Source organism: Chanodichthys erythropterus, chromosome 4 (assembly GCF_024489055.1).
Source record: "Chanodichthys erythropterus isolate Z2021 chromosome 4, ASM2448905v1, whole genome shotgun sequence".
NCBI classification, from domain to species: domain Eukaryota; kingdom Metazoa; phylum Chordata; class Actinopteri; order Cypriniformes; family Xenocyprididae; genus Chanodichthys; species Chanodichthys erythropterus.
In genome coordinates this window covers 23,936,087-23,993,962 of record NC_090224.1, presented here as the reverse complement: position 1 = coordinate 23,993,962, position 57,876 = coordinate 23,936,087, and the positions used below count along the sequence as shown (strand labels likewise).

At 35.3% G+C, this 57,876-nt stretch overlaps 3 protein-coding genes across 5 annotated transcripts; 2 read left to right on the top strand and 1 right to left on the bottom strand.

The window, feature by feature from the left end:
• Positions 1-2,221: 2,221 nt before the first annotated feature.
• ints7 (integrator complex subunit 7) lies at positions 2,222-17,576 on the bottom strand. 2 transcript variants are annotated; one of them, XR_010894925.1, is made up of 21 exons: positions 17,083-17,576; positions 16,745-16,874; positions 16,406-16,552; positions 16,157-16,294; positions 15,028-15,074; positions 14,734-14,933; positions 14,067-14,189; positions 13,866-13,983; positions 13,594-13,728; positions 13,378-13,475; positions 10,885-11,124; positions 10,658-10,795; positions 9,496-9,702; positions 9,189-9,383; positions 8,953-9,056; positions 7,876-7,944; positions 7,628-7,760; positions 7,398-7,496; positions 3,342-3,527; positions 2,749-2,953; positions 2,553-2,691 (listed from the first exon to the last, which is right to left on the bottom strand). XR_010894925.1 is itself a non-coding variant. In XM_067383377.1 (20 exons), exons 1-20 carry the CDS (start codon positions 17,174-17,176, stop codon positions 2,389-2,391), a joined length of 2,904 nt encoding a protein of 967 aa, XP_067239478.1. In that variant the 5' UTR covers positions 17,177-17,576; the 3' UTR covers positions 2,222-2,388. The 2 variants fall into 2 exon arrangements, 1 of the variants encoding a protein (XP_067239478.1); XM_067383377.1 differs by lacking the exon at positions 2,749-2,953 and having other exon boundaries at positions 2,222-2,691.
• Positions 17,577-18,431: 855 nt separating this feature from the next.
• Positions 18,432-25,671, top strand: dtl (denticleless E3 ubiquitin protein ligase homolog (Drosophila)). Its single transcript, XM_067384612.1, has 15 exons — positions 18,432-18,520; positions 18,596-18,721; positions 18,830-18,922; positions 19,024-19,085; positions 19,202-19,322; positions 20,412-20,477; positions 20,566-20,666; positions 20,821-20,894; positions 21,082-21,185; positions 21,275-21,379; positions 21,875-21,987; positions 22,078-22,167; positions 22,290-22,428; positions 23,168-23,772; positions 24,451-25,671. The coding sequence occupies exons 1-15, from the start codon at positions 18,466-18,468 to the stop codon at positions 24,565-24,567; spliced, it is 1,971 nt and encodes a 656-aa protein (XP_067240713.1). The 5' UTR covers positions 18,432-18,465; the 3' UTR covers positions 24,568-25,671.
• Positions 25,672-25,677: 6 nt separating this feature from the next.
• On the top strand, positions 25,678-56,867 carry ppp2r5a (protein phosphatase 2, regulatory subunit B', alpha isoform). 2 transcript variants are annotated; one of them, XM_067384613.1, is made up of 13 exons: positions 25,678-26,308; positions 38,150-38,346; positions 38,461-38,562; positions 39,743-39,835; positions 45,372-45,502; positions 46,772-46,831; positions 47,077-47,185; positions 48,425-48,478; positions 52,669-52,719; positions 52,883-53,002; positions 53,618-53,745; positions 54,249-54,350; positions 54,426-56,867. In XM_067384613.1, the coding sequence occupies exons 1-13, from the start codon at positions 26,152-26,154 to the stop codon at positions 54,637-54,639; spliced, it is 1,518 nt and encodes a 505-aa protein (XP_067240714.1). In that variant the 5' UTR covers positions 25,678-26,151; the 3' UTR covers positions 54,640-56,867. The 2 variants fall into 2 exon arrangements, with proteins under 2 accessions (XP_067240714.1, XP_067240715.1); XM_067384614.1 differs by lacking the exon at positions 25,678-26,308 and adding an exon at positions 35,988-36,232.
• The last annotated feature ends 1,009 nt before the right edge of the window (positions 56,868-57,876 follow it).

Genomic DNA, 57,876 nt, shown 5'->3' with positions numbered 1-57,876 from the left:
ATTAGGACAAGGTCTTCCTCTGATGGTTTTGCAGCTGGTGCAGACAGATGTCGAGAGGGCCTTTGAATCATCAATGGTTCCTCTTCTTGTGATTCAGAGTATGTAGAACTGGACAAGGATATTACTAGTTTTGGAGCTGGCTTGTTTGGAAGTGCCATTGATTCTGTGGCTAAATGAGCCAGTTGCTGAGATGCCTTTGGAACTTTCTTGGGTTCCACCACAAAATAGGTATCATCTCAGTTGCTTTTCGAGCAAAATGTTGAGAGGCCCTTTGAACCAGCAAAGGTTTTGCCCCTGATGAAGGAGGTCTGGTCTTGGTGGCTAGTAGAGCTGCGTGTCTCTTGGCCCTTTTAACCTCCGATGGCACTGATGACTTTATGGAGGAAGAACCAGGCAGGGGTTTCATCTCAATGGCTGATAGAGTCAGATGTTGAGATAACCTTTGATGCCCCTGATGAAGGTCTCATCTCTGTGGCCAGTGTAGCCAGGTGTCAAAAGGATCTTTTAAACAATAGTTGTTTCAATGATGAATTTATGGAGGAAGAACAAATTTCATAATGTCTTATTTGATCTTGGTTATTTTGGTCTATATCCTCGTTTTGTTCTAAAAACCTAACTCCCGTTTTTGTAAAACCTGATGATCGTGTTATCAAGCATGATTGGAAAATGATCCAAAGAATATCTTCTGCTTCAATGGAAGTAAGTGAACTTACAATGGATTGATTAACAAGGCTGCCATTTATTATCCTAATATTACGGTCACTGTGAAAAGCGGTGAAAAGCAGTGTGAAAAGCAATTCACATTTATAAAAATAAATGTGAATTGAATTGAAAGTAAGAACATTTGGCCATCTGTATAAAGGAACTGATGTCTCTAACACTTGTTCTAATTCTTTGGTAAATGTAGCTCGAATACAGAGTTTGCTGTATTGCTAATTTATTATTGCTAGCTTTCATGTGTGAATGACTTTGTGCGTGTATGTGTTTCTGCATGGATGTTTGTAATTGAGAGCTGTAAACTGAATAAGCAGTTTAAAATGGTATGTGTGTTGGAGTGTAAATCTCATTTTCTCCTCATTCCTTTCGCCTATTGCTTCATTAGGCCCAGCACTAGCTCTAGCTAGTGGCTATGATCATGGTATATGCTAGCTAAACTAAAAATCACAAGAGTTACATTGTGGAAATCGTGTAGTCCCACAATTTCCCCTTTCCACAACTATATCATACAGTTCATAAAGGAACAGTTCACACAAAATATTCATCATTTACTCACCCTCATGTCATTCTAAACCTGTATGTTCTATTTATGTGTCCATACAAAAAAAAAAAAAAAAAAATCCAGTGTTTTATATTACACTGTTTACAACTCAGTCTTCAACAAATTGATTTTAAATGGACTTCAGCTCCTGTGAATATGCAGCAGAGGCTTGTGATAAGATGATTTAAAGCCATTCATCGCTGTTCTGTAATAAGCTATTTATATTAATAACCCAGACTCAACTGCAGCATTGTAGAAATGCACAATTTCATTAACTTTAGCTGTATAAGAGCAAGATTATAAACTTACAAAAAGGTTTGTAACAAAACTAAGTGTGAGTTTATACCATACTCCATTACATTACACATTTCAGGTAACATAATGACTACTTTTTGATTTATTTTACAACTCACTTATCACATTCATTCAAATAGGATAGTCTTGTAAGATATTGAAATAAAAATACAAAGAGAAAGTTATCAACAACATGAAGTTCATTAAGCGTTACATACATCAGGGTTTCCCAGCCTGGGGTTTGTGAGATTAATGAAAATAAAAATTAAGGATTTTCAAATAAAAACATTCAAAATGAAACACTTACTAAAAAAGATCAAATATTTTATTTGTGAATACATTTTATTGACATGAGCATTTCTGCCCTTACTTTTACTTACCCTTGTAGCTCCAAAATGAACCGGTCATTAAAGCCCAAGATAAAAACAGCCATCCCTGTATAAGTGTAATATATCCACCACAGAAATTAATGGACTAATTTGTTTCTAACAAAACTAAAATCTAAATTATAGTATCACACTTGCAGTGAAAGCAATATTCCACTTCTGAAAGAAATACTTCTTTAGGATTGTCCCGATCCACTGTGACAGTGAAAGTGAGGAGACCAATAATGCAATAAAGGCAAATTGTATTTTAGTTTAGTTATTTTATTAAACATTTACACAGAAACTTATGGAGGTATTCAAAAGAAGAAAAATGTGAGCCTATTTATTATTACACAAGGAAAACTAGCCAGAAAGCAGTTCGCCCACTCACTTGTACAAAACACTAAAGAACACAAACAAGAAAGTCTGTAAATAAGTAAAATACAGGCAGAAAGCAGTTGATGGTGGAGGTCACTGGAAGCGGGCACAGATGTTCCTCTGGGGTCCCGGCTGAGGCCCGGTCTGCTGCTGCTGCTGCTGCTGCTGTAACTGATGTCGCAGCTGCTGGGAATAAGGGTCTTCCAGAGACTTTACTGATACAGTGGTTTTTGGTCCCGTCTTCCATTCGATCCCACTGGTGTCTACAACTGAGGCTTCAACAGTGACAACGTGTGTGCCCAGGATGGAGAAGTTGAGCAGGAACTGTGTGCTGAAGTAATCATTATGAGGCTCCACTTTCTGCTCAATCTCGTTGGTCTTGGAATCAATAGGAATCTAAAACCAAAGTCCTTCATTACTGCTGGAAAAATATTACTGGGGGATGTTACCCACCAACTGAGAACAACTGCCTTAGATGATCAAAAAATGTGATCCAAAAGAACAAAATGGGCCCTCTTTACACCTGGTATCAAGATGTGTTTTGGTTGATTGGATCACAAGTAGACGAAGGAGACACTGTCGTTTAAACCTGGTATTTTAATCAGTCTCTTTTGTCCACTTTCAACCACTTCTGTCCTGATTCCTTCAAGGGGAGTGTCTATGGGCAGGTAAATGTATAGATATTTATAACTAATGGACAACATAAGCTCACACAATTTACATACTGTATGAACACGACATGAGAAGTCAGAAAAATAAACGGAGAGCAGCAGCTTTCGCTTCTGCTCTGACAGTCACAAGACCATGCTGAATACTGTGAATGTGTGTTAGAAATCAGGAATAGTGAGAACATATTGTGCTTGGTACTTTTTTCATCTTCAAAGCAAACTTAGATCTTCAGCCAACAAAGTTTAAATCCTGTCTGGCTAGCACACTTCCCATAATGTTTAAACATTAGGTCAGTAGGCTGAGAGTAGGTGAACTCAGCCCAAAACTCATCTTAATACCATCTGTAAACAGGGCCTTAGACTCTTGGTGGTACTCACCTTGAAGTCTGATCCTGGTTTTGACTGTAAAGTAGAGCTGACTTTAAGGCAGACAGCCTGAATCTTCCGGAACAGTCCCGGAGTGGAGCCGTGCTGCACCACCCCCTCCACCTTTAAAGTCAATTGCTGGTTGTTCTGCACTGGGATTGGCTCATTGGGTGTACGAGGAGATGGAGAGAGAGCAAGCTAAAACAAAAAACAAATTCAAAATGATATAAAGAGCTAATCCTTCAGATAGTTTAATATTTACAAAAGAAAAGACATTCATTTAACACAAAGGGCTATTTAACATGATATATAGTAACAGACATGGATGTAAAGCACTTCAGTAAATATAGGCCTGGTTTCAGACAGGGCTTAGCCTAAACCAGGATTAGGCCTTAGTTCAATTAGGATATGCAAGTAGCTTTTATAAATGTACACTAGAAAAAAACTTTACTGGTGTGCCTCTTGAGACAAATCAATGGCACTGACATTTTAAAATATGGCAGTTCAAGATGTTTTCAGTTAAAACAGCACAAAGATGCATTTTAGTCTAGGACTATCTTAAGCTGGGTTTGTGAAACCAGGGGATACTATACTACTAATATTCTGAGCAACTGACAAAATTTTAATAATCTTATTAAATTTTCAAGGCTGAATATGTGAATGTGTGAGAGAGTGTGTATAAAATGTAAAACTATATTTTATATGTATTATAATATATGTTAGATGCTGCATGAATAATCGTTAAAAGATTCAGCTCTTGATTCAAACACCCATGCAATCCTATTCCTAAGTGACAACGATTCACCTGTGTCTATTAAACCTTTGCCAAGTATGATCATAGTGAATATTCAAATCTGCGTTTGTGCTGCCGCCGAGCCAGAGAGAGCAGTTATCATATAGGTATAAAACCGCTTCACAAACAGTCTTTTCATCCACACAGTATCATTATTTCGGCCTTAAAATGATTCACTTTATCACAGAAGTACTGGGATAAAAGTTTATAGTTTTGATATAAACACTGATGTCAACAGTATTTTTGAAAGTCACTTCAAATAGAGAACCCCAGGAATGACGCATTTTTGTAGGCAAAACCTGGAAGCAAGTTAGCATTTTAGGGCTTCTGGTTCCAACGCTGTAAAGTCTATGGGTTTTTTGAATGGGTTTTTGCTAAATCGCCTGAAATAAGGTCTGTGGTTAACAAAGCCTCTAAATATTTTGATCTATGACATAAAACACACAAGTTATAACCCGCTTGTGATTTTTTATACCTTTACTGGGTCTTAAAAACGTCAGTTGCTAACAAATTGCTAAAAGGGACTACTTCCTTTGGCGGGGACTTTAGACGTCATCATTAAAAACGGGACATTTGGACAGCATTTCTCATAAAAAAGTGGATAAGTATTCATACACAGCGCAGATCATAATCAGCGAACATGTTTTTAAATAAAATTGTTTTTTAAATGCAGTTTGAGGAAGCTTGGTGGTGACGACGTTGATCCGCGACCATGGTGTGCTGTAGTCCGTTTATAGCCTACTGTTAGCTTTTTATATCTGACGACTTTATTTAGGCTTCAAAATGTATTTATGTTTGTTTTAACTTGTAAAGATTATCTTGATAGACAAAACGTGTAAGTGTCATAACCCTTTGTTAAACACAGAGCTTATTTTCTGCGATTTTCCAAAAGTCTATGGGAAAAATGCATAGGCTTTCAACCGAGGGAACCCTTGCGCCGCTAACTTCCGGGTTGGCCTACAAAAACGCGTCATCCCTGAAATACTCTATAAAGATTGTATCAACTGTGGCGACAAGTGACTGGTAAACAAATGTATTTGTCATTGAATCATTCATTCAAGAGATTTGTTCAAAACACTGATTCATGCAGTAATGAAACAAGTGAAGTCTTTATGAGCGAGTCATTGAATAATTCAAACCATTTTTATAAATAATTAATTAAAATTAATTAATTTTTTTTTAATTAACTGTTCTGCTTAGTTTATTCAGTTAGTCTATACAGAATTGTGATTTAAAAAAAAAAAATGCAATTCTCAATTTATCGATATATTTATGCAGCTCTCTCTCTATATATATTATGTGTGTGTGTGTATATATTTATATATATATATATATATATATATATATATATATATATATATATATATATATATATATATATATATATATATTTATATATATATATATATATATAGCTCTGGAAAAAATTAAGAGACCACTGCAAAATTATCAGTTTCTCTGGTTTTACTATTTATATATATGTGTTTGGGTAAAATTGTTTTATTCTATAAACTACTGACAACATTTTTCCCAAATTCCAAATAAAAATATTGTAATTTAGAGCATTTATTTGCCGAAAGCAACAACTGGTCAAAATAACAAAAAAGATGCAGTGTTGTCAGACCTCGAATAATGGAAAGAAAATAAGTTCATATTCATTTTTAAACAACACAATACTAATGTTTTAACTTAGGAAGAGTTCAGAAATCAATATTATAACCCTGATTTTGAATCACAGCTTTCATGCGTCTTGGCATGCTCTCCACCAGTCTTTCACACTGATGTTGGGTGACTTTATGCCACTCCTGGTGCAAAAATTCATGCAGCTCGGATTTGTTTGATGGCTTGTGACCATCCATCTTCCTCTTGATCACATTCCAGAGGTTTTCAATGGGGTTCAGGTCTGGAGATTGGGCTGGCCATGACAGGGTCTTGATCTGGTGGTCCACCATTCACACCTTGATTGACCTGGCTGTGTGGCATGGAGCATTGTCCTGCTGGAAAAAACAGTCCTCGGAGTTGGGGAACATTGTCAGAGCAGAAGGAAGCAAGTTTTCTTCCAGGACAACCTTGTACGTGGTTTGATTCATGCATCCTTCACAAAGACGAATCTGCCCGATTCCAGCCTTGCTGAAGCACCCCCAGATCATCACCGATCCTCCACCAAATTTCACAGTGGGTGTGAGACACTGTGGCTTGTAGGCCTCTCCAGGTCTCCGTCTAACCATTAGATGACCAGGTGTTGGACAAAGCTGAAAAATAGACTCATCAGAGAAGATGACCTTACTCCAGTCCTCTACAGTCCAATCCTTATGGTCTCTTGCAAACCTCAGCCTGGCTCTTCTTTGCTTCTCATTGATGAAGGGCTTTTTTCTAGCATTGCACGACTTCAGCCCTGCCCCTAGGAGCCTGTTTCGAACCGTCCTCGCCATGCACTTCACTCCAGCTGCCTTTTGCCATTCTTTTTGTAGGTCACTTGATGGCATCCTACGTTTGTTGAGTGACATTCGAATGAGTCGGCGGTCATTCCGGTCAGTGGAGAGTCGTTTTCGCCCTCTGCCGGTCTGTAGCTTTGTTGTCCCCAATGTCTGTTGCTTGACCTTGTTCTTATGAACTGCCGTCTTTGAAATTTTAAGGATGGAAGCAACCCGACGCTCACTGTATCCCTCTGCCAGTAAAGCCAGAATTGAACCCTTCTTTTCCTCACTCAAAACTTTCCTTTTCAACTTTTTTGGCATGGTCAATAGTTATTTTTTTATTTCAATTACTTTTGAGGTACTACTAGCACTGTTTTTGCCATCCAGCTGGTCCCACTGCAAGAGGATAGTGATGACCACAGAAGTGTTTTTTTTTTAAACTTTTCCTTATTATATAAGATTTGGTTCAGGTGATCACCTAATCAGCACCTCATTCAGTAGAATGAGGTGTGCCTGTGTTGGAATTCAACAGACATTGGAATGGAATGGCTTCCATACTTGTAGAGATGCTGATTTAAGAAAAAATTGCAGTGGTCTCTTAATTTTTTCCAGAGCTGTATATATACACACACACACACACACACACACACACACACACATTTTTTTTGTTTGTTTGAGGCCATTTTACTTGAATCTAATAGGGAAAAAAAGTTTATCACAACTTCTATTTCATCACAAGCTTTGAAATATGTTCTTTAACTGAGCTAAAACTGTGTGAAGAAATAAAATTATTTTTATTTTGTTGCTTTGAAAATTGAGTAGTTTATTTTTAAAAGTGCCATTGTACAGATTACTTACTTTAATGCTGGTGGACTGAAGCTTCTGGAAGAAATATCTCTGGAATGACAGCGGTACCTTCAAAATGGCTATGACAGCATCACACAGACAGCCAGTGTGCTTGAAATAGAGAGAAAAAAAGACAAATAAAAAAAAAAGAAGAAACAAGAAACAGAAAAATGAAAGTGAAATTATATCTAGGAAAGGTGAATCCAAAAAGATTTGCAGATAGGTAAAGTCTTCAACATTACCAAGTAAGAGACAGGAGGGTGCTTCCTGCTCAAGTTTTCCACTTCCTCCAGGACGTGATTGAACACAGCCAGCATTCTCAGTTCATACTCGCTCTCTGCCAGAACTGATCCATGTGTGCCGAACTCCTGGAAACTGATGTCATCACAATGTGCCAATGAAATATTAAAACTAAAATCTATTGAGTTTAAAAAGCATCTGTTTTATGTTAAGATTCGTTTTATGGATTCACAAGTTACAGTATTCTTACCTGGCCGTTTGTGGATCAATTATCAAAGCCTCAATAACATAAGATACAAGCAAGCAGCTTTGCTGTTGTCTGAGAAAAGTTTTAAGGAAAGTACAGATGTTTTGCAGAGCAGCTTAGGATTCATTTATTGCACATACTATATTTACAATAGCTTATACACTTTAGAAACTCAATCTCTAATCTAAACAAATCACTAATGTATTTTGTATAAAATTAGTATGCTAAACAGTGTAATTTCGGACATAGCGCATGTCTTAAGAACAAGTCTTATCAACTAGCAGTTAGCCAAGATTCTTTTCAGATTCTAATTAGAACAATCTATGTTATGATGCAACTGACTTAAAGTTGACCAGACTTAAAGGTGAAGTATGTAGTTTCTACGACACTAGTGGCACCTAACGGAATTACCAAAATAAAGCAGATTTTCAAACAACCTTGCAAGTGCCCCATTTGTGCGTCGCACCTCCCAAACTCAAAAATCACAAACATGTCTCTACAGGTAAAAATCAGGCTACTTTCAATAAAAGGTTCAACATATTAGGAATACTTTTAGCCCTGTTCCTGTGTGTCAACCGAGTAGACTAACACTGTCTAGAGCATCTATAATAAGCCCTCCCAAAGTATCTGCACCAAGAGCAATTTTTGACATGTAACATAACATTATAAACTGGTACATTTGTCTTACCGAATGGGTGCATGATGATGTTGTGTATTACTGAAGCATCTATTTTAGTGTATTTCATTGCAATGCCTCATTCTCTTTGATGTGTTCATGAACTGTTTAATCTTTGAAGGTCTAAATGCAGGTCTAAATCCCATATACCCGAAGCTGAATGTCTTTTCCCAAGTAACCTTTCAGCCATGATCCCGCACTCTGGCTCAGTCTGCTACAGTAGCCACGCCCCAAACTCTCGCTATAGGTTGAGCTGGAAGGAGATTGACAGATCTGAGCAGAGCGCTCTCGATGTTTAGATTGTGCCTGGGAGGCTCAATATTATACTTTTGGGAGAGATAAACCCATGAATGGCATACTAATAGTAGTCAATGAACAATAAACTGGTTATTTTAAGAGGATACAATTCAACATTGCGGAGGGTGGCATAGTCAGCATCAAATGAAGACTGATAAAGGTCAGCATAGCGGGCCGCCAGACTTCTAAATTCATCCATGGATAATTTCATCTGATCGAATCCAAAAAACATACAATAAACATGCCATTCTCAAACAATTACTGATTTGGGTAAAATACTGAGGGAGTCAGAAAAACAAATACAAAAATATGTAGGCATAGAGATGTATATGTTTTTTAGCACCTGTGTTGAAATGCGGCCGCAGCGCTGCAGGTCACTGCCTGAGGACAGAGCGATGGTGGTGGCGATGGCTGGAGGTGGGCTGGTCTTCAGACTGTTGCAGGTGCAAATGAGCTGGGACAGCGCCTGAAGAGTGTCTATACGTAGCTTCACAAACTCACACTGGAACGTCAGAGGACTCAGTGGTGTACTGGCAGCCTGAAGGCAGAACATGATTAGAATCAGTCACCAAAAAACTGTTCTGTGCTTCAATATGAAAATAACTCAAAAGAAAAATGAACAAAACCAGGCATGACTGGCAGATCCTAACCGTGAGAGATGCGATTCCCTTCTGGTAGGATTTGAGTGCTTCAGAGATGGCGCTCATGGCTGCGCTGTAGTCTCCATCTGAAAGCCCACTGAGGCACTGCTCGGCCTGAGAGAACTCCATCAGACTGTTCAGCCAGAAGTAGAAGTGTTCCGAGGCGACGCGGGTACGAAGGCTCTGGTACAACTCCCTGGAAAAATCATGGCAGCCCTGTGGACATATTTAAATAAAAACGAGAACAGTAATTTTACCATGTATTCAGCTACTAGTGCGAATACATCAACAAGCCTGTCTGGGTGAATCTCACGAAAACTGTCGAGAACTATCCAGGTAAAAAAAAAAAAAAAACCAACACAACAACAACAACAACAACAAATAATAATAATAATAAATATAATAATAGAAATACATGCATATTAAATGGTGCAAATATCAGAAGTTTGATAACTGTAAACAAAAAAGATATTTTTAAATTGTACAGTACAGCAGAGTGTATATCATGATAGTTTTCATGGAAATTATCCTGAAAAGGCTAAATAAATTTCTGAACATATGGTTCACTATAGAAGATGAATTATTGGAATTATATAAATAATGTAACTATATAAATTACAAAAAGTTCAGCAAAATGTTAAAATAAAATAATATGATATTTGGGTAGGACAGAAAAGTCCATGCACTTTTTTTTAGATTTTAAGTTAAAATCTTTACATGTAAACCAAAATATATTAGGTTTTTCACCATAAAACATCTTTAAGCTTTTTCACAGATCATTAAAGAGTGAGAAATCAATGTTAAAAGTACAAATATCCCATGTAGTCTGTAAATTAATATAATCATAAAAACTCCATGTATACAATAATCAAAAAAATTACAAAAATTACAACACTTTTAGATTTGTAGGATGTCAAACTATAGGACACTGCTGTAAATCTCATTTAAAGACAACGGTAACAAAAACATTTTGGTTACAAACTTTCTTCAAAATATCTTCTTTTGTGTTCCGCAGAAGAAAGAAAGTCATACAGGTTTGGAACAACATGAGGATGAGTCAAAGAAAGAAATTTATTTTTTGGGTGGACTATTCTTTTTAACTATTGATTCATTTGCAACATCAGCCAATAAAGTTGAAATGGGCTTCCCTCTCCCTCACAGCCCAGCTCACCATGCGGGAGGCCTGTCTGGCAATGCGGTACACAGTCCAACCATTTGCCACATTCTCCAACTGCTGCCTGATCACTGTCTTAACCTCAGACGAGAGTGAGGCCTGACTGGCGACGAATAATACTGTTGCCAAGGAAACCTAAAAAAAAAAAGCAACAAGACAAATAACTCTTGATCGTTTCAGGAAATAGACACTTTAAGAGCTACATCATTTCTCTATTTGCTCACCAGAAGCTCCTGCTGTTTCTCTGAGGTTCTGTGACTTGCTACCCTGAAAAGGTCCAGCAGGTCTCCCAGCATTCCCTCTGCCAGCACCGGCTGCTGTGTGGCAATAGCAGCCAGAGCCTGACACATGAGCACCCGGGCAGAGTCACATGCGCAGTGCAGCTGCCCAAGCAGGAGATCAACTGAGCTCTGACTGAGATGAGGACAGCTCTTCAACATCTTCACCAAAGAGGTGAGGGCCGTCTGAGTTCAAACAAAAGAGAACAATCCAAGACTTAAAAATACTCAGCATAAACTGAAGAAACAAGGTGCACTCGAAAGCCTCTTTTAGATTTTTGGCAGTTGACTGAAAGGGTTCAGAGTGACAAATTAATTTTTAAACTATTCCATTTAGTCTATAATTTAATATTATCATAAAAACTCCATTCGTTAAATTCTCTTTGTTTAGTTAAAGTCGTTTCTTGTCTGGCTTAAGGAGAATTACATGTTTGGGTCACCAACTCACTACTGCATAAATGTTTATGAGGTCATCAAATTACACCATAATATCATCAAATACACCATAAGGTCATCAAAATACATATTAAAATCCACTACGTACACAGCAAAGACTGCTCAGAGTGCATATGGTCCCTCTCTACATAGAGTTAAAATAACACTGAAGCAGAGTTAATGAGATAATATGCTGTTTGTGGAGATGTTTAATTTAATGTCTTTTATTTTCAGTTGATTACATCAAAGGCTGCGGCTGGAAGTCAGTTGTAGTTATGTTTCTCTTCAGTGGTTCTGCTTGTTAACAGCAGGTGTTCATCACTAATGCTCAATCATAACTTAATCACTTAATTGTCTCATTAACTTTAACTCTGCTTCAGTGTTACTTTAACACTATATAGAGCGGGACCATATGTAATCTGAGCAGAGTTGGTTTAACTCTGGGGATTTTCCTGTGCAGCGGATATAATTGCACTACAAGTTGCAGTGAGGACCTCTTGGAAATTGACCAACATGGATGAGAAGAAATTGTTGAATAAAGTTGTTATTTTTGTTTTTTTTGCGTACAAAAGTAGCACAATGTAGTCACATGGACTATTTTAACAATGTCTTTACTACCTTTCTGGGGCTTGAACGTGGATGTTGTGTTGCAGTCTATCGGAGGCCAGATAGCTCATGGATTTCATCAAAAATATCTTAATTTGTGTTCCTAAGATGAACGAAGGTCTTACGGATTTGAAGCAACATGAGGGTGAGTAATTAATGACAGAATTTTCATTTTTAGTTGAACTAACCCTTTAAAGTCACCATAAAATAAAAAAATAAATAAAAAAAAATGTTCTTGGTATATTGCAGTATTTGTTATAAATGACTTATCCTTGCACATCATTTTTTAAAATTCATGTGCCCTTGTAATCTTTAATCAGAATAACATCCCCTTCCTTTTGTAGCGAGATCTCTTCTATTCTCTTATAATAAGTGTTTACTGGCGCGAGGGTGGGACAACCTGTCACTGACATGTGATCGACCAATAGCAAACCAAAACCATCCAATCAATTCCCCATGGACAAAATCAAGTCCCGCCCTACATTTTTTCCTTGTTTGACAAGCCGATTCACTCGGATGTACATCATAATAGGGAAGAAAAAACCCAACTTATAGCAACTTCCATTCCGTGTCGACTTTAAAGGTAATGTTTTTAATAAACAATATTTGTTGTAATAGTTGAAACTCTCTTCACTTCTTGATAGCAGTCAATAATATATGTGGTCTAAATATATATATTAAAAAAAGTACATATATCTTCTGTGGAAGTCTCTAGACTAAAAAAATGTATGTCCAATAATGGACATTTGCTCCGAATGCAATGAAAGGATGTCCTACCTGCCTGTCAACATATGCATTTCCATACCTCCGCGCACCTGCTGACAGACAGTCAACCGAGCGCCACAAACAAACAGCAGCCGCCTTTTACAGTTCCTCCTGAACCAAAACAACAAGCTTATACTGTGTTCACACCATGTTGAATTACTGCAATTAAGAGATGGCAACCAGTGACGTTCTCCTAAGAGCTGTTTACATCCTCAGGCTTGGAGTTTCTGTGGCAACACTATCAACACCAAAATGAATCCGCAGCAGTCAGGTGGTACAAGAAAGAGCTCTGCAAGTTGTTTACATTCATTATTATTGTAATGTTATGTACTTCGAGACATGAGTTAATTTAACGCAGTCTCTGGTGACGCATAGCAGACTCTACTCTGGCTGTGTACGTTCATGTGTTTTTAAGGAGGCGTGGCTTTGGAAACGCTCTGAATGGAGGATTCAGGGATGTTAGCATTCAAAACTAGCTTTCCATTGCTACCCTACCTTTAAGTGTCAGTTGTTCTTGGCCAGAATATGCTGCAATGTGGAGGACTACTGAAATGTGGAACCACTGCAAGAGCTGAAAGGTATTTGGGACAAGTCGTGTATTCTAAGCTCTGTAAACCTTTGACTGACACTCACTTGAAGTGTTGCCTGTGCAGTTTTACTGTCATCTTGACTGCAGAGCAGAATGAGAGACTCCATCCCCATCACTGTTTCTTGTTCCAGCTGGATCACCTCTGACAAAATATTTAGATTAACAAAATTTTTGTTTAAACATTTTTTATATTGAAGTCAAGGCTATGGATATCCTTTGTCTATACAACCCAAATTAATTATTCATGAGAAGAAACCAACCTTTCTCTGGACAAGAAACAGCGATACTGGTCAACACAGTGATTCCATGGGCTGCCACTGCCAGGTTACTATGGTAACAGCACTCCTGAGCCAGCTTCACCAGGTCAGTGTGACGGGGTGCTGGAGACGCCTCACCTGCGTCATCCAGAGAGATTAGGTGGTTATGGTCACATTGTTACATGAGAAATGTAAAAACACATCATGAAATCTTTTGCATAAATGCATTTTTAATAAAGTTAATCTCTAGCAAATATGTAATGATGAGTTTGTACCTGTATTAGGGCTGAAGTAGTGTTTAATAGCGATGGTACTAGATAGTGTGGAGAGGACAGACAGCATTCCCAGCTTCAGACTGTTGTACGGGGTGCTGAGAGCGCACTCACATAACACCTACAAACACATATCTTGGAAATTACATATAGACATTCACTGTAGTAAGAAATGAACCAGCTGTCCCATTAAAACTCTCTGACCTGTATGTTCTTCCTGGTCCACAAGTGAGGAGCTTTTTTAGCCAAGAGCTTGAGATCCTGAATGGCGAGTCTTTTCACTGCTTTTCTGGGGTCCTCCTTCAAGTACTGGAGAAGAAGACGAATCTACAAGACAAAGGGGGGAGGGGTTTAGTTCTTAAGAAATATTAGAAGGAAAACAATTGTATGAGGAGGACTGAACTACACATTGACATCCATAGACAAATCATCATTTTATTTCACAGTAAAAAATATAGGGAAGGCGTAGGACATACGGCGTAAGCTTTTTGAAGAATATGGAAAGCCGACGCACGTGCAAGGTGATAATTTGTGTTTATAACGCATATACAGTTGTATTTTTTTTTTGAAAATGACAGATCGTTTCGCTAGATAAGACCCTTATTCCTCGTCTGGTATCGTTTAAAGCCCTTTGAAGCTGCACTGAAACTGTAATTTTGACCTTGGGGAGGCCATTGAAGTCCACTATAAGGAGAATAATCCTGGAATGTTTTCATCAAAAACCTTAATTTCTTTTCAACTGAAGAAAGAAAGACATTAACATCTTGGATGGCATGGGGGTGAGTAAATTATCAGGAAAATCAGGAACATTTTATTTAAAAGTGGACTAATCCTTTAAGACAATACATGGAAACAATATCTACAGTCTGACCTGCTCAGGGATATCGACGAGTGAGGAGGTGGCCAGCTGGGTGAAGGTGTGTAGAGTGACGATAAGCATGGCTGTGGATGGGTAGGAGGACACCAGCTCCTGGAGTAACTCTCTGCTGCAAGAGGCCAGACTGGCGTCATGGTGCATGTGCTGCAGCATCGGAATCAACTTCAGCTTCAGCTCCACTGGAGTATCCAATCCTTCGGGTCAAAAACACACAATCCATCAGACTGCAGACCACTTATCAAATGAAGAGGATCAAATGAAGATCACTCACATGAGGAAAACACATACCTTGAATCATTTCACTAATCTTGTTGCAAATCCCTGCAGCAAAATCTCTGGGGAAAAAAAAGAAAAGACAATGACTAAAATGTTTACGTTCAAAATTTTTCTCTCTAAATAGCCATCAGCCCACTTTATACACTGCCTAGCCAAAAAAAAAAAAGTCGCTGTTTCCATTTTAATAGGCAAATATTTAAGCGTCTTTGGATGGATGGATCATTATTACAGTGATTATTATTTTTCTAGCATGTTATATGTTTGCCAACGGTTCTTTTAACCCTAAAAGATGGCGGGTGTAGCTTTTCTTAAACAACCATGTATTAGGATATATCATAGCCATTCCAGGATGACAATTCACCAGGGTTAAAATTGTGAAGAAATGGTTCAGAGAGCATGAAGAATCATTTTCACACATGAATTGGCACCTCTGAGTCATAACCTTAATTTCATTTAAAGTCTTTGGGATGTGCTGGAGGAGACTTTACAGAGTGCTCACCTCTTGCATTGTCAATACAAGATCATGACCAAATGATGTACCTCTTGATTGAAATAAATGTTGTGATGTCATTTCCATCAAGAGCATCAATTTTTGGTTAAGATCTTGTATTGACAATGCAAGAGGTGAGCACTCTGTAAAGTCTCCGCCAGCACATCCCAAGACTTTTAATGAAATTAAGGTCTGGACTCTGGAGGTGCCAATTCATGTGTGAAAATGATTCTTCAGGCTCTCTGAACCCTGGTGAATCTTGACATTGTCATCCTGGAATATGGCCATGATGTGACTTCCTACATGGTTGTTTAAGAAATGAAAAGCTACACACTCAATCTTTAAGGGTTAAAAGAACCGTTGCCAAACATATAACATGCTAGAAACATAATAATCACTGCAATAATGGTCCATTCATAGATTCTTAAGTATTTGCCTATTAAAATCCAAACAGCAACGTTTTTTGTCCAGGCAGTGTAATAATATAATATAATATAATTACCACTAAATAATTTAATTTTCTTTTTTCAAAATAATATATTTTTTTTATTTCTATTTTTCCTGTTATACAAGAAAAACATATTCAATGAAAAAGACAGGCATTATTTCCAGGGTTTTTTATTATCGTTGACCAAAACTAAAACCACTTACTTAGAGTGTGATGAGAAACTAGCAGCTGCAAAAATAGCCGCTTCTACTTCAACATTATCATGAGAGTCCAGACTTTGCCGGATACTATGGTGGGCATTTTTCCTCTCTGGAATAATGGAAGCTAAGCTTCCCAACATCCTGTCAAAATGCATAGGACACAAAAACATATATTGATACAACATGTACAGTCACATTTTACGAGGAAGCTGACAACAAACATATGACTTTTGTAAAATAAAATAAAAGTACCTGAGAGTTATTGCTCTGGCAACAGGATCATTGCTATGGATGACAGAAAACACTCTTTTGACAAACTCATCCACATTTAGGATCTTCTCCAGGTGTTTCTCGCTCAGCTGTGTAACCTTCAGCACACAGAGTCGCAGAAAGTTGTTCCTAATTTGACAGGGGTGAATGTATAAATTCAGAACTTTGCGAAGAGGAGCAGTAAGTTACATAGCATTATTATAAACAACTGTCATTATTCAGAAACATTTGACAAATCAGATCGAGCATTTCAGCCAGGTAACAGTATACAAACAGTCTCAAAGCTAATGAATATAGATTTTATTTAATGCACACAATTACCCAAGTCTAAAGATGTCTGCCAGTTTCAGGAAGGCAGAGTTGATGAGGATGGGAAAGGGATACTTCTGAAAGAGTTTGGGGAAAAGGACCACGGCTTCACATTGCTCGCCCAGTTTACAAGACCTTAAACCTTTAGTTGAGCAAAAATAGCAGTTAGTTAATGTGTGTTTTGCTGTTTTCATTATATTTGTAGGATATCTACAGATTTCATTTTTTGTCAATATAAACAAAGACAGTGCTGCTTTATCAGAACGGATAATATATAATGTATGTATAATTTAAGCAAAACACGCATTCATGCACACGTGTGTGACTGTTTGGTGTTTATAAAGAAGCACCTTTATCAAGCTCCATCAGCGCTGAATTGGCGTCCAGCTCCTGCTCGCCGTAAGCAGCCTCCGACAGAAACGAGCGCGCTGCGGACAGCGACATTATTTAGGACAAGATTGCGAATAATGTGGAACGATATACTGCTTTTTAAAATCAATATTTTATTCGTTAGATTAGATCGAGTTGGTGCATGAAGTTTGAAGTGAGTAACCCGGCTGCAGTGCAGGTCACGTGACCAGGATGTTGCGTCGGGTTTCCGTCGAACAACAATGAACGCTAGAGGCTGTAACCCTACCCATAACTCCATCCCTCCACCAATTAGATCCACAGAGGTGGAGCTGGACCAGGTCAAGCTCAACCCATGACACGCCTCATTTGGCTCTGCAGTGAGCGCCACTAGAAAGCCACCGTCCGAGTACCAAAGAGGGCGTGGCCTATGTATCGGCGTTAACTCTGATTGGTCCTTGCCTCTGTTTATTAAAAATCCACATGCTCTGCTTGCTTTCTTTCTTTCTTTCTGTTTAATTACGCAATAATATATAATATATATATATATATATATATATTTTTTTTTTTTTACACATATGGGGGAAAAAAATTATGAATAAAAAACAGCAGTAATGTTGATCTTTTTTTTGTAATTCACAACCATAAATAATCTTCATTCTTACAAATAAATTAAAAAATAACATGAATAGCAAGTTAAATGCAAAGTATTTCCCATCTGATATCCATTAAATTGTATGGACGCCCATTTCAGCACAAATCATGCTTTGGTAAATCATAATTATGACAAACATTTTGAGTTACTAAGTCACAATTATGAGATAAAATGTAATAATGACATAAAAGAAGAAATTATGACTTTTTTTCAAATTACAATTATGGTTTAGTAACTCATAATTTCGACTTTTCATGTCATAATTGTGTTTTATTATAGTATTTAGTATTTTAGTATAGTCATAATTTGTTTAATCTTATATTAGTAAGTCATAATGTAGATTTTTTTATGCCATAGTCATATATATATATATATATACTATATATATATATATATATATATATATATATATATATATATATATATATATATATATATACTATGGCATCCCCAAAAAAAAAAAAAAAAAAAAGTTTAAAATGAGGTAAAATGTTTTGGCACTTTCCGGGCCACAGAGTGCCTCTGCTGTAAGCTGCCTGCATAGTTTCCATAGAAGCAGTTGTAAACCAGCAGCCATTCCACTCTCTGCCGCTCGACACTTCCGGTATTCTGGCGTATTGGCCAATCAGAACAGCGAACGTCGATCTCGCGCGGAATTCGTTTTCACCGCTTTTTCATTGTTCGCGGGAAATTGAACACTTCTGAATGAAACGTCTGTCCAGCAGGAGCTATGACTCTTTTTCACCATGTTGTTGATCGAGGAGTTATAAAAAGAAGGTGTAATGGTGAGTTCTATTTATATATGTCGACGGGAATCTATGTTATTACGCTGTTTACACTAAAAATGCTTTAATATTCAGGTCAGCGTCGGGACTATCCGCTGTCCTCTCTGCTGGACGGATATCAGTGCGGTCGACAGGATGAACACATTTCATATGGAGCCTCAGCTGCTGCTGTGCCGCCGTTTGGATGCACGTTTTCCTCTGGTAACGTTACACAGTTAATTAAACATTCACAATGAGTCCAAATGTAGTCATAAACCCAGAACCCCTCGACTGTATGAAGACTAAACTTTGCCATGTTTTATTTGCAAGCCCCTGGCCAGCAGAACAGCCTTGCTGTTGCAAATGAAGAAGGGTTTGTGACCATCTTCAACACTGGAGAGAAACAGAGCTCTGTCCTGAAAGGTTGGTTTATGTTTACCTAGATTCAAGACATCTTTTTTTGTAGACTGCTTAAAATGTAAAGCATAAAACGTATCCATATTTGTTAAACTTTTGTTTTGCAGAGTGGCAGGCACATGATAACGCTGTTTTTGATATTGCATGGGTTCCTGGTAAAAATAGCTTGGTGAGTTTTGCTTGATTCTTCTGTTTAAAGATGGTTTCAGTTATTGGGACTAAATTAAATCCTATATGTTTTTATAAACGGTAAGTTATGCTTTAATTTGGATTATTATTTTACAGGTTACGGCGTCTGGTGACCAAACCGCCCGTCTGTGGGATGTTATCACTGGTGACCTGCTGGGAACTTTTAAAGGACATCAATGCAGTCTTAAATCAGTGGCTTTTTCCAAGCAAGAGAGAGGTAACGATTGATCATAAGAAACTTGGATACTTAATATTACTGTTCAGTATGTGTGCATGAAATATTTGAACGACCTACCACATTTGCCATGTGCTGTATAATAATTGACTAAATAGGTTAATTAAAACTATTAAAAAGAGTTTTCATTAACTGAAATAAAGCTAAAATAATATTAAATATTAGATGCAAAACTCCACTGAAAACTTTAAATTTAGAAATTCCGCTTCAGCAAATAACTGAAATGAGTACTAAATTAGTACTAAAATGACTGAAACTGAAATAAGTTAAAAAAAAAACTTATCTAAAATGAACTAAAAATATAAGAATAAAAGCTAATATGAAATGTCAATAAATATTAAGAGTATACAGTGCTGCTTGAAAGTTTGTGAACCACTTACAGAATCTGTGAAAATGTGAATAATTTTAACAAAATAAGAGGGATCGTACAAAATGCATGTTATTTTTTTTTTTTTTAGTACTGTCCTGAATAAGATATTTTACATAAACAATGTTTACATAAAGTCCTCAAGACAAAAATAGCTGAATTTATAAATATGACCGCATTCAAAATTTTATGAACTGTGTGTCATTACCTGGATGATCCATGGCTGTGTTTTTGTTTTGTGATGGTTGTTCATGAGTCGCTTGTTTGTCCTAAACAGTTAAACTGCCCAATATTCTTCAACAAAAAATCCTCCACGTCCCAAAATTCTTCAGGTTTCCAGCATCTTTTGCATATTTGAACCACTTCCAGCAGTTACTATGAATTTGAGATCCATCTTTTCACACTGAGAACAACTGAGGGACTCAAACGCATCTATTAAAGTTAAAAAAAAAATGCATTGCTCCAGAAGGAAACACGATGCATAAAAGCCAGTAAAAAATGACATGCATATTGTATGATCCCTCTTATTTTGTTAAAATTATTCACATTTTCACAGATTCTGCAAGGGTTTCACAAACTTTCAAACAGCACTGTATAAATACTAAAATAACACCGAATAGTTGGCATGGATGAATGTGCACTGCACACTTGCTAGTTTTTTGTTGTTGTTGAAATTAAGCATTTATATTTTTCTCTCATTACAGCTGTGTTTAGCACTGGAGGCAGAGATGGGAACATAATGATTTGGGATACAAGATGCATTAAAAAAGGTTCTTTATTATTCTGACCACCAACACTTAATAACAGGGCCGTCAAAATGTTTTATAAAGCTGACCAAAATGTTTTCATCCATCATAGATGGTTTCTACAGGCAAGTAAAACAGATCAGTGGTGCCCATATGAAACCTGAAAGATATACACCTCAAACAAAGAAGAGACGTGGGATGGCGCCCCCTGTGGTGAGTCATGTGACCTAACAATAATTTGCTCTGTTTTTGGGTATTGGGTATGTTATAGCCATTATATTTTATGAGAATACTCAGAGTACTTTTCATTAAACATAATACAATGGAAGTTCCATTTTTGCTAATTCAGAGATTCTCACGTCTTTAGGACTCCCAGCAGGGTGTGACAGTGGTTTTGTTTTGCGACGAGAACAAGCTCATCTCCTCTGGAGCAGTAGATGGGTGAGTGCATAATGGAGTGTTGTACAGATTTCTTCTGATTACTTTTATACATGATTCTGAACTGGATGTTACTCTAAATTAGTCACTTCTCAATTTCATTTCTAACTAATTTAAATGCTGATGTGCTGAGGTGAAATTTTCCCAACGATAACAAACTACATTCAATAACATTCTGATTTCGTCATAGGATCATTAAAATGTGGGATTTGCGGAAGAACTACACTGCGTACTACCACAACCCCCTCCCTCTACAGACCTATCCTTACCCAGGTTCCTGCACACGCAAACTAGGTACACATGATGTCCCCTCTGTCGTTTGACCAATAGTAATAAGCATAAGTAATTAGCATTTGAATTTTCACTGACATTTTCCTCTGCAGGTTATTCTGGTCTGTCACTGGACTCTACTGGCTCCAGACTGTTCTCCAACTGCACAGATGACAATATCTACATGTTCAATATCAGTGGTTTAAAAACCACTCCAGGTAAATTGTAATAAGTTTATTTTTATGGTATTCATTTTTATTTATATATAGATTTTACTTAAATTGTGTGTATATATATATATATATATATATATATATATATATGTGTGTGTGTGTATGTGTATATATATGTGTGTGTATGTGTGTGCGTGTATGTGTATATATATGTGTGTGTATGTGTGTGCGTGTATGTATATGTATATATGTATGTGTATATGTATATATATGTATGTATGTGTATATATGTATGTATGTGTATATATATGTGTATATATACATGTGTGTATATATATATGTGTGTGTGTATAATGTGTATATATATGTGCATTAATAAATGTATAAATGCATTTTTGTGTTATAATTTTGTTTTGCCTCTTTTGTTTGTGTGTGTGTGTGTATATAATATAATATATAATATAAAAACAGTATAGGCTAATGCAGTGTGAGACTGAGCTTTTCCTTTACTTTTTTTTTTTTTTTTTCCTCCTTCCACAGTTGCTGTATTCAGTGGCCACAGTAACTCCTCATTTTATGTGAAGTCCAGTGTCAGCCCAGATGACCAGTTCCTGGCCAGTGGCTCGAGTGACCATCAGGCTTACATATGGAAGGTACGGAATAACCTAGAAAACCAGAGATATAAGTGAATTTAAGTCTGTTTGAGAACATCTTTGGTCACTCTCTGATTGCTTTTGTTTCAGATTTCAGACCCAAAACAAGCTCCCATGATGCTTCAGGGCCATAGCCAGGAAGTCACATCAGTGGCCTGGTGCCCCACCGATTTCACCAAGGTTAGCACTTTTTAAGTGTATGAGAAATACAACTATGGATGGACAACTATGGATAAAACTATGGATGTATGGACAGTCATTCAAGTTTTATAGTGTTGTGTAAAATCCATCGCTCTCTGTAGATCGCTTCCTGCTCTGATGACAACACTGTTAGGATTTGGCGCCTGAACCGCAGACCAGACAGAGAAAATGCATCGAACCGAGAGACAAACATTGTAGGCTGGACGCTTCGTAAAGTCCAGTCACCAATCAGAACACCTGGTAGGGTTTTTTGTAAAGTTTTAGTTGTAGGGTTTTTTTTTTTTTTTTTGGGTGTAAAACATAACCCACCAAACTTGGTATAATTTGGATTTTTTTTAATGTTATTGGAAGATGTCTCTTCTGCTCACCAAGGTAAAAGGGTAATATTGTGAAATATTATTACAATTTTAAAAGAACTGTTTTCTGTTTTAATGTATTTTAAAATATACTATATTCCTTTGACAGCAAAACTAAATTGTAACATCCGTTTCTCACTTCAGTTTCACAGAAATCAGTCTAATATGCTAATTTGATGATCAATTATTGGTTCTCAATTATTAAAAGTGCTCTAAGCGATGTCATGCATTTTTAGGCCAAAACATTTTTTGTCACATACAGCAAACATCTCCTCACTATCCACTAGCTGCCTGTCCCTTGAACACATATGGATAATAATGTTTCTTGAGCATCAAATCAGCATATTAGAATGATTTCTGATGAATCATGTGACGATGCTGAAAATTCAGCTTTGCATCACAGGAATAAATTATATTTAAAAACATTTAATACAGAAAAAGTTCTTTTAAATTGTAATATTTCACAATGTTACTGTCTTGCTGTATTTTTGATCAAATAAATGCAGACTTGGTGAGCATAAGACCTCTCAAAAACATTGATTTAATTATTCCAAATTCATAATTTAAATATTTGGTTTGATTAATTTAAATGGGTACTTATGAGTTATCATTTGTCTTCTCAGGCCCTTACAGCCCCGTTGAGCTCACTCCAGCCAAAAGTCCTGGCACAGAGAGGGTCGTCTCTCTGGCTTCACCCCAGCCTGCTGCTTGTGCCCCTACGGGTGCTGATTTACCCCTCCCATCAAACACCTCTGCACCTTCAGCCAAACTCAGCAGCCCCAAAATCCCCTCATCTATCCAGCAATGGTTCAGCCGCAGCAGTTCCCCGGGTCACCATGGTACATCTCCCCTTCGTAAGGTGCTCACACCTGTCCTCCAGGGCCCTTCCTCGGAACGTCGCGCAAAGCGACGATTAGACACGGGTGATTGTGCTAGATCTGGTTTGGAAGAGGAAAGGGACGGGGTGTCTGAATTGTATCCCGACGTAAAGAGGAGCAGGAGCTCGGTGAGCGCAGAGAACTGTTCTGAGGAGAAAAGTGACACATTCAGTTTGCAAACAGATGAGAGGCTCTGCTCATCTCATCAAGTTGGCACTGGCAAAGAGAACAGCTCTCCGAGAAAGACTGATTGGCTGTCTGTGATGAGCCAGAGATTTAAAGGATCGACTCAACCCAAAAGCCCGAACGGCAGCAGCAAACGGCAGGATGCAAGAACACACAGCGCTCCAGTGGGTAGATGCATGAAAATACATTACTGCAGCTCTGCAGTCACACTTTATATAATCAGACAATAGTTTGACCACTTTTTTTCAGTGCCCTTGGATCCTGAATCCCCCCCCACCCCCCGTTTGTTTTTTCCATATAGATAAATCAATAGCCATTAGCCAAACAAGCCAACTCTGAAATTATATGAATTACAACATTACAAACATTGATTTAAAGAAAAATTGGAAAATAGGAGAAAAATACTTTGTGTGGCAAATGACAATCAAACCTTGATTTAAATTTGGGCTGGGTGACAAGGCAAAATTTAAATTCTTTATTTAGAAAAAGAAAGATTGATTCATGATTGTGCTTTTGTTTTTTGTTAATCTATTCAACTTAAATATTTAACTACAATATGATTCTAAATTGCAATATTGATTTTTAAAAAAAAAAAAAAAAAATGTTTTTGTCATTATATCACACAACCCTAGTCTCGATCCAATGGCAGCATTTACACTTATTCAAATGAACCGCACTAACAGAGCAATCACACCAGAGTTTGTTTTAATAGAAACAAACCTGCCTAAATGGGACTTTTACTTCCAGGACCTTATTGTTTTAGTAGTTCTGAAGTGTTCTCTAAAATCATAACTCCTTTTTTGTGGCCAAATGTTTTTAATTCATATCTTTTGTCTTTTTAGGCAGTAATCTCACCACGTCCCATGAGAGTTGTCTCGTCACCGCCAACCAAGAAAGCATCACCCACCAGACCTATGAAAAAAATCTCTAGCTACTTTATGAAAAGAACCCAAGACTGATTTTTGTGTGGGGAGAGATTAAACAAAGTGACACACATATGGTTTAAACCCAGGTTTTCTTCAGACAAAGCATCAAATCAAGAAGAAATATGCAGAAACTACTTGTATTTATGTATGTGATGTGTACATTTTTTTTATCTAGTTGTATGTTTTTAAATATGTACAAGTTTAATTTCCTAGAGATGGATCAAACTGATAAACATTTGTGAACATTACAGAGCTGGATAGTCATTTGACACCATAATTAAACTCTACAAGTTCTATGAAACTTCCACGTCTATCTGTGATGCACTAAAATAGTTCTGAGTGTAGACATTTTACTCAATTTAACCTGCATTTATAGCATTTACATTTATATCAAATATTTTTTTAGCTTTCCAAAGCTGTATTGCATGCTGCTTATTTGAGCCTGTCTGTCCTTAAACGTGGGTCACATTTTCAGAGTTCTATATTGATTGTAAAGCAGCACTTTACATAACTAATCCATTTCCAATTAGCTCAGTGCCTTTTAGTCATTGCATATCTATAATGCAGTGAGTTTGAAAATGATTTAAACACTTTTTACATTCTACTACTATAGGCTTTTTGTACGTTTACATGATTTACAGGTTTGTCAGGAATGTGACTTGACCTGATGGTTCAACTTCTGTGTTTTGATCCTGCCTGTTCTTGTTTTGCTCGTCGTTGCCTGAGGTCTTCAGCATGGTTTATCAAAACTGTTCTGCTTTTGGACTGAAGTTCATTTTTAACTATAATCCATTAAGTTTTTGTATTTCAAGTTCATTTTGGGGTGAACCGTTCCTTTAACTGACTCGTTTGACTAGGCTACAAGTGTCATAAACTCTTACTTGCTGTTATTTTGTGAGTTCTCGTTGAAGTGTTGTACTTCTCTGTGCACGTTTTCTTGTATATTTATTCGTTTGAGTGGTTTAACGTTTGGACGTTTGTTGCCTGTTTTCATGTGAGTTCAAGGATACAGAACCTCTTGACTATTTCCCTAAAAAACCATTAAACGAGAATTTGATTGGTCATGGGGCGTGGCTTACTCTTTTCGCGAACGTCCATTGGACGAATATTCTGTCTGTCAAGCGCGCCACCACGGGGTTTTATTTTTACACCCCAGTGAGGCGCAACAGCAGCTGAATGAAGTTCAGCGGATCTGAGGAATTTTACGCCCCGGCCGATTCACATTAAACTCTTTCTTCGCTTCGGTAATCCATGGAGCCTGTGCCAAGCGACTGGATAATCATGACACGGTGTTTTGGCTGTGTGTCGTCTTGAGTTTGTATCGTGTTACGTAGAGTAACAGGTTTATTGAGGCGCTCCGGTTTAAGCATTTCAGCATGATAAAAACCTACTGTTGACTACGTTTTTACTTTTACACGTCACCAAATTATCGCAGGATACCTGTGGATTTTTGGAGAACATGCAGCCTTCATGATTGGCTTGGCCGTGCATTTCATTAGATGGGGTCTCGTGAGTTTGATGTACAGCGCAGTCAATGGGATGTCAGTCAGACTAGAAAACATTTAGGGCACATACAGACACTGTAAACGCAGCTCATTGCCTAGACCTGCTTTGGAAATGTCGGCGATATCTGCGTCCGAGAAAGTGGATGGATTCACGAGGAAATCGGTGAGGAAGGCTCAGAGACAGAGGATTTCTCAGGGCTCGTCTCAGTTCGCGGCGAACAGCAGCAGGCCTGCGGCTCCGGAGATCTCTGCGCTCCCGCAGCTCAAAGGTAAGAGGATAATGCGCTGTAAATAGACTCGGGCTCCATATCAAAACCTAGTGAGCTGTCTACCTAGACAGTATTTTGGTATCATGGGCGCCTAAGCTGCTAAAATGCTTTAAAGTGATAAATAAAACAAATAAACTATAATAAAACACACCTGAATGTTTTATGAATTTAATCAGGCTTTAAAGTTACCTATTTGTATCTCTGATAAGCCCCAAGTGAAGTATTTACAGCAGGCCCTTAACTGTCTGCTGGAAGACTCGTCTTGTGTGTGTTTGGGTGTAGACTCTAAACACTAATTGTGTCAACATTATATCTCAGAGCTTCTTCTTATCAAGGGAAGCATCTTTATTTCATGGTCCAACCTGTGTTTTCCCACATTTCCTGTCCTCTTTTTGTGCCTTTGGAAGTCACATGGTTGTCAGTTCTGTAAATCTGTCAATAGGGTGCAACATTGCCCGCCCACTTTTTCTGTGGCCTAGGTTCCAGAAGTATTTTTTTTTTCCATGGGGATTTTGAAAAAGTCTTCATTAAAGAGTTATAAATAATGAACCAAACCAAGTAGCTAAGGTGAATCACAACATTACAAACTTTAAGCAAACACAAATATTTGAAAATCGGTCAAAAAGACTAAGGTACAAGACTAATGAGGGAAAACTACAATCCCATGAAGCATTGTGAACGTCATAATAAAAATAAAAACTATTATAAATGTAAAACTTTTGAGATTACTACCGCTCAAATCTCGATTACGTCATTCACAGTGCTTCATGGGAGAGGACAGATGCTAAAAAGTTATTTTTGTGCGATTTGTTTGTTTCGGTTTTCTGATTGGTGGATTTTTTTTGCAGAATCATGGGTAATGAAGTTTTCACCAGGAAGGTCACTGTTAAACACGATTCAAACAAAAAAAAAAGCATGTTGAAAATAATGCAAGCTTAAACAGAAGCATATACCATTGATTAAAATTCAGTTCCCCTATGGAAAAGTAATTTAAAATTATTATTTTTTTAAATGTACTGTCTGTTTTGTCAGAGACTGTAGTTGAGTTGGTCATTGTAATTATGGCAAAGTTTTTATTCAAGGTTCTACAAAAGTCAATCATCTAAAAAAACAATGAAGAACATGCATATTTTACTTTTTATGCAAAGAGCATTTTTCAATCAAATTGTTGAACCGGTTCACAAAACCTGTCTCAGTGAATCATTCACCAGTCACAAGCAGTTCAACAGCTAACTGACTCACTGATGAGAAATGGAGAGGATTTATGAATGTCGTTGAAGTGACACAACTTTCATTCATACTACCCATATAGATACTATAGAACATACTTTCTAATGGTCGCAAAGTAAATTCAAATGAAGTACCTACTTAGTATGTGATTTCGGATGCACCGTATTTTCTAATGAGCCAAAGAAAAAAAATGAGGAGTGACCTGATAGTTATGACTGCAACAACTGTCCAATATTGACTGCAAAAAACTAATCCAGAAAACATGAAATTGCAATAAACTTATTTATTGAAGGGTTACTTCACCCAAAACATTTTCCAAACACAAATTTAGATATTCTTAATGAAATCTCAGAGATTTCTGTCCCTCCATTGACAATCTATGCAACTACCACTTTGATGCTTCAAAAAGTTCATAAAGAGATCCTAAAATTAATCCATATGAATTTATTTAGTTGGTTTAGTCAATTTTCTGAAGAGACATTATCAATTTATATGATGAACAGATTGAACCGTACTTGCTTGATGCATGAAAAGAAACATCGTTGATTCTTGCGAAAGCTCAAACGTGCTGCGTAACACGCAAAAATGAAAATCATTGGTTCATGCATGTCAAGCAAACATGCTTGAGCTTCCGTTTACCATAAGGCCCCTTTTTAAACCTTGTATTGTTTTTGGTCTGTGCCTGATAGTGTTGTCAAAAGTACCGTCTGTGAGTCGGCGCCGATAGCCTAGTGGTTAGTGCGCCGACATGTAGCGCAAATGCGTTCACGACAATCCGGGTTCGATTCCTGTCTCGAAGTCCTTTGCTGATCCTGTCCCCCTCTCTCTGCCCAATGCTTCCCTGTCTGCTCCCTTCTGTCCCAAAAAGCCCATAAATATAACTAAAAAAAAAAAAAAAAAAAAGTACCAACTGTAATAGAAATTTTAAAAAATATGATGTTTTGAACACTGTTGAGCAGATTCATAAACACCTCTGATTGGCCATTGTGGTGATGCGCTCATCAGATATGTCTGTGATTGGCTACAATGTTCAACGCTTCCAAAACATATTGTAAAAATACATCAGTGACGCTCTTCACCGAGCACTTACACAGATACACACGGGAGCATTTGAATTTGAAAGCATTGAGAGGGGGAGCGTTTGAAAGCAGGCATCTATCCTCCCGCTTTCAAATTCAAATGTGTGCTTTCAAACACTTCCATGTGTTGATCATTGTAGCCAATCACAGACATATCTGATGTGCGAGTTCACTCAAAGGCCAATCAGAGGTGTTTACGAATGCAGCGCTCAAAGCGTCATATTTTTACAATTTTCAGTACCAACTTGGTTTCGCGGTCGGTTCTTTTGACAACACTAGTGCCTGATGAGAACCTGATGGTCAAAACATTGTACAGGCTATAATAAAGTTTTTTGGAGCAGATATATCAGCGTGCGGACACCTCACTTTTGGGTGTTTTTTTTTTTTTTTTTGCCTGCGTTTGCCTTTTTTTTTTTTTTTTCACCTGTGCCCTTGTTGGGTTTGTGGGATGTGCACACCTTTTTTTGTATTTTTGATATATGTGAATAAACGCCTTTAATTAAATCTGTTCATCATATAAAGAGATTGTGTCTCTTCAGAAAATTTAGACTAAACCATTAAATTCATATTGATTAGTTTTACAATCTCCTTTTGAAGCGTCAAAGTGGTAGTTGCATAGACTGTCAATGGATTTATAGAAATCTCTCAGATTTCATTAAAAATATCTTTATTTCTGTTCAGAAGCTGAACAAAAGTTGTATAGGTTTCGAATGACATGATGGTGAGTGAATGATGACAGAGTTGTAATTTCAGGGTGAACTAACACTTTAATGACCTGAATTAAAAAAAGCATAACAAGCAATATGTGCCTACATATTGGTTTATTGGAATGTTCTGAAAGAATCACTGAATCGCGTTTAACTTTTCTTTTTGAACTGATTCTTTAAAGCAAACGATAGGAGGAAATGAGTCACAATTTCCATCCTTTCTATAGAGAGACACACAGCTGTTTGTAAGCTGTTTCTGCATCACTTGTGCCACCAAATGGAAAGATGTTTCCAAACAGGTTTCCTATTCAGTTCAAACTCATACCACTGAGCCAAGTTCAACCAATACAAGTTTTCTGACTGTGTTTCCTTTGCTGCCTAGGAATGTCAGTCGCAAATGTTTGTTTTGTTTTGAGAATACATACTTCAGTCTGATTTCTAATGTAGTAGGGACATTGTGCAAGGTATTCCAAGGTTATAAAGAAGAACAAATAACTTTGACATATTTAGTCAGTGTGTTTAATTTGTGATACCTGTTAAAACAAATCTTAAGTGCTTAAACATTTCCCATTGTTAATGTTACTTTCCAACATGCTTAGGCCTATTCCAGCTCCATTCTTGAAGCATTGTTGAAATTACAACCCAGCTTTGCTTATTGAGTGAATATTGCATTTTAAATTAGTGTTTTGCATAATCTCATTTTGAACATCATCAGAATGTTTACATTTATTACTTATTGCATTACTTATTGCTTAATGTTAATGTTCTTCTAGTGACTCATGAAATGTTACTACATCTCAATTCAGTATAAATATATGGAAGTTACCATTTAAAATGAAATGCATTTCTTTTGGAGTGCAGCTTTGAATTTGAAATGAGATTTTCCTGATCACAGTCCTGTCTCTCTCAATACTCTCCTATTATTCTGCACTTTGCCAAGATACAGTTGTCTGACATTATGACTCTCCAGGGATGGGCCATGTAGCCATGGCAACCACACGCCCGGGGTGTTGATGGGAACCTCAACAAATTCAATGACTCATCCTATGTGTGTTCTTGCATGTGTGCATGAGGACAAATAAAGTAAGGCAATCAATGAACACGTTTCTGATGTTCGCTCGATTTTATATGGTCACTTGGCACCATTTTGTGTTGAATACAGTGACTCGAAAGAAGTCGTCTGGGAAAGACAGGGCCACTGGCATTCAGATTGGTTGCATAAGGTGTATTAATAGAGCAGCAGTGGAGTTGTGTTAGAACCCCTTCAGCTCTGAGTACAAGTGGATTCCACTGCTGTTCTCTCACTTTTAAATCCTCTCCAAGTGGGAAAAAAAACGTCATGAACTGAAGTTTACAGAAGCCTGAAGAAGATAGACTCTGGCAGTAAGAAATGGAGTATAAAAAGAGCCACAAATAATTGAAAGAAAAACTTTTAGGTGACATTACTAAATGCACTTTTATTTAGCCTGTAAATATTTTTATTTAGTGTTTAAACACTGTATTTAATCTCCACAGGATTTACTTACAAAAAACTGTGTCAGTACCATGGTTTAATAATGGTACCATGTTTTTTTTTTGTTTTTTTTTGTTTTTTTGATAGAATACTCTTATGCTCACCAAGGCTGCATTTATGTGATTAAAATACAGTTTAAAGCAGTAATAGAATATGTTTACAATTTAATTATTACTGGAGCATCATTACTCCCGTCTCCAGTGTCACATGATCCTACAGAAATCTTTCTAAAATGGTGATTTGCTGCTCAAGAAACATTTCTTAATATCAATGTTTACAACAGTTATGTGTCTTCACATTTTTGTGGAAACTGTTATACTTTTGTTTTTCAGGATTCTTTGATGAAAGTTCAAAACAACAGAATTTATTTTTATTTTATTTTATTAACATTTTAATTTTATTTGTAACAATGTAATAATCTTTACTGTCACTTTTGATCAATTTAATGTACGGAAGAGGATTCGGGCCAAGCAATAATAAAAAAATAAAACCATCTTGAGATTAAAGTTGTTAAATTTCGAGAAAATGGGCGAGATAAAATGTTGAGAATAAACTCGTTAAATTATGAGAAAAAAGTTGTTAGATTATGAGAACAAATTCGTTAGATTATGAGATAAAATGAGAAAAAAGTCATTAAATTACGAGAACAAATTCGTAATTTAATGAATTTGTTCTCGTAATTTAACGACTTTTTTCTCATAATTTAATGAGTTTATTCTCAACATTTTATATCGACTTTTTTCTTGAAATTTAACAACTTTAATCTCGAGATGGTTTTATTTTTTTTTTTATTATTGCTTGGCCCTAATCCTCTTCCGTATTAATGCATCCTTGCTGAATAAAAGTATTAATAACTTTTGAACAGTAGTGTAAATGTCCAAAAAAAAAAAAAAACTATGATACTATAGTACTTTTGTAGTATGTCCTGTATTGGTCATTTTTACAAGGCAAAATGATTTTTGGTGAAGCATTTTGAGCCTAATATTCCGATCATAGAGCCACAAATGACAGGGCTTATGAATTATTTATGCTGTTCACGGTCAAAGTTCGGGTCAACTAAATGTCCTTCTGGTATTTATAGAGTGCTGTTGATTTATTATTGGTGTACACAGTGTACCGTCCTTGTGTTTACTATATTACACTCTATATTACAGTCAAGATTCCATAGTCCATGTGAAAACAGGCCATTAAAACAAAAGATGAACTTAAAATTAAGACTATAACCTGTGGCTCTTTTTGAGGAAGCTATATTACAACTTCTTTACAAGGCTTTGTATGTGGTATAATGCTTTTGATGGACTGAGTGAATAGATGATAGTAAGTTTTAAAGGACACCTATTACACCTCTTTTTACAAAAAAGGGGCATTTGTGGCCTAATGGTTATAGAGTCGAACTTCTAACCTGAAGGTTGCGGGTTTGAGTCTCAGTACCAGCAAGAAATGTAGGTGGGGGGAGTGAATGAACAGCGCTCTCTTCCACTCTCAGTACCCACAACTGAGGGTAAGGCCCTTGAACAAGGCACCTAACCCCCAATCACTCCCTGGGCGCAGCAGCAAAAATAGCTGCCCACTGCTCCTGGTGTGTGTTCAGTACTCACTGCTGTATGTATGTGCACTTGGATGGGTGAAGCACAAATGCAGAGCACAAATTCTGAGTATGGGCTTCATGTCATTTCACTTTCCCTTAAAAAAGGAATAATTTTAAAGAATAGAAAATTACCCCAAGATTTACTCACCCTCAAGCCATCCTAGGTGTATTTTGACCTTCTTTTTTCTGATGAACACAATCTGAGTTATATTAATAATTATCCTGAAGTGTCCAAGCTTTATAATGGCAGTGAGTGGGACCAACAAGTATAAAGCTGAAGAAAGTGCATCCATCCACAGGAAAACGTACTCCGCATGGCTCCAGGGGATTAATAAAGGCCTTCTGAAGGGAAACAATGGATTTGTGTAAGAAAAATATCCATATAACAAGTTATGAAGTAAAATATCTAGCTTCCGCCAGACTGCCTTCCGTATTAAACTTACAAAGAAAGTGTAACGCCTCTCGAAGTTCAAAACCCTTATGTTACGTCCTATGTCTTCCATATTCTGCATACGAAAAAAGTGTAACTGACGTTTAATTTTCTGATATACGGTTTTCTGAGCACACGCATTTAAGCATGCTCATAGAAAGCTGGCTGTCAGACGGCACATCGTGTGAGCATTAAACTAAGTTCTCTTTCATGTCTTATTGCACTTAAACTGTCAAATATACACACACGGTTATGTCAAAAACACACAAAGTTAAAGGATTAGTCCATTTTTAAATACACTTTTCCTGATAAATGTACTCACCTCCATGTCATCCAAGATGTTCATGTCTTTCTTTCTTCAGTCGAAAAGAAATTAAGGTTTTTGAGGATAACATTCCAGGATTTTTCTCCATATAGTGGATTTCAATGGCTACCAACAGGTTGAAGGTCCAAATTGCAGTTTCAGTGCAGCTTCAAAGACTAGGAATAACTAGCGAAGCGATCGGTCATTTTCGGAAAAAAATACAACCGTTTCTGCTTTATAAACAAAATATCGCCTTGAACATACTTTCCGTTTCCGCATTCTTCATAACGCTTATGCTGAATGTTCTGCACCTTCTCTATTCAACTTACGGAACGAACGCGGCGCCAGTTTAATTTTTTTTCCGTAAGCAAAAATATTTCAAAACATTGAAAGCGTGACTGGTCTCTCTCCCTCTCTCTTTCCGTTTATGTCTGTATAGGCTATAATGCATGCGTGATGTGTGCATGTGGGGGAGGGGTGCGATTTTTCTAATAATATTCGAATAATTCCCAGCGATCTTCGAATATTATTATTTTTGCTTGAAATGCCCATCCCTAGTTCTAATCGAATCCTCGTTCAACACACAATGGGTTGTGGGAAGTATTAGCTGTTAGCGTGTGCATGGATCTGCACTTTGGATTCTAACCGGAAAAAGGGAACCATCCGGGTATCTTTGGAATACTCATTTCAACATACTACGATTTGGGACACACTAATTCTAATTTCGAATTCTATTTAGTAGGGGTGTGACGAGACGGGTATCTGACGAGACGAGACTTGAGATTGAGTTTACGAGACGAGACAAGATTTTTACACACTATTTTTAAGAAATCCTCAATGGCGAAATACATGACTAGAAAAAATATTCTGCAGGTGTATTTGAAATGTTTTAACTAATCATCCTGTAATGAATGTCATTTCAGTTCTACTTTCTGAGTATTAATTATCATATGCAGTAAAAGACAACAATACGCAAGTACTGTAAAAGGTTTTGCCACTAACTCAACTGACTGACTTCTCTTCTGTATGATTTCAGTCTCTTCAGACCTCACTGCACATGATTTATGAGCTTCTACATCTTTTGACCTCCTAACTGAACTCCTTTACACAAACTGATCATAGAAATAAAAACAGTATAAATAAAAATGGTAACACTTTACAATAAGGTCTCATTTATTAACATTAAAAACCAACATCAACCAACAATGAGCAATATATTTGCTACAGTATTTATTAATCTTTTTTTATGTTTGTTAATAAAAATAGTCATTCATTGTTAGTTCATGATAGTTCACAGTGCATTAACTAATGTTAACAAATGAAACCTTATTGTTTGTGCTTAATAAGATTAAGAGAAAACTGTTATTCATTTTTATGGTAACACTTTACAGTAAGTGCAACCATAATCACACTCTCTCAATATTCAAAGTGCAGATAAGACCGAATTTTTATTTGATACAGAGCTGAGAGATGGTTACAACTACACTGCCCAGCCTAAAATAGCTTTCATATTGAGAGATATTTGCATTCATAAGGGAGCCGCTTTCAAAATCGCGTTTGAATGTGTGCTCACGTTTACTTTCATTTTCGCAATCGCGCGTAACTCTGTAAATATGGTGTGGCGGTGACCGTTATCCAACTGAATTAAATGTTTTTTTTATTTAAATACAAAGCAAAACCATAGTGGAGGCGTAATGTAAACGTAACGGTGGCATATTCTTTCCTAATCATCCTAACACTCTGTCATGGCAATATCACAAGACTACTTTTCATCTCGACGAGAAATCTCGTCACATTTTAGTCTTGCGAGATCTCGTCACACCCCTACTCTTTAGGACAGATAGTATGCGAATTTGAACGCAGCAACGGTTTCAGATTTATGAGGGAAAAAAACAAACTGAGTAGATGGATTTTTACCACAGTAGGGACACTGTGGACACAGTTATGTTCAAAAACAATATAAAAGTAAATTTTTGCATAATATGTCCCCTCTAACCCTTAATAAAAGCTGCAGTAATGCAACCAGTTTTACGTGTGACCTCTTCATGTGTCACTAACCCAGCTGAGGTCACTGGTATTATAGTGTCTTATGTAAGAAGAGATCCTTCGAAGTACTTCTTGGAACTTCAGTGGCCCAGGGGTTGCAGGCAATATGATAGAGCATCATATGAAACCAATGAGGAATGAATGTGGATTGGGGACCATAAAGGTATGATAAATATAGTCCATATGACACGAACACTATATTCTAAGAGTTTTGAAGCCATATGAAAAGTCATGATAAAATTACACATGTATTTAATAATTTTAATGGACTCATAGGATAGATGAGAAGATTTTTTTTTTTTTCTTTGCTGCACACATGGGATGCAAGTGGGACTGTTTCTCTGTGTTTGATTTAATGTGTTGTTTCTCTACTGGAAGCAAGCAGTGACATTATGTTTCCATCCACCTACTTTTATGCAAATGTTGGTATATCGCATTAAAAAATGCTGGATGGAAATGGCAAGATGCTCATAAGTCCTAGAAAAGCACATAAAAAATGTATGTGCCGAATTGAGGCGGATAATTTATCTGATACTAAACTATGATGGAAACACATTTACTGAATAAATCCCTTGATGTGCAACAAAAAAAAAAAGTAATGCCCAATTCAATATTCAACCTGTATATATGAGTCATTGACGAGTAAGGTTTTTAAAAGTGTAAAAAACATAATGGAGATATAATTAATTTTGAAGTTTTATTAAGTGTTAACAATATGATTATGTGTTTTTTATTATCAATTACATTGCTTTTGTCATTTTTTTTTTTACAAGATGTAACCAAAAAAGTCATTCGGCTTAACCAAAATTGCAGTTTTACTGAATGGCACATTTGGTTATACTGAATGGTGATATTTTCAAACAATGCTAACTGACTGATATCTAGCTAGTTAGCTTGCTAACTAGCCAGAAAAAGGACAATCGAACATTTTATATTTAGTACAAGTTTTTAAAATATTACAACATTTTCCATGTTTTATAGCGGTTGTACCGAATGACCTGATGTTTCAGGACATGCATATGAGCAGGTGAAAACATTTATTTTTTCAAATAGTTAAAAGAGAGTTAGTTACTTTGCTTCATGACCATGTTTTCCTTTGCTGGTGTCTTAATGATGTCACATCCTGTCACATGATATTGACTGCATGACTTGATCCAAAATGGTCCCTTTATATTGGTTACTCCAAATGACATTAAAGAAATAAATTTTTCTGGACATTCTTTCTCATAACAAAGCAACGACTTTTAATACCATTTTGCACTATGTTGATATATGATGTTATAAAATCGTGCCAGAATGAAAAATATATAAATTTATTACATTTTAATAACAAATGAAATGGCTGTATTGGCCTTTGGACGGTTAAACCGAATGACCTTTTGACATTTCAAAATCTTTAAAATGCCTTGTGTGTATCAAAATATAATTAAAACCTTTTTGGATTCAATAAAAGAGATCTAACTATACTACCTTGCATACTTTGGATGTCATATCTTTGTTTTTTATTCTTATTATTATTACGGCCTTTGGACAAAAAAATGACCCGTCATGTCATTGACCCATATATATATATATAATATAATAATATTTGTTTCTCCAAACAACTAAAGATCTCTTGAACTAGCATTTGGCAGATTTTTTAAGTTTATATATATTTACAGCACTCTATGCTAGACATTTATGCTCTAATTCGTGTTGGATGGTGGTAGTATATTGACAAATTACATTTATAATATTTTTACATTTTCATAATTTTTATAAATGTATATTTATTTAATTATATTTTTTATAATTAAATAAAGGAAAGAAAAAAAATGATGCAAAAACATCTGCTGTTGGAATAGCATTTTGTTTTTTGTTTCTGAGCTCCCCAGCTGTGGGATGACCTCCCTTCTTACTCTTGGGGAGTTCATCCTGATTACTGGTATTAGATACACTACTAAGAGTAGATTACAACATTGTAGTCCACTCAAGCTTTCAAATAGCTCAGTGCATGCATACACTCAAATATAATTGGAATATAAGAAAATACCAAAGACAATGCATGCATGTGCTTTCTCTATAGCAACATTAACAATGTTTTAATAAGACTTTGATTTTAAGTTGATTTAAATGTAAAGTGTAAATGCTTTTTAAATGTCATTTAATCAGGAAAAAAAATAAAAAATTATATATATATATATATATATATATATATATATATATATATATATATAATATATATATATATATAATATATATATATATATATATATATTTTTTTTTTTTTTGTCTAGTTTAAAAAAAAATATATATATATATATATATATTTTTTTTTTTTTTGTCTAGTTTAAAAAAAATATATATATATATATATATATATATTTTTTTTTTTGTCTAGTTAAAAAAAAAATATATATATATATAATATATAAATATATATATATATATATATATATATATATATATATATATATATATATATATATATATATATATATATATATATATATATATATATATATATATATTTTTTTTTTTTTTAAACTAGACAAAAAATATATATATATATAATATTTTTTGTCTAGTTTAAAAAAAAAATATATATTTTATATATATATATATATGTTACAATGTTCCAGTAAGAACACCAGGCTTGTCTTCATTGAAATGAAAGGATTAGTTCACTTTCAAATGAAAATTTTCTGATAATTTACTAAGATAAGGTTTTTGATGAAAACATTCAATTTTTCTCCATATAGTGGACTTCAATGGCCTCCAAATGGTTGAAGGTCAAAAATACAGTTTTATTGCAGCTTCAAAGCGTTCTACGCGATCCCAGACAAGAAATAAGGGTCTTATCTAGAGAAACCATCACTCATTTTCTCAAAATCTTTTTAAATTGTCTTTTTAAATCTTTTTAAAAAGGACAATAAATAAATAAATTATTTCTTCATCGTTTCAGATGCATCCTCCACAGAGCAGCATGAGCTGTTCATGCAGAAATTACAGCAGTGTTGCGTAATATTCGACTTCTACGACACGGTGACTGACCTAAAGTGTAAAGAGACCAAACGGGCCACTCTCAGTGAACTCGTGGAATATGTGTCCACTAACAGAGGCGTTCTGGTGGAGCCTGTCTACCCTGAGATCACCAACATGGTCAGCAGTCATGTGATGTCCACCAACCTTTAAAATTTATTTGTTTTTTGAAAAAATAATCTCTTCCTTGGTGATCTATAGTCAAAGCAAAATCCAAATTGTTTCTGTTTACAGGTTAGCACAAATATTTTCAGAACGCTTCCACCCAGTGACAACCCAGACTTTGACCCAGAAGAAGATGAACCCACTCTAGAAGCCTCCTGGCCTCACATGCAGGTTAGCTGTTGTCTGATGCTCTGATGTTTTATGGGTCTTTTTTTGTTGTTGTTGCATATTTACATATTTACACATAATTATTATATTTAATTCACCTCATAATTCACCTCATAGACAACCTTTTGTTAAGGTTATAAAGAATATAATTGATGTGAATACACACACTAGTTCATTACATTGCATACATTTTGTATATTTGTTTGTTTTTAAGCTATATGTTCTAGGGCTGGGTGATATGGCCAAAAATATTATTATGATAAAATGTTTCATATCAGTCGATATTGATGATTATCACAATAAATGTCAAATATGTATTTCTTTCAAGTTTAAATGCAGATTTTTGCTCTTTTGAAAATTGAAAAATAGTTAATTGTGGTTTAAAACTACTCTTTATTGTCAAATTATGACAACACTTGCCAAACAGGTGAACATTTCACAAATCTGAGGTAGAACATTTAAAACAGTTTTTGAATTCTGTACAATTTTTGTCTTTTTTCCTTAAATATCTTAATTTCTTAGTTTCTGTATGTGCTAACGGGTGATATTGTTTCAAGTCATTAAACAGGTTTGTGTTGCCTGACTTTGATGACACAAATCTTCATCACAGCTTGGAGTACATGAAATGCACATTTGACAGTAGCTTGATTTGATAGTAGCAGCAGCTTGATTTATGTTCATTAACAAAAACAGTAACATCTATAAAAATTGTAACAACCTAAATAGGGTAATATTTACATATTCTGGCAGTCTGAGTTAGGACTCTACTTTTATTAAAATTACAGTATCATACATTTAGATTGTGATAACCACAGGTAAAGCCATGCAGCACCTCACTACTATGGTACAATAACTGGTATTTGTATTAAATACATTTAGTATAAATACAAATGCACAAATGCTGTTGCTTAATAACAGAAGTTACTGTATAATTATATGATACCGATATGGTGACCGAAATATGGTGCATCCCTAGTTCAAATGAGTAGCACTGTTTCATTCCACTTTTGGTGCATAAACATTATATCGAACATTTATCAAACTTTTGTGATAGTTTTATCAGAGACAATTATATTGCGATAATTGTCATCACCGTTTTATCACACAGCCCTAATATGTCCTAATATCTGTTCGAAATGCTGGAAGCATTAAATTGTGCTTCTTTTCTTTCTTTTTTTTTCAGTTGGTGTACGAGTTTTTCCTTCGATTCCTAGAAAATCCAGACTTCCAGCCAAGTACTGCCAAACGTTACATTGACCAGAAATTTGTGCTACAGGTATATGTGCTTTATATTAACATATTAATATATAATATATTAATAATTATTATTATTATATTATTATTATTATTAACACGAATTACAAATATAATACACAAATTTAAACGTTCATATTTTTTTGGGGCTTTTGCCATTTTTATCTCAAATGCTAATAATAATAATAATAAAATATTTAAACATTTTTAAATGTTTTTAAATTTACCTGAAGCAATATTGCATAAAATAGTAAGACTTGTGTGTATATATATATAATATATATATATATATATATATATATATATATATATACATATATAGTACAGTCCGAAAGTTTGGAACCACTAAGATTTTTAATGTTTTTAAAAGAAGTTTCGTCTTCTCACCAAGGCTACATTTATTTAATTAAAAATACAGTAAAAACAGTAATATTGTGAAATATTATTACAATTTACAATAACTGTTTTCTATTTGAATATATTTCACAAAGTAATTTATTCCTGTGATGCAAAGCTGAATTTTCAGCATCATTACTCCAGTCACATGATCCTTCAGAAATCATTCTAATATGCTGATCTGCTGCTCAAGAAACATTTAATGTGTACAATTGTACAAAATATTTGTGTACAATATTTTTTTCAGGATTATTTGATGAATAGAAAGTTCAAAAGAACAGTGTTTATCTGAAATCTAATCTTTTGTAACATTATAAATGTCTTTAATGAATCCTTGCTGAATAAAAGTATTCATTTCTTTAATTTCTTTTCAAAAAAATAAAAATAAAAATTCTTACTGACCCCAAACTTTTGAAAGGTGGTGTATAATGCTACAGAAGCTTTGTATTTCGGATAAATGCTGTTCTTTTGAACTTTCTATTCATCAAGGAATCCTGAAAAAAAAAAAGTACACAACTGTTTTCATGAAACTGTTCACATTGAAAATAATCATAAATGTTTATTGAGCAGCAAATCAGCACATTAGAATGATTTCTGAAGGCTCATGTGACACTGAAGACTGGAGTAATGATGCTGAAAATTCAGCTTTGCATCACAGGAATAAATTACTTTGTGAAATATATTTAAATAGTACACAGTTATTTTAAATTTAAAATTTAAATTACACAATATTACTGTTTTTTTTAATGTAGCCTTGGTGAGCAGATGAAACTTCTTTTAAAAACATTAAAAATCTTAGTGGTTCCAAACTTTTGGACTGTACTAATATATATATATTAATATAATATAAAATCTCTTAAAGGGGTTATATATAAGAATTTTCACTTTTTTCACTTTTTTCATTGCCAATGTGTAAACAGCTTGTAACAAAACGTAAAAAAAAACGAGAACATCCCTGACTTCCTAGGTTGTTTATGAAAGCCTGTAGACTGATTTTTATGTGAAGGACTCGGGACGGTTTCGCCGTGAAAGTCCAAAGGATGTGACATTTATGTGCGCTCCTGAGAAGCCTCTCCTCCGTTCAATGACACATGAAACAAATGCTTATACAATGTTCAGGATAAAGGAGTACTGTACTGTACTGTCAATGTGACATGAAAAGAAAAAGGATTCATTCAAACTATGGTCTCACATAGCCAGATCTATATAGTCTATATTCTCAAACATACTTTTTCAACTTTTCAAACTATCATTACTTTGCAATTTTAATTACCTCATCTGTCAACATAATGCCCGTGAATTGCAGAACTGGTGCAAACATCCAAATCACTATGATCAGATGCTTTCCTCAAACTGCTGTTTTCTCACAGCAATCATTTTTGTTGTGTGTTTATTTTGTTTTTGAGAGGAAAGCGTGCAGCACATATTTACATATTCATCTAAGAGTGTATGGCGTTGGGATGTTTGTTAACAGTATATCCTTGCGAAGGTATTTCCAACTTCTATTTACTTCTAAGTAAAGAACTAAAAGAAGTTTGTCTTGAGTATATTGGTGCACTGAATCACATTCAGTCTTTTGCACGTTACAGGTGGATGAGAACGAGCATGAGCAATAAGTTGCTGGCTGCAGTTCACTTAATGGCCACCGGTGTCGCTAATAACTAGGGTTTCTGAATTAACATTACTAAAGTAAATGTAAACAGTTTTGAAGATTTTTAGGTACAGGAAAAAATATATATAAAGAAACTGCTTTTTCTAGAAGACCACATAATATAATTTCTCAGTCTGACTTTTACAAATGAAGTGGAAAATATTTTGAAATATACTCGTCCTCTCTTGGATCTGTCTCAGTCAATCCCTGTCCCTGCGTAAACCGCTGGGTCATCAGCTGTCCGTATCGACCCGGTCATTCCCCCTGAGTGGACTGAATGCTCTGGAATGTAGATTCAGTGTGGAAGGTGGTAAATGCAAGTTTCCATGATGTGAGCGTTTCCTGGGCTGCTTTAAATAGCGCCCTGTTTACGCCACAGGAAGGAAAGAGGCAGCACTGCAGTCCAGGCTGGGATGGAGAACATAATGACAGGGGGTTAAACAGAAAAATCCATTTGGAGATGCTGCTGTGCAGAAACTAACATTTAAGCTTAAAGATAAAAAGTCAAAAAGAAATTGCATTTACTACCCATTGTGGTGTATTTGTGCATGGGAAATTCAACACATTATTAGTTATATAGCTTGTTGTTAAGTGATTATAATTGATATTATTTTATTTCTTGCAAAGCTGAATTTTCTGCATCATTACTCCTGTCTGCAGTGTCACATGATCTTTCAGAAATCATTCTAATATGCTGAATTTGTGCTCAAGAAACATTTATTATTATTATCAATGTTGAAAATGGTTGTGCTGCTTTTTTTTTTTTTTTCAATATTATTTGATGAATTTTTTTTTAAGCATGTATTTAAAAAAAAAAAAAAAAAAAATATATATATATATATAAACAAGCTAAAATTATAATAATTCTAATAGAATTTGCAATCGAAAGTGCTTTAGTTTATGGTCAGCTGGTCTTTTATTTCAGCTTATTTATAGTGTTCTATTGAAATATGCCCTGCATGTGAAGAATGAGCATTTCTAATTCTGTTTGAATCTTGATTTAGAGTTACTAATGTTTTAGACATCATTAATGTCCTCGTAAATGTGATTGAAGTTGGACTCATTTACTAATAATGTCATGTTGCATAAAGGCTGTTTGCAAATCAAACATCACGCAGGCATTCATTGTCTCGGGGCTAAAGGTAGCGTTACATAACACATTCCTGTGCAGACAGTATAATGTGACATAACTGTTGACGCTGCCAGATCCAAACCATTGTATGAAACGGTCCATTAAGAGTTTCAAATGGGAACAAACTGCTTTGAATTGCATTAAAGACTGTATTGTTTTTTTATTTGTTTGTTTTATTTATTTATTTATTTATTTATTAGTATTTTGAAAATGAAAAATAATTAAACAAAATTGTAATAATAACATTATTTGTTAACATGCATTGCATTCATTCTTTTTTTTATTATTATTATTTAATATTGAAAGCAGAAAAATTAGAAAATGGCAACAAACATACAAAAAAAATATTTGACTCGATTTTTCGTTTTTACGTCCAGGACTAGAAAATGGATAAACAGCTTGAATATTCAATTTCTACACGTGAGAGAGAATTAAATGCCTCTTTCAGCTGATTAGTCAATTAAAGATCAAGCTGTGCCATCATCATTTCTTTCTCAGTTCCATGCAACAGAATAATGTTGCATCCCAGTTCTCCTACTTATACTATGCCCTAAAAGTACTGTTTTTGTGAAGAAAAAGTACATATTTCTGAGTGTTTAGCAGAAGAGTAGGCGAGCTTTGACAAAAACTACTGCTCTGTCGCTTTGTCTTTCATGCAGAGAACTCTCTTCAAGTGTTTGCATATTGATGCATTTAAAGGTTAATGACCAAATGTATCTTTTTAAAAGTTCAAAATGCTGTTCCAGATGAAATATAATGTGGATAACATTGAATTAATATGTTTTCGTATGGTTAGATACTGATTATTACGCACTCAAACCCCTTTATCTAAACCTCTCTACTTCACCGTTGGATTTTTGTAGTTTTTAAACACTTTTTATTTGTGTTTGTAGTTCTAATCAAATCCTCGTTCAACGGACAATGGGTTGTGGGCAATATTACACTGTAAACCCTAATGCTCAAAATAATTGGTTTGAGTAGGGTCAATTTAAATTAAACAAATTAGTTCAATCAAATTAACTTTTTATAAGTTTTTATAACTTTCTTTTTCTTTTGCGTTCACAAAACTGACACATTTTAAGTAATCTGAATTGTTTCATTGTTTTGAGTTTAATCAAAGTCCCTTTAAGACAAGTCATTGCACTCGGCGGCCATCTTTGAAATGCCTCTCGGGCATCCTGGGCATCATGCGTTACACTTTCTCCCATTCAAAACAATACGAGTGACACGTCTTGTGTTATTCTATAGTCTTTGGTTTACTCAACTTGTTTCTTTTAATTTAGACAAACATAAATTTAACTGAAACTGGGCTGGGATTTCAATTTCCTAGCATGATTTGCCATGGCACTTGAAAGGGAGAGAAAATGCTAAAATGTTATATAACGTGCAAGATTAATGTTAAATAGGAGATTTAGTAGTGTTTATTGTTTTGCCGTGCTAATTTAGAAGAGTTCCTGTTATGATGTTTTTTGGGGGGAGTTACCATCATAGTGACAAGTGGAGCATGAGCTTAGTTTGAGAACAGATAAATATTATATGTTCTATATTGCTGTACTCATTCAGCAATTACAATGCTATGGTAATGCTATCAAAGCATTGTGTTAACAATTAACAAATTAGCATTTACTGAATTAGCTAGTTAATGCTAGCCAAGTTTCCACTACTAAAAATATTTCTGTATTAAAAAAATATTACATGAGAATTCTTATTTTATTATAGCTTACTCCAAATATTTCAAGTTTGGAGTACCGGTAATTAAATTGTATGAGTACAAAATAAAAATATGCTTACTTAAACTTTGAATTTCTTAAGTGTAACCGATTACCTCAATTTCTTTTGAGTTTGGCCAACTGGATCTGCACTCTGGATGCACATACTAATATTTGGGACACTGTAATCTTTACTTTTAGGATGGATAGTATGCAAATTGGGTCATCCAATCAAAAGTCATCGACTGCTACAGTTGTATGGATTCTAAAGCGATTTTTTTTTTTTTTTTTTTTTTTTTTTCATCTCTTTCTCATCAAACAACCAGAACAAATGGCTTGACGCAAACCATACAGAAAGGATAAGAACACTGTTTTTCTTCTTCCAATATTAAATGAAAAGTAAACGCAATGTACACTCATTATTGCAACCTTATGCTCTTACACAACCTTATATTATTATAATAAATGTAAATGAGGCCATTATGTAGATTTCATCAAGCTTTATAAACTCCGATAACCCAAGTACCTTGACTACAAATAAAGTGTCATACTATTCAGACATATTTCATTGTGTAACAATTTATCAAAGATATTAGCACAAAGAAACAAAATAAGAGAAAATGGCACAGGAAAAACAATTTAAATGCATGCATTTTTTTTTTTGTTTCAGCTCTTAGAACTGTTTGACAGTGAAGATCCTCGTGAGAGAGAGTTTCTAAAAACGATTCTTCATCGCATCTACGGGAAGTTTCTGGGATTGCGTGCCTTTATTCGGAAACAGATCAACAACATTTTTCTGAGGTAAGAACACACCAGCATGGACACCTTAAACTGATCAAAAGTGACAGTAAAGAAAGGAAAGTTGCAAAATATTTCTGCTTCAAATTAATGCTGTTCTTTTTAATCCTAAAAAAAAAAAAAAAAACATGTCATAAACAGTTTCCAAAAAAATATAAAGCAGCACAACTGTTTTCAGTACTGATAATGAGAAATATTTCCTGAGCCACAAATCAGCATATTAGAAAGATTTCTGAAGGATCATGTGACCCTGAAGACTGGAGTAATGATGCTGAAATCATTTACAGCAATAAATTTACGGAAGAGGATTAGGGCCAAGCAATAATAAAAAAATAAAACCATCTCGAGATTAAAGTTGTTAAATTTCGAGAAAAGTCGAGATAAAATTTTGAGAATAAACTCATTAAATTATGAGAAAAAACTCGTTAAATTTTGAGAAAAAAGTCAAGATAAAATGTTCAGAATAAAGTGATTAAATTACAAGAAAAAAGTAGTTAAATCACGAGAACAAATTTGTTAAATTATGAAAAAAATGCCGTTAAATTTCGAGAAAAAAGTCGAGATAAAATGTTGAGAATAAAGTCATTAAATTATGAGAAAAAAGTTGTTAAATTACGAGAACAAATTCGTTAAATTATGAGAAAAATGTCGTTAAATTATGAGAAAAATGTTGTTAAATTTCGAGAAAAAAGTCGATAAAATGTTGAGAATAAAGCCGTTAAATTACGAGAACAAATTTGTTCTTATAATTTAACTACATTTTTCTCGTAATTTAATGACTTTATTCTCATAATTTAATGAGTTTATACTCAACATTTTATCTAGACTTTTTTTCTCGAAATTTAACAACTATATATATAATATAATTTTATATATCCAGGTCTAAAAATACATATGTTGGTGAAGTGCCATTGTATAAACTATGTAAATGATTTGGCTATGTAAAAAGATTATCTATTCTTTATTAAATAATGTTTCCAAAAATGATAGCTGTGTGTGAAATGCTTCAAGGTAAGCTGTGTCAGTCACTCAATTAACAGTAATAGTAAGCTTTCCAAATTCAGGAAATATTATTACAAAATGTGGTAAATATTTAAATATATTCAAATATATATTAAAGCTTTTCTGGCAGGTTTATGAATTTCCAGTAATGTGCAGATAAATAATAATTTTGGTTTTTAGTTTGTGCATTTAGTAAAAAAAAAATCTAATTTATGTTCACATTTTATTTGAAATGTAAATTGTTCATGGATGCTCCAAAAATTTCCCTAGATTCCTCTATGAAACTGAGCACTTTAATGGAGTTGCTGAATTCCTTGAGATTCTGGGCAGGTGAGTTTTTGTTCCATTTTCTTTCCTTGCTAATGCATCTTTATTAATTTTCTGTTCACATAGTTCTTCTAATAGAGTAAGTGCAGTCAGAATGCATGCTGGGGAGAAGGTTGTTTGGCTCCAGGTTCAGCCTGAACCCTGTGGCAGCAGCAGAAGCATGTTGGTGTTGACTGGCTTCAGTCATCTAATGTTAAACCTTTCATGCCTCCATGTCATCAATAGTGTCACTGTCTTTGTAATCGCAGTATCATCAATGGCTTCGCTCTGCCGCTGAAAGCTGAACACAAGCAGTTCCTCATGAAGATCCTCATTCCCCTGCACACTGCCAAAGGACTAGCACTGTTCCATGCACAGGTACACCAAGAGTTGGTGCTTAACCCCATGAAACCTAAAGCAAATTTCTAAGGCCTTTAAATTATCAAGAGCTTTTATCATAAAACTAAGCATTTAAACGTGCAGTAAGTGATTTCTGAGAAATGCTGTTGAAAGTGCCACAACACACCAATCAGCAGAAGGGGGCGTATCCACTCATTATGGGGGAGGAGAGAGTGAGCGAGAGGGAGATTTGAACAAAGACTCATTGTTTTTTTGTTTTTTGTTTTATTACAAGCTACCAGAATTTCATCTTACTTTTTGGCCACATAAATATCAGCACCAAATATCATATTTGTGGTCCTCTGCGCGCAACTTTCCAGTTACCACTGGATTTTGTCCTCTGCATATAAGCTTAATAAAGTCTGAACCTCGTTGTCAGTCCATCAGTCGTATTTTTTTTTAGCTGTATTGTTGATTCAAATAGCAAACAATTCTTACATGGTTGAAATAAAATGTTGCGTGGAGTCAACCAATCAGCATGTTCAGCACCAAGTCCCACCCCTGAAAGTTCCAGAACTTTGAAAAAGTACTACCTAATGAGCAGGTACTTTCAGAGGGGGAATTGTTTACCCAGAACTTCATTTAGACCCTGGTTCCAGCGGTCAAAACATAGCGAGTACCACCCCAAAGTTCCTAGTTCCTGCAGTGGAAACGCGGCTTATGTAGATATTCTTTATGAATTCAATTTATAATATACTTTTTGATACAGGAAAAAAGTATGTGAATTGTGAACCCTTTTGATTTTCCTCATTTTCTGCATAAATTGATCATAAAATTTGATCTGTTCCTCTACTAAAAGCTGGAATACACTCCACGACTTTTAAAATCTGAACATATTTTTAAACACTAGGCATCACTCACTCACTTAGTTTGTAAATGGTTAGGAAAACAGGCCATCATACACTAAACCAGTGCTTCTCAAACCTGTCCCGGGGAGTCTTTAAGATAATAATCCTGAAGACCTTGATTAGCTTGTTCAGCTGTGTTTAATTAGGGTTGGGCAGCTAAACTCTGCAGGAAAGTTGATCTCGAGGGCCAGAGTTGAGAACCCCTGGTCTAAAGCTTAAAAATCTCAGTATGTGCCCATCATACAACTTTATTTTTTTATTCATATGTATGCTGAAACGTGATGCTGAATCTTTGGAAGGTTGATTGTTTGTACAAACCATCCTTTCTTTTAGTATCTATTCATTCACTATTGACCTTGTTGTCTTTCAGCTGGCCTACTGTGTGGTTCAGTTCTTAGAAAAGGACCCGACCCTCACTGAAGTGGTACTGCTCACCTCACTTCCACCTTCACCCTCACACCACCCCACTGTAACCCCACTATAGCTCACACATTCAGCCCATCTTAAATCATTTTAGCCACCAACACACTTTTAAATTTTTGTACAGTTGCACTCTGAAAGTTGGAATTTATCATGAAAAAAATAATATACATATATACAGTACAGTCCAAAAGTTTGGAACCACAGATTTTTAATGTTTTTAAAAGAAGTTTCGTCTGCTCACCAAGGCTACATTTATTTAATTAAAAATACAGTAAAAACAGTAATATTGTGAAATATTATTACAATTTAAAATAACTGTTTTCTATTTGAATATATTTCACAAAGTAATTTATTCCTGTGATGGCAAAGCTTAATTTTCAGCATCATTACTCCAGTCTTCAGTGTCACATGATCCTTCAGAAATCATTCTAATATGCTGATCTGCTGCTCAAGAAACATTTAATGTGTACAATTGTACAAAATATTTGTGTACAATATTTTTTTTCAGGATTATTTGATGAATAGAAAGTTCTAAAGAACAGTGTTTATCTGAAATCTAATCTTTTGTAACATTATAAATGTCTTTACTGCCACTTTTGATTGATTTAATGAATCCTTGCTGAATAAAAGTATTCATTTCTTTAATTTCTTTTCAAAAAAATAAAAATTCTTACTGACCCCAAACTTTTGAACGGTAGTGTATAATGCTACAGAAGCTTTGTATTTCAGATAAATGCTGTTCTTTTGAACTTTCTATTCATCAAGGAATCCTGAAAAAAAAAGTACACAACTGTTTTCAACATTGAAAATAATCATAAATGTCTATTGAGCAGCAAATCAGCACATTAGAATGATTTCTGAAGGATCATGTGACACATGTGAGTAATGATGCTGAAAATTCAGCTTTGCATCACAGGAATAAGTTACTTTGTGAAATATATTCAAATAGAAAACAGTTATTTTAAATTGTAATAATATTTCACAATATTACTGTTTTTACTGTATTTTTAATTAAATAAATGTAGCCTTGGTGAGCAGATGAAACTTTTTAAAATCTTTAAAAATCTTAGTGGTTCCAAACTTTTGGACTGTACTGTGTATATATAACCAGACAGGGGGATGTTTTGAAAATTTTTTTTTTTTTTTTTTTTTTTTTTTTGAAACTGACACTAATGATTCTTCATTTCTGATAGAACTGCAAAATCAATCGGTACTTATTAATAGAATAACGAGACACAACCCTCTACATTCAATCGCGTTTGGTTCCATTTATTTTTGATCACAGTGCATACACATACAAAAGTTTAGTCCAAAAGTGCACACATTTAGAGAAATGCACGTTTACCTCAGATTTCATTAGATGGTTGTATGTAGTTTGCTAGGGGGGTACGGGGACATGCTCCCCTGAGAAAATTTAGATTTCCCCGGTGTACATATGTGCATTTTTAAGACGTTTTAAGGCCAACAAATTGGATAACAATACCTTTTAAAACCATGTCTACAAATACATGCATGCACAGTTTTGAGGTAGCTTTAATCGCAAGTTTGGTAATTTCATGACTTAACTTACAACAGAACAACGACGGTCATTGCACGTAGTTTCTTTTGCACTTTATTTAAGCTATAATAAAGTTATTATGCAGCGCAGTTGATGTGTTTATGTGTTAGAAGCAGGAAAAATGGGCAAGCGTAAGGATTTGAGTGAGTTTGACAAGGGCCAAATTGTGATGGCTAGACGACTTGTTCAAAGCATCTCCAAAACTGCAGCTCTTGTGGGGTGTTCCTGGTCTGCAGTGGTCAGTATCTATCAAAAGTGGTCCAAGGAAGGAACAGTGGTGAACTGGCGACAGGGTCATGGGCGTCCAAAGCTCAATGATGCACGTGGGGAGCAAAGGCTGGCCCGTGTGGTCCGATCCAACAGACAAGCTACTGTAGCTCAAATTGCTCAAGTTAATGCTGGTTCTGATAGAAAGTTGTGTATGTGTATGTGCATCACAGTTTGTTGCGGATGGGGCTGCATAGCCGCAGACCAGTCAGGGTGCCCATGTTGACCCCATCCACTGCCTAAAGTTCCAACAGTGGGCACATGAGCATCAGAACTGGACCACAGAGCAATGGAAGAAGGTGGCCTGGTCTGATGAATCACGTTTTCTTTCACTTTCTTCACGTAGATGGCCGGGTACGTGTGCATCACTTACCTGGGAAACACATGGCACCAGGATGCACTATGGGAAGAAAGCAAGCTGGTGGAGTCAGTGTGATGCTTTGGGCAATGTTCTGCTGGGAAAAACTAGATCCATGTTGATCTAAGCGTTGTTGCAGATCATGTACACTTTTCATGGAAACGGTATTCCCTGGTGGCTGTGGCCTCTTTCAGCAGGATAATGTGCCCTGCCACAGAGCAAAAAAGAGTTCAGGAATGGTTTGAGGAGCACAACAATGAGTTTGAGGTGTTGACTTGGCCTCCAAATTCCCCAGATCTCAATCCAATCAAGCATCTGTGGGATGTGCTGAATAATACCGTCTGATCCATGGAGGCCCCACCTCGCAACTTACAAGATTTAAAGGATCTGCTGCAAACATCTTGGTGCCAGATACCACAACACACCTTCAGGGGTCTAGTGGAGTCCATGCCTCGTCGGGTCAAGGCTGTTTTGGGGGACCAACACAATATTAGGATGGTGGTCATAATGCCTGATCGGTGTGTGTGTATATATAGCAAACATAAAAACAAGGTTTTTTTCAAGGTAAACACACACTGCAGTGCTTATTACAAAGTTAAGCGGTTAAGCTTGATCAAGGGCATAATGATGAAGTTCATGAATGACTGCTTGAGGGATTTAAACATTTAAACTTTGCCAGTTAAAGCACTGCTATGGTACCCTCAGAATAGGTACTCATCCCACTCTTCCTCATACACCATAGAGTGTGAAGATGCTGAGAGGCTTCTGGAGGTTTGGCTTGGTGTCCGGTTTTTGAGCCATCTGTGTTCTCATGGAGTGTGTTTTTCATCCATTGTGATTATACGGCTGCTGCTGTGTTTGGTTGAACAGTCATGCGTGAACAGTGACTTGATTTTGAGGACGTGGTGCCAACCGCCGGGAAGCCCCGGTGTTCATGAGTGTAGATGAGAGCTCATTACCACTTGCGTTTGCCTGTAAGCAGAAACGCATGGCTTTGCGCAGGCATAAATCCCCCAACTTAGAGGGCAGTGATGTTGAAAGCAGAGCTATAAATGATATGGTACGATGAAGGATTTTCATATTTCTGGGTTTGGAAGCCTCAAGTAATCAGTAGGGGAAATGGAACAGTTGATCCTGTTTTTGATGCAATAAAAAAAAATTTTAAAAAATAAATGGCACAGCAGCCACATCAACTTGATGTGTCTGTCGGGTACTCAGAGTAGACAAAATGACCAAAATTTCCATCCCTGGTTAGCATGGTTTTCCAAAAAAAAGGAATAATGAGAAATGGCAGGCAGTCTATACAAGGCAAGACAAGTCAATTCTTTTCCACACTAATAAACAACTCAATGTCACACAATGCATTTCTTGCAATACATTTAAAATAAGCCTATTTAGTCATTTTCAGCTAGCTAACAAATTAGATAAGAAAATAATCACATTCCCCCTTTTAATTGAAGTGATATCCCTTATAAAGTAATAAAAACTTAAAAGAGATAAAAAGAGATCCTGGATGTTATTGAACCCACTCAGTTCAAGAAGATCCAGGAGCCTTTATTTAAGCAAATCTCTAAATGTGTAGCCAGCCCTCATTTTCAGGTACAGTGTAAGATTGTGATCAGGGTCTGTCAGCTGACTTTGTCAGCTATATAAGGGAAAACGGCAGATTACATATGTGATTTGCAGTTATATTACCGTTCAAGCATTTGGGGTTGGTAAGATTTATTTATTTTAATTTTTGATAATGATTTAATATTAGTACTGTCAAACGTTTAATCACAATTAATTGCATACAAAATAAAAGTTTGTGTTTACATAATATGTGTGTACTGTGTATATTTATTATGTACATATAAATACACACACGTATATATTTAACTAATATATATATATATATTCTTCTAAACAAACTTTTATTTTGGATGCTTTTTCTTGTTTTTCAGCATGTTTTCGAACTCATATTCATTAGGATTGCTACATTTATCAGGTCTTTTCTGTCGTCTCTTAGGTGGTTCGTGGCCTTCTGAAATTTTGGCCTAAGACATGTAGTCAGAAAGAGGTAAGCCTGTCTAATAACTGATTTGTTAACAATAATTACAGACAGAAATGAATGCATAACAGTGCCAATATAATGGCTATTCTCTTTATTTTTCACTTTCTCAGTGTATGTCTGCCTAATTACATGTCTGATGAGTTCCTGGGTTCTGTCTCTCTGCTTTTAGGTCATGTTTCTGGGAGAAATCGAAGAGATCCTGGATGTTATTGAACCCACTCAGTTCAAGAAGATCCAGGAGCCTTTATTTAAGCAAATCTCTAAATGTGTAGCCAGCCCGCATTTTCAGGTACAGTGTAAGATTGTGATCAGGGTCTGTCAGCTGACTTTGTCAGCTATATAAGGGAAAATGGCAGATTACATATGTGATTTGCAGTTATATTACCGTTCAAGCATTTGGGGTTGGTAAGATTTATTTATTTTAATTTTTGATAATGATTTTGAAAGAAGTCTTATTTGATCAAAAATACAGTAAAAACTATAATGTTGTGAAATATTACATTTTAAAATAACTTTACTTTTTAACATGGATTTTTTTCAGTGTCACATGACTCAGATATCATTCAAAGAAACATTTCTTATTATCAATGTTGAAAATAGTTGTGCTGCTTATTTTTATGATTTATTTATTTATTTCTTGTTGAAGCCATGTGGAAGCGTTTTTTAGGATTCTTTGATGAATAGAAAGTTCAAAAGAACACAATTTATTTTAAATAGAAGTCTTTTGTAACATTATAAAAGTCTTTAATGCCACGTTTGATCAATTTAATGTGTCCTTGCTGAATAAAAGTGTTTAATTTCTTCAAGAAAAAAAAAATCTTACTGACCCTAATCTTTTGAGTGCTGTACATTTCAACACAAATTATTGGCTCTCATTATTAAACTGGCTGTCTGGGATTTGCAGGTAGCAGAACGAGCACTGTACTTCTGGAACAATGAATACATTTTGAGTCTAATCGAGGAGAATAATGCCAAAATCCTTCCCATCATGTTTGGAAACTTGTACCGGATCTCCAAAGAACACTGGAACCCGTATGTTTCATATGTTTTTTATGTTTATTTTTTTTTCTTGATATTTGCTGCTGTCATTTAAACACTGACAATAACTTTAAGAATTTACTCCATTCTTTAGTAAAATCATTCTAATATACCGATTTGATGCTCAAGAAACATTTCTTATTATTATCAATGTTAAACGGTTGTGCTGCTTAATGGAAACATCATTTTTTCTCAGGATTCTTTAATGAATAAAAAGTTGAAAAGAACAGCATTTATTTAAAGCATTTATGTTGAAACATTGTGAATGTCTTCACTGAATATAATACATCTTTTGCTGTTTCTAGTAAATATAAATACAGTTTTGCACTTTTAGATATAGACAGATATTTCTATTCCCATTGTGGAGATTTTATTTGCTCAATTTAACTAAAATGGTTGAAACCTTAAATTCTATATGTACATTTATTTTCAAATTCTCACAGTAAAGAAATGACATTCAGGCTTGTTGTAAACTCTTTATCTCTACATTGTCTCAGGACGATCGTAGCCCTGGTGTACAATGTATTAAAAACACTGATGGAGATGAACAGCAAACTGTTTGATGAACTGACAGCCTCATACAAATCTGACAGGCAGCGGTAAGAATACATCTTTACTCTTTGCAGTTTGTTTAAAATGACACTGCTCATGATTGCCATCACTTCTGTCCTCAGAGAGAAGAAGAAAGAGCAGGAACGTGAGGAACTGTGGAGGAAGCTGGATGAACTAAGACTGCAAGAGACATCAGCCATCCAGAATAACAGGCATGAGATGCAGTTCACCTACAGCAACAATAACAACAACAACAACAACAACCTTCACAATAAGGATGAAAACACAGCAGCAACCATTAATGACAGAAGCGAGAGTGACACCTGGGCCAAATGACTCTGCCCTCTTTCTTTACTCAGTATTTTGCTGGTTTACAAATGTAAACCAGTCTAGAGAGCAGTAAAGGATATGGACCTTAAGCAATAATCTTTACATTTTTGGAACAACTTTTCTTTTTCCGAAAGCCTATATAAAACTAAATCAAAATGCTATTTTCTCCTGGTAAAGGATAATATATTTTATGTATGTAAGTCTATTTTGGATGTAAAGTGTGGTTATAGTAAATTATACATTTTTGTCTAATCAAAGATGTAGGGTTTTCACCTACACTGCAAAAAAAATCTCTTAAAAGGTACACTATATAACTTTTAGCCCACTAGCGGTTAAAAAAACTGCTTGCATTTTGCGGAAGAACATTGTTTTGGTTGTGCTTTGGCTCTGCGTGACTGTGCGGATGAATATGGTTATCCTACTGCTCATAAAACATTCACTATAGGCTTAAGAGATGTAACAAGTTTAGAGGAAAAGGATCTCAAGCTGCCTAGCTGAAGACGTTACTGTAGCTTTACCCTTTAATAGACACGGTACTTCCTTGAAAATAAAGCAATGCAACAACCATAATGAAATGACCCTTCAGTGAACTCTGTTAGAGCTACATGTGGCAATTTATCTGTTCAATAAATTATCTTTCTCACCTGTTGAGTAATAAAAACGCCATCTCTGCGTTGCTTTTACAGCATTTCAAATCCTTCACTTTTCTCCATCTCTGAAAGCCAAGCCAATGTTGATTCTTGTTTTATTACGAGCACTGTCACATTCTTGTTTTGCCGGCAAAGCAAGAACGTGACAGAACTCGTAATAAAAGCACAAATCTCTTTTAAAACCAGTGATTAACCGGAGGTTCAAGATTCAGCTTTTCCATGTCAACCTTTCTCGCTCGTTGTGACAACTAACGCACTATACATCCATTAAAGTAGCCGGAGCAACTTTTCTCTTTTTACGGATATGATGAGACACACGGGTCAGTGACTCATGTACGCAGTTTCCCGCAAAAACCATCCCACCCGGTCTGAAACATAAACACTTATAATAGACTTACCATAGTAAATCAGGGTCAGACAAAAACATGTTTTGGAAAAAGGACTGATGATGTATTGACTCATTATTTAAATTTAGTTACTTTGTGAACAAAGAAAGTTAAATAGTGTACCTTTAAGGTGTGGTCACATGTACGCGACAAATTTCAATAGGAATTGGAAATTTTGTGCGAGGACAAAAGATTTCCCCATGGATTTTTCGCTAATGTGACTGCACTTTAAATAAGAAATAATAGTAATAATACTGACAATAGAAAATATTTTTTTAGCAGTGAAGGCTATATTTAGAGACTTGAGTGAGCTTTAAAAATTAAATGTCTTTAGTTTTTTAATGGTCTCAAATGCAAAAAAACAGAAACAAAAAAAAAAAACTGCAAATACTACCATAAATTGTGAGTTGTTACTATAAATGTGACCTGAGATAAATATTAATGTTTGATGCCTATAGTTCACATGATACTCACACCCTGGAAGTGTCAAAAATTAGCCTTAGAAATGCAAAAAGTGAAACTCCTGCTATTTAAGGAAGCACAAATGTATTGAACCTGGTCAGAAAACCCTGTCCAAGTGTGAGAACATACATTGTTTGTTTGTTTTTTTTGTTTGTTTGTTTTTTGTTTTTTGTTTGTTTTTTACAATTCAAGCAGAATCTACCTGATGCATGAAATCTGCATTGAAAAAGTGCATCTGTTTATCATCTTTTCTTTTTATTTTTGTGGAAGTTTCATTTGTTTCCCTCATAATACCAGCCTTCGCATTTAAAATGAAACATCTTGTGTTTTGTATCATTTGGGTTCCCTGGCTATGCATTTTGCTTGTTGGGATTAAAACAAACGGATACTAATTCTAACTTTAACTCAGGGATAACTAACACTCCCCATGTATAATAAGAATGATGACAAAGATTTTTGTTGTTGTTGTTTATTTTTTTCAAAATAGAATAATATGTTTAATGAACCTAATATAAAATATATAAATATATAGATATAGAGACTCATTGACATTCCATTCAACATCAATTTTTTGTTTTTTTGTTTTGCTTCAACCAAATATGGTCTCATTGCTATGCAGTATGTTGGGTTCTCATGTTAATTTTCTTCCTTTTCCTTTTTTTTTTTTTTTTTTTTTTTGCTGTGAGAATGTGTAAAATAACCTTGTTGTAATGTGCTATCCTGCATTAAAATGCCAGACTGCTGTTTATTTTTACATGTCATATTAGTGGTCTGTATGCATAGAATATCTTTCTCTCGGCAGTCACCAAACATAAATCAATTATTTGAGTGATTCAACAGTAGATTGTAGAGCTGCACGATTCTGGATAAATTGAGAATCACAAATATATAATGAATAGACAACTAAACAAATCATGTATATAAAAAATCATAAATGTTAAAAATATTTAATCGATTTTAATTAATAATTAAAATAAATGTTAGAATGAATGATTCAATGACTCACTTATAAAGACAGTAGACTTGTTCTTGTAGCATCGGCACTGTGCAGATCGATAGGCGTATGACATCAAAGCACCGCAAAAGCGACTGGAGAGCAAACGACTCCTAATGCTTTTGAATTGCTCTCGCAGTACTTTGATGTCATGCGCCGATCGGTCTGCGCAGCGCCGATGCAATTCGAACAAGCCTTTTGTTTCATTACTGAATGAATCCGCATTTTTTTTTTTTCAAATCTCTTGAATGAATGATTCAGTGATTCAAATTTGTTTAATAGTCACTTGTCGCCATCTACTGGTATAATGATGTAATTGATACAATCTTTATTTGAAGCATCACGTTACTTTCAAAAGGTGATTTACTCTATTTTGTTCACTGTCGTATACATCAGTGTTTATATCCGAACTTATAAACTAACTTTTATCCCAGTATTTCTGTGATAACGTGAATCATTGTAAGACAGAAATAATGATTCTGTGTGGTTGATAAGACTGTGAAGCTGTTTCATGCCTGTACTTGACAACTACTGTCTCTGGCTCAGCGTCAGCGCGAACACAGTTTTGAATGTTCACTGTGACTGTACTTATCAAAGGTTTAATAGACACAGGCGAATCATTGTCATTTAGGAATAAGATCACGTAGGTGTTTCGGTTTAGATTGCAATCTTTTAACGATTAATCGTGCAGCTCTAGTAGATTTATATACTTGTTTCACTTGTTTACTTTTCAAAAGTTTACATTCAGAAA

What these genes read in the sequence shown, in the direction of transcription:
- ppp2r5a (XM_067384613.1), top strand. Translation starts at nt 26,152, where the DNA reads ATGTCGGCGATATCTGCGTCCGAGAAAGTGGATGGATTCACGAGGAAA. An exon ending in ACCCTGAGATCACCAACATG is followed by an intron (nt 38,347 to 38,460) that starts GTCAGCAGTCAT and finishes TTCTGTTTACAG; the next exon opens with GTTAGCACAAATATTTTCAG. An exon ending in TAGCCAGCCCGCATTTTCAG is followed by an intron (nt 53,003 to 53,617) that starts GTACAGTGTAAG and finishes TGGGATTTGCAG; the next exon opens with GTAGCAGAACGAGCACTGTA.
- dtl (XM_067384612.1), top strand. Translation starts at nt 18,466, where the DNA reads ATGACTCTTTTTCACCATGTTGTTGATCGAGGAGTTATAAAAAGAAGG. An exon ending in TTCCTGGTAAAAATAGCTTG is followed by an intron (nt 19,086 to 19,201) that starts GTGAGTTTTGCT and finishes ATTATTTTACAG; the next exon opens with GTTACGGCGTCTGGTGACCA. An exon ending in GCCCCACCGATTTCACCAAG is followed by an intron (nt 22,168 to 22,289) that starts GTTAGCACTTTT and finishes CGCTCTCTGTAG; the next exon opens with ATCGCTTCCTGCTCTGATGA.
- ints7 (XM_067383377.1), bottom strand. Translation starts at nt 17,176, where the DNA reads ATGTCGCTGTCCGCAGCGCGCTCGTTTCTGTCGGAGGCTGCTTACGGC. An exon ending in GCAGACATCTTTAGACTTGG is followed by an intron (nt 16,553 to 16,744) that starts GTAATTGTGTGC and finishes CTGTCAAATTAG; the next exon opens with GAACAACTTTCTGCGACTCT. An exon ending in ACCCTCCGCAATGTTGAATT is followed by an intron (nt 7,945 to 8,952) that starts GTATCCTCTTAA and finishes AACTTTTCTCAG; the next exon opens with ACAACAGCAAAGCTGCTTGC.